Here is a 71,639-nt window from a genome sequence, read left to right on the forward strand (position 1 = left end):
ATGAGGCTATTAAAGAGGTAATCAATATCAGATACACTACAACCATTTCTTTTACACACTCTAAGGATATGCATACGTTTTAGAGCTCTTGCCACTGATCAAATCATCAAAATGCTTATCCCGGTTGGTAGGACTGGGATAAGCATTAGCATAGCATAGGAACTCGAATTTCATTGTAGGTCGAGAGCAGAGGAGCAACTTAGAAGACTGAAATTCTTTTACCACTGTATAGAGATGTCAGCAATTTTGCCACTGGGTGATTTACTTCTTGATCTTCTAGCCTGTTCCAGGCGTTCAGACAGTAAAGCGCGGGCGAAAAATTGACCGAAAAAACAAAAACAAACATAAAACAAACGAGCGAAGACTAGAGAGGTCTCCCAGTCTCCCCTCGCTTTTCCCCTCGTTTTCTCCGCGTACGATTTCGCTCGTTCCCCACCAGCTGAAAGCCGCGCTCTACTATCTCAACGTCTGCAACAGGCTCTTTACCTTCAGTTATACGATTGAAACCAAATTAATGATACGACCGTAGTTAAGTTTAATATCGGCATCCATCCTAGCTGCCCTGTAAGGCTATAATAGCTTACTACATAAAATGATAACGGTTGATTCCTCAACCTGTCTTTTTTGCCCTCTTAAACCCCAGACTATTTGACTCTTATTCATAGACTGCGCACAAGCAAACACCTGGTTCTAGATAGAATTTCAAGAACGGTACAGCAAACTCAGTAGGGAAAATCGAACTAACAAATTTTAAAAATTTTTTTGCAGGTTTCTTGTTTACTCTTCGCAACATTTTTTAGCTCATAATCTTATTATTATTATTATTAAAAAATATTATTCAAATCTCAAAGCCTGTTATAGAAAGGAGGCCAACTTTCGTGAATTTTCCCCTTGATCAGGTTTCGATATTATTTTGATGTTAGAGCAATACACCGCTGTTAAATCCTTTAATTGAGCACGGCACATATGCACAGAAATTTAATGCAAAATCTGTAGAAGTTAAATGGTAATTTTAGTGTAGACATAGCATTTTATTGCATCATAATGAGTAAGTTGTAAGACTTGCAAGGTTTTCAGTATTCTCAGAACTCTGCTCTTATATAAATTTCTAGGCGCACGTTTTGGAACGTTGATTTCTAGTCTTGTACGGTAAGTGTGTACTAAGTATTTATTAAGTGCCAGCAATGTTGAATAAAAAAATATAAAAACAATCATCATGTTAACGTTGCTTAAGTGTTGTATTTATCATATTTTCTGCATTTTCAGTTTTTAATTCTGTTTTCGTTTTAGTTAGGTACAAGGCCACAGAAGCATGCATTTGCTTTAGAGTAAATAGCACATTAAAAAAGAAAAAAAAAAAGAGAAGAAAAAAAGAAAGGAAGGAAGAAGAAATGAAAGGTGCTCGTAACTGGGCCTGGCAACAATTGCGAAACAACAATTGCAAAAAAAAAACAACAACAACAACAGCAACAATAACAACAACAACAAAACGAAATTGGACAAATAAATAAATAAATGACTTCCCAATATAATGAAAATGAATGAACGAACTAACGAACGAACGAATGTATGAATGAATGAATATGAATATGAACATGAATGAATGCCCTCGTTTCACCACCTTCCTTTATTTATCCCATTTAGTACGCTTTCGACATTGCTGATCCTAGCAGCATCCTTACAGGACACGTGTCAAATATAAACCTAGTACAATCTATTCGTGAATCTATTCCTAGCAAAATGGATAAAGCGCCCACCCGGTGTTCGTTAGGTCACCGGTTGGAATCCTGTCGAGGAATTGTGACATGTTGATTATGGCATCGTTCACAGTGTTGCTGGATTCACAATCGTGGACGATGTAATCCTGTCAGTTATAAACTTTCCGGACTTACCTTTATTTTTAACGGAGTTTCTAAAAGGTCCTAAGAGGGCATTGATTTCAGTTATACAGGTTTATGGTTGAAGGCGTTTAATTTTTTGAACGCAGACTTAAAAACGCATATACTTTGGGGATCGCTTACACCTACGAAAACTAAGGTCTGGTCCACACCTATCCATTTTTGGTTGAAAACGGAGATTTTCTCCCCGGCTTGGCCTGCTGTCCACATGCATCCGGTGAAAATGGTCACTGAAAACGTACCTTTTCAAAAACGCTCTCCAGAGTGCAGAATTTTAAAGACGCCGGCTTCTTATTTACCTGTCGACGGACGAAAACAGAGGTTTTCTAGTACGATGATGTTCTACATCATATACTAATAACATTACGCATACTTCGCAAGAGATGCTATCGTATTTCTATCGTTCTAGCATTTTCCTGTGGACGGGCGAAAACGATTCGAACACACTTCGTGTGGACGCCCACTTTTTGTAAACAAGAAAAATATATCGGTTTTCTAAAATATCCGGATACGTGTGGACTATAAAGGCCTACAAATGTAATTGTGACAAGAATGTAATAGTAACATTAAATCAAAAGGAATATTAACAGGAATGAACAAAATCTGAATGTAATGCTTTAATTTTTGATATAAAAGCATTGTAAATGGTAAAGAACTTTTTTCGTGCTTATATTTTTCCCTCAAAGGACTTATTAATAACTTAAGTTAATTATTTTATTTGAAAATATTTTCATTTTGATCGGTCAGAAGTAAAAGCAGCAAAAAAAGGAATTGCAGTGTACTTAACAGAACAAGGATAAAGTTACTGAAATACACCTGTTGCAGGAGCTTTACGGACTGCAATTTTGAAGTCAATCAGCATATCCTTTATGTAAGGAAAGGCCGTTTGCAAAACGATGTAAACCTGCCAAATTTAAAGTGTCTAACGACGATGGTTGTTAATTTTAGAATATGTTCGACTGTGGAGGGTTTTTTAATTTGCACTGAGGGAAAAAATACAAAATAAGAGACAAGATTCATTTGTTATTCAAATTAACAAGAGCTTTAGCTCAATAGAGGTGTCGGCTTTTGATAATACAAGCCGATATTGAATAGGGCTGATTGCAAGATAAATCCTCATTGGTTGAAACAATACAATTACTTTCATATTATGCCTGGTAGAACGCTTATGCTCAGGATTATTGGAAGAAAATTTATCCTGTTTGACAAAGTTGCAAATAGGTACAGTGCGCCTCCTCATAATCTTTTTTATTGGGATCATCAATGATCAAAACCCACCAGTTCTGAAATTTGGAAAACGGAATGATGACCTTTGGTAACACAAAACAGTATTGTCACCTGCTAGCCAATGTTTTATTTCCCGGAATATACTCGCAATATGAGACACTACGATAACAGCTGGTAACCACTCCTGTACCTTTCACCAATTGATTGCAAACACTCTGAGGGCCCTATTGCACTGAATGTAAAACAAACACATAGTACGTAGCCGCTTAGGTCAGTAAGTATATTGATTTTGTCACAACAACTCTCTCCTCCCTACTTTTTGACATTGTTTTCCTTTCAAAGAAATGTCAACGGATGATGTCAATATCACCATAGAGTAAAAATGGAGAGTGATATAAGCTTTATACATTTTCTCTTTGCCTGAAATATTTTCTCAGGTATATGAAATATTAATGGTAAGGCTAATATTAGAAAATATCATTAACTACTGACATAAAATATCCATGTATATTCTAAAAGATTGTTATTATTATTTTTTTATTTCAATGCTGTAATCTTTTGGCTTCAGAATCCTGGATCGCTTGGGATGATATTTTGAAGAAACACAATATTGTTAGTCAAATAATTTTTCAATATCATTAAGAATAATTCATGAGCAAACGTTGCTCTGTTTAGATGCATGTAAGCTAAGGCGTATCTTCTTATGCATAAGGACGCTTATTTATTCTATTCTGCCTTCATTTTGCAACTATTATGTATTTATTTTCACATTATTCAACTAAAGATATTTCGATATATCACTTGGTGATAATAAAAGGAAGGTCACAGTAAAGTTACAGCGGAAGTCAACGTCAACATGACAAAGCGTGCGAAAACAAACTTATTCCTCTCACCGTATAGTTTTTTAGACGGGAGATGCCTCTTTTATCTTAGAGTTTTATGGAGTGCACTTTTAACAGAGATTGTGCTTGAATAGTTCAAACTTTCGTTAAACACAAATGTAAGGAATGCATTTTTATTTTAGGCCATATATTTTTAAGGGCTTGTAAACACGACAGGCACACCTCACGCAAATAATTAACATCTTTATTTTTAAGACAGGAGTTATCAGCCCTAAGCTTTGATCGTTAATGGAGAAGAATGACAAAAAAAAGCGGCGACCTACCGGATCTCTTGCAATGAGATGCAACCTCCCCCATCTACACTTTGGAAAAAGCCTTCAATATATAGTTGTTTCCATTTTTATTAAAACTTCTTTAGGGAGTATTTAATCTCAGTGTGTCCAGCTGTTTTCCTTCATTAGATAGCTTTTGTATCGCTGATATCAAAGTAGTTTTAATAAAAAAGGAATAAGACTGCAAAATATCAACCTTCAAGGGACACTAACTAGTATTTGACGTACTAAGATGGACAAAGCTGTTTAAACGTCTTGTACTTTCTGTTTTTGTTGTATCATTGGCGGTTGTTGTAGGCGTTTTCCCCCAAAAAAGTTTAGTAACAATAGCTACATGAAAATACAATAAGGATAAATTTAATTTGTTTGTTTTAATGTTATGCGATAAAGGTGGAGTTGCTAAGGAAACCTTCCACAGCTAAGCCATCTGATAGATTTGACTTATAATTTTCGATCTCTGCAAGGCCAGTTATAATAAATCATGTTGATTTGTAGACGCCTGATGTAGATCAGAAGGAGAGTTAAACCTTTGCTTTTGCGCGTTTTGTTTTTACAGACCAACCTGAGATGCAAATACTCCATTATTTATAACGGTTTTGTTTCCTTAGATCTGAATTAATTACATGACCAAGGGGATTAACCTTCAGCACCAAAGATATGAACGGCACTCAGGAGTCCTCAAGTGCGAATAAGATCGCCAACTCCAAAATGGGTATTTCATCACTAATTATGTGGTGTTCTGCCTTTGGAATAGTCGACATTCTCGTCGTTGGTGCAAATGTCTTGGCTTTGCTGGTGTTTAACTCGAGTCGACGGCTCTTAAAAAAGCGACATAACCAGTTCTTGATCGTCCTGGCTATCTCAGACATTATGGTTGGTCTCACCGTAATTCCCTTGTATGTATACCAGTTGATATCCTGGTGGCTTGAAAGCCGTCCGTTACTTGGGAATGCATTGCGAGACGTTTTCAATGCTGTAGACATATTATCCGGATTCGCTTCTATCTTCACTTTAGCGGCGATTGCAGCGGATCGAGTCTATGCCATCGTGTTTCCTTTTTACCACAAAGTCCCTCCCAGGGGAGTTTACCCCTCTATGATAGCCTCTGTGTGGATGTTATCGGGATTACTCGTAGTCTACTATTTTTTGTCTCGGATTGATGTCTTACCGATAGAAGCGTTTATTTATCTTTTGCTATGTAGCATCTCGTTTTCTCTTCTAGTCATTTGCGTCTCCTATTTGCTAGTCTGGGCAAGAGTTAAGTGCTTTAAAATAAGCCACGGCCTCAAAGGAACACCATTTCGCGAGAGACGATTGGCAGAACTTTTATTTCTGCTAACTGTTATTTTTATCTGTACCTGGCTACCATTTCATGTTGTAAACTTCATTTTCCATTTTTGCAAACCGTCGAACTGCCGTCCTCCACCCGTTTCTCTCGTTTACTTTAGCAAACTTTTACATTATAGCAACTCCTTTTTGAACCCTATTGTGTATTGTTATAGAAACAGCGAGTTTCGAAGATGTTTGAAGAAACTGGTACGTAATTTATTATCACGATCAAAACCAGTAATATCAGATAAGAAGGAACACTACGGGATGAAGGAACGACGATTACTTTTAGAACGACAAGATGCCTTTCGTCGCATTCTGATCAAAGAAAGCAGGGTATGATTAATAAAAATTACAGACGGGGACAACATTGCTTACTACTGTCTTAGTAAATATTGTTAGACTTCGCGCAATTAAACAGAGACTACCATTGGTTGATTCTTGGTCACGTGACCTTGATTAAATTAATATGTATCCCGATCGTGATACAACTTTAGTTAGTTTTGATTTCCCTCCCTAATTCTGATGTTTCCCTCGACTCACGGGAATTGTTTCCTTCGGGACCTAATCGTGACGTTTGGGCATAAGCAGTTAGACTATTGACTTTGCTTGAAATCATTTTTGTTTTTTTATATTGTCGATATAAACTACCTTAATAAAGTTAAAAAAAAACGATCATAAATATTATTGATAAGACACAGAAGTCATAAGCGTTTTAAATCAAATTACCTCGCTTGAAATGAACATATTAAATATAAGTTGCCCCCAACAATAGACCAATTTCTATATATCAAAATTTATATTTGGCTACGAGGCTTGGAGAAATAAAGCAAAAGAATATACTATTAATTCCTGAGCCTCAAGATGATTTCTTTGATTTTATTCCCCCTAGCCTTTGAGCCAACTCTAATATGCCACTTCCGAGTTCCAAAAACCCTCACTTTCAAAATGAGGCTAGGTGCACAACCTTTCAAGTGTGAAAATGAGTTAAATGATTTCCATATCAAAGGCTGAGCATCTACCCTCGTTTTGAAACAGAGGTCCGGGGGAACTCGGAAATGGCCTATCTTAATGTATCGAAATTGGTCTGTTGTCAGCACCCACCTCATTTCTACTACAAGTCACAGTTTATGAATCTTAAAATTTAGCTAAAATAGACCTTTTAGCAACCCATAACCCAGAGAAGCAACTTCCATGTACTCACATCACGGCATTTTCACCGATCGGTATATTTCTAGAACAATTTTGGCGCGTAAATATATAGACCAGTCAGGAAAACCTACAGACCTTAAAATGTTATTTTTAACCCTGAAAGTTTCCCTTAGTTCTTTTTTCTTTAATCTAATACTTCTAATGCGCTTATATACGGAGCAGAGCTTCTATATTTTAGTGGGAAAAGTGCTGAAGCACAGTGACATACATGTACATGCATGTATGCCTAGTATGGGAGTTGCTCGCTCCTATTTATGGTCTCCTGACCAATTAACTTGCATGTTTTGTTTTCCCATTCTCCTTTTTCGAATCCTCTATTATACACTCTATTGGCCCCCAAAGTTTTCATAATAAGATATTTTTCCAGGTGCTCTTGGAAACATTTAGTACTCTTAGGAGCATTGTAATAGTAATAGCTTATGAAAAAGTTTGGGAGCAAACAGGGTGTGTTATGGCTGGGGATTTCGAAGTCAGTACAAAATTCAGGCGAAACAAAAGGTAAATTCCCCCGATGGCATCACTTGGCCTGAATTGGGGAAATAAATCGAGTTTGTGTTTTCTTATCCTTGTACTAATCCCCTCTATCATCAACTGTTTGTAATTCCTTATAGTCTACTAGTATCTGTTTGGTATTTTCCTACTCAGACTGATCTACAATTGAGGTCAAAAGTACTATTATATGAGGACCTTTAAGAGATATTTCTAAAACTGACGACCTTCTCCAAATAATGTTGACTTTTAAGCAAAATAGGTGGTAGAAATGAGTCATTTTTGGCCCATTACTGCTGTGGGGGAGTTAGGGTATGAGCTGATGAAAAAATTGTCACTAATAGTAGAGTCCTATGCAAATTATGTAGAGGGTATTTTTTTTCAGCTGTTCCAAGGTTGACCTTTTTTTAAATTTTGTGCAAATTTTAAGTTTTTCTTCAATGTATAGAAAAATGTATACCTTACCACAAAAAGGGGTCGCCAGGGTTTCTACAAATTATACAAATTGTACAGTAATAGAATTGATTAGAATTGTTTCTCTAGAAGCCACGTATTGTCCGATTATGCGTGAACGAATAAATTAAATTTTAACATTTTAGTTTAAAGCTTACTGTCGCTATGATCGATCAGAGAACATAATTTAGACATTTTGCCTGCCGCAGGCGAGGACTGTACATTGTCTAAAATCCGGAGATGTTCTGTTCTTCAGTTTCTCCCATATTATTTAATGGTATCTCTTCATGATCTATCCTGGGTCCCTCTGGGAGAGCCTCCGCAGAGTATGATTCTCTACAAAGTAATCTACCCAGGGCTATTCTGAAGTCGGGCATTTGAAATGAATAAATAATTGGATTCAAAAACGAGTTGGCGTAATGAAGAAACTTACAGAAAAATAGGATATCGTGTGGCAACTTATGGGTGAAACAAAGGTTACAGAAGAAATTGATTATGTTTAACAAGTGAAAAGGTAACCACGTGACAATGAAGGTTAAGGTTATGATCAAAAGCATCCTAGCTACCTTTCTGTCAGAAGCTGATGGACGATGCTGCGAACTGTAATAAAACCTAACCCTGATCCATATACCTGTGTATGACACACACATAAAAAACAAACATGAACTCAATGATGACGTCATCACATAGAAGAAAACGTCATAGTTAATGACGCAAAATTTAAACAGAAGGTGTAAAATGGTGACTATGAAAGCCAAGATCCAGACCACTCCAATAATCAGCAGGTATTTTGAGTCCGTGAAGACGGTACGGTGACGAAGCGGCCGGCAAAAAGCGTAAAGGCGCTCCAAACCAATGGCTGTTAATGTAAAAATCGAAACAAAGCCTGAAGCAATGTCCACAGCAGTATAAATGCTTTGATATGTGACGTTATCCAGGTGATAGCACAGTAGGACAATATACATAGGGACTGTAACTGCACCCACAAGTAAATCAGCGATTGCTAGGTTGATCAGGAAAAAGCTTGCACGAATGTGCAGGAGCTTCTTGCAACTAAAGAAGGCCACCATTGTTAGAATGTTGCCAACTATTATGAAAAACGCAGCCATCCCAAACCCCGCACTCCAACCTGTGATTTGCAAAGTGGACATCTTTGGATATGTCGATCTAGAATAATAATAATAATAATAATATAATAATAATGATAATGATAATGATGATGATGATGATGATAATGATACTACTACTACTACTACTACTACTACTACTACTACTACTACTATTAATAATAATAATAATAATAGCAATAAAAATAATAAATAATAGTAACAAATTAAATAGTATTGATTATGATAATTTATCTATCAGATTCATTTTATGAATTTTAACATTACTGGTATGTAGAAATTGTAGGGCGCTTTTGATTTTGATTATTATTAAAAGGATCTATATAGCAAATTAAAAAGTATTATTACTATTATTATTATTGTTATTATTGCATTTATTATTATTTTTATTATTATTCTGATTATGATAAAAAACAGTTTTTACCTTCGGTATATTTTAAAGCACGAATGCTTTCGAGGCAAACAATAAAAACTGAAATTGGTGCTAATGCTGGCACCATTTCTTTTGCTAACATAATCCACTCAGCCTCGAAGTGTTTTGAAACGAAAGAAAGCTCATTATTTTGACAAGTATAGCCAGATAGTTGTATTAAATCCGTGCAACCTCACCCATGATTCAAAGAATGGTAAATAAAATCCCAATAAAATAAGATCAAATTGAATATTCGACAATGGCTTGTGAAATTGAATGAGTTACCATTACTAGCAGTTCAGAAGGAACTGTAACAAAACATGTAACCTTTCATTTGACTTCACGTAAGCATTTCTTTTGGTTCCTGTTACAATAATTCACGATTAAAGATTGCAACTGAACAATCCTGCTGTGAATATACAAAGAACCGGTAGTCTGATTTTTTTTTTCTTCTTTTTATCGTAGCTACCATCAAACTTGTATATGTCGGTACTTAAAACGAAAATAAGAATAAAAGCAATGCAGTAACTGTGGATAAATATTTAGAACGGAGCAAAACACTTGCCAATAAATGGACATTTCTGACGTATACTTCCATTCTTTCCTTCGTTTGGCCAGGTCGAAGACCAATGGCGCTTGCAATTTCGATTAAATGTTAATAAGTCTGTTAAGACTTAAAATGCTCTGTTCGGCTAAAAAGTAACAAATAAAACATATGCGATTCTAACAGATTTTTTTTGCTTATAGGCTTTTGATAGTCAAATAAGAGACTATGTAAGAAAGCTACTGACGAAGCCCAAAAACATGTTGATTTTCAATCTATAATGGCATAAAAGATACTAGACGGAGGGAAACCATGCATTAATCTCACCTTTTTAGCGTCTCTTAATATCCTGGCACTGGTGATTTAATAGTCTCAAGAAGGGGTTGAACACTTATCGAAGGTTTTTCGCTTAAAGCTTGTCGCGAACCCGTGCACTATTAATAGAGCTGTTGGTTCTGAGATGAGAAGTGCTGATGTGGGAATTTAATTTGTCCCTTACGCTATAAACACCCCGCAGGGGCGAAAGGTGTCATGCATTTAACTGATTGTTCCACTGGAGGCTTTAAATTTTTGCTGAAAAAGACAATTTTTGTTTTTTATGAAACTAAGTTTAATAAAAACATTCCCTCACCTGCTATAGAGCATAAGAAAACATTATCGAGCAGTAAGTTGTCGATTTAAGTTAAAAAAGCTGCAAGTTGTTAGTAGATTATCGCAAAGGAAGGAAAGACAAAAGGCTTTTGATATCCCTGCTGTGTAAATTTAATAATCGGAATACTCGATTAATAGCATCGAGGAAGAAAAATATATACAGTGTATACGATATATATAATATTTAAGTACCAACACCGAGGGAGAAAATCTCAATATTAGAAACACGTTTTCTTTTCTTTTTTTAAGGAAGGCTAATGAAAAATATTAATTAAAATTCTACTTGTTTTGATTTGTTTTTCTATTTGTTTTGCACGATACACTTTAAAAAGAGGTTTAACAGCTAACAAGACATTTGGAAAATTTCCCCACCTGAATTTAATTCTGAATTATTCTTCCTTTTTGTTTAACGAGAACAAAAAATATCAATTTCCTTCAGGGTTGTTTAGAATATAAATGGTCAAAAAAATTAGTACGTATATTGCATTGTGGAGCCATAGATATAACGTAAAATTGCACAAGAGGGCAAAGATTCTGCCAAAATGCCATTTGGTGATATTTCGAAAAAAAAAATATGGGCTCAAAGAAAAGAGTTTTAATAAGTATTATACAATATCACACTGCATGCCCAATTTATGAGCACTTCCCATCAGCTTATATCGGAGCGACAATGGTGTTTATAAAAGATTTTTAAATCAGATAGGATGCATATTTCCATATTTCTGTAGTGGCTTAGTTTGCTTGTTTAATTTGTGTTTGATGGAATTAATTGGCTTGGTTTGGATTTTTTTGCTCACGCTTTTTAATGTGATAGATATATTACAATATTTCGTCTCCTTATTCCTCCTCTCCACGATGCTCTTCACTGCATCTTAATTCTTTAGCTGTTACCCAACAAAGGAAAATACAATGGAGTATTATTTCATGTTTAAATGAGATAGCAGTTCTTTGTCTACAATTATAAAGATATAACGTTCCACCTTTGAAGATCTTAGTTTCAAAAGAAACTATCTGTTGCGACGGTCAATGGATGAGTGGGTGAAACACACGCTCAAAAAATTAAATAGATTAAGAAAAGGTAATTTACCAAATTGAAATTCAAAATGCGCGGGATAACTGGTACCCTCTGTTTGATCACAAAAACATTGACTTCTCTATCGCAGCATTTTCTTTGTTCTTTAAATTTCTTGTTTTCTTTTTGTCATTCTTTTTTTCTTTTTTCTTTCTTTCTTTTTTTTTTTTCTCACTGCTCTTTTTTTGTGTTTTGCTTTGTAGTTTAACCGGACGAATATATAATAACGTACTTCATAGCTCTTTCAAGCCATTTTTGGGTTCTAAGAGCTGCACTGAAAGAAACGACATCCACTTAAAAATAAACGGCAGTATGATAACGGATCAACAACAAGTGGCTGAGGAATTGGTTGAGCATTTTGCTACCTTGGCGGATGGCATTGGCGGTACAGCGATTGAAAGAAAGTCAATAGAGGACTTTAGAGACCACCCTTGTGTTCAGAGGATACAATATGAAAATAGGAATTCCACTCAGACCATTGAAATCGAACCGGTTACACAGGGTCAAGTCCTTGCAGCTCTCGATTCGCTGAACATAAACCGGCACTGATGGAATTCCTTCAAAGGCTTTGAAAACAGGTGCTAATGAATTATCCGCTCCACTAACCACCTTGTTCAATTCTTGTATTAACAAGAATGCATGGCCTAGTAAATGGAAATATGGGCATTGGGCCCCAGTATACAAAAAGGATGACAGAAATGCAAAGGAAAACTACCGGCCCATAACTCTCTTACCATGTGTAAGTAAAGTTCTTGAGAAGTTGGTTGGAGCGCAGATCAACTCTGGCTTTGGTAATCGCAGTTACCAAAACTCATCCGCTTATCGCAAATCTCACTGCTGCGAAACAACATTGATCAATTTAGTAGAAGATTGGAGACTAGCGAGGGATCGAAGACAGGTTGTGAGCATACTTTCAACTGACATGTCAAAGGCATTTGACTCGTTACACCCACCACTACTTCTGAACAAGCTTGAAGCGTACGGTTTTCAGGAAAGCGCTATTCAACTTTTAAACAGCTATTTAAATGAACGGAAATATCAAGTAAAGATCGGCCGTCATGTTAGTTCGAGCCGATTCGTGAGTCGCGGCTGTTCTCAGGGTTCCGCGCTTGGCCCGTTGTTATGGAATGTTTTCCAGAATGACCTATCCTACTGCCTAACAGCGAACTTGTCTATGTATGCTGACGACCATCAAATTTACCACGCAGGAGCAGACCAGGCAGCTGTGACTTCCCAGTTAAAGGATAGTGCCAACTTAGCAACAACGTGGTATGATTCTAACTTATTGGCGGGAAACCTCAAAAAGCACCAAGAGAATTGGTGTTCTAATGAGACTACGTAATCTAATTCCTATGAAATCTAAGTTAATATTATTCAAAAGCGCGATATTACCATTCCTCACCTACTGTCACCTAGTGTGGCATTTTTGCAAAGCGAGTGACACTCGAAAGCTTGAAAGACTACAAGAAAGAGGACTTAGAGCGGTTTTCAAGGATAATAATTCTAGTTATGAACAACTATTAGAGAAGGGAGACCTGCCCACACTACTAAATAGTCGCTTACAGGATCTGTGCATCCTTATGTATAAAGTAAAGCATAAACTGTGCCCTGCATATATAAGTAACATCTTTAAAGAACCAAATAGTAATTACAATCTGAGGCAAGCAGATTTCTCTATACCTAGGTATGAGACAGTCAGCTACGGCAAGCACTCTATTAGATATCTAGGGCCTAGGCTATGGACAAAACTACCCAAGAGTATTAGGGACGTCCGCAACCCTAATGTCGTTTAAAAACAAGATACGCCAACTCAATATAAGTGAACTTTTAGATGATGGCTGCGCAGGCTGTAGCCTTTGTTCATTTTGACTTCTGTATATTTTTACTATAAATCTCGTAATTAGATAACTATAGATATTTTACCTACTACTGTATATAGTTTTTACTTTGTATATTCTCCCCTAATTGGTGTCCCCAAATTAGTAAGGGTTTCTTTTTTCCCTGGCTAGACGGCTTTGACACTTTAATAAAGTTTCTATCTATCTATCTGTCATTGAGTAACTTCTCGATTTCGCTCTAACGTGTGGCAAAGTTAAAACCTAGAAACTCGAATTCTAGGAATTACAAATCAGCCGTGATTTAACCGGGAAAACTATTAAAGAATAAATGGATGTATACTACTGGACATCAATTTGGCAACCTTTTTGCCCGTACATTTGTGTTTTGAATTCATTTTGCTCTTTCTTTTTTCAGTCTGCTGGTCTGCTGATTATTTTCATGCATCCACCCATCGTTTCCATTTTAACTGAGAGGTTAGTATAGGTCACTATTAAATTTCAAGGTTTTACATTGATTCCCACTACACCGATTAGGAATTTTTTTCGGAGACAATATTAATACGATTGTGTAGTGAAAATTACAAGTTATCATTATGGGCAAAATTATCCTTAAATCAGACTTAATCATGAAAACTAGGGTCGTGAATGAAACATTTATTTTTTATTTTTCTATATGAATCGATTAAAATAAAATACATTAGCGCGCTGTTTCAGGAAAATAAGTCAATGAGCAAATAAAAGGGAATAGCCAGTCATTCAAATGCATCGCGCCTCTATTCTAAAATGTATAATTATTCACATCTACTTGGATGCCAATTGTCATTTTTTTTCTTTTTTTGAATACCTTGTAGTCGTTTTCTTTCTATTTCTTTTTGTATTATTATTTTTGCGTTTTTATGGACGTCGACTTCGCTTCATTCCAAAAAATGCAAAGAAGGAACTTGGCCAATATCCGGCCATAAGCTTTTACACGGTAACCGAAAGTAAAACGTGGATATTGATTGATAGGTTTCGTGCGGTTTCCAATTATTTGATGCATGACATTAGATAATTGAACATAACTTTCTTTACTAATAGAGTACAGTATTTAGGTTTTTGTGGATTTTTAATTCTAAACAAGGGGGAAAATTAAGGGCACTACAATGGAATCTTATCCTTGTTGTTCTTGTTTGGTTTGCATACGGCGTCCATCTATTCACTGGTACAGGTGAGGATATTCTTCAGGTACGCCACACATCCAAGCAATTGCTGAGATGAGCCAATATTCAAGAAAACACACAATTAGCATATCTCCAATGTAAACATCCTGACAGGATATGGAACATTAAAACCTCAAACTGCGGACTTGTTATGAAAGAAATATTTTCGCAGTAGAGGTACACACGAGCGTTCGCTTGTCGTCGCCTCTTGGCCTCCGTTTCGAGGTGAGTTTTGTACTTGATAGTGTATACGTTGCGCCATTTTTTGTTTTCAAAATCATAACAACTAAACATCGAATCCAAAGCAAGTCAAAGGACTGAGGATCGGAGGATTTCATACATTTTGAATTTAAAGCAAACATAAGGAAATCTATTTTTTTTGTACAAAATCGTTGTACGATTCTAGTTTATTGTGTTTTCACAATCTGTAAACCATTCTGTTAAGGTTTATTACTTTTTTTTCGCGCCTGTGATGAACTATCAAACTGTTATCCTGACCACTGTCACGAAGACTAAGGATCGTACATATGCATATGGTTTTTAGTTTCACACAACATACAATCGGTTACATCGAAACGGGGCATGCAATCCGGATCACAAGCTTTGCTCGAACTCTGATAAAAACAAAATAATACTAAAAAATATATTTAAAGTAGTTTCCAATGATGTCCGTATTTTATGCGGTCTTATTATGTTGTTCAATTTTAACCGTCCATTACAAATTATAAATAAGAGTGAGTTGATTAAATAAGTAAACTTACAGCACTAAAGAATATTCTTTAACAGTAAGAATGAAATAGGTAATAAGCTTATTTACCCAGGAGGGAAAAAATGGTCACTGAATGCATTATGCCGGGCCTTCAGTTTTAATTGCAAGAAGAGCGAAACAAAATACCAGCTCAGCATCTCTTTCAACTGTTTTTCTGTTTATATACCACAAAATGGTAATGCAAAATGGTGCTAAGCTTGGAATTGCAGATATTACCGAATACTTAACAACAACAAAATTAACTCACTTTATCTCAGCGTGGCTCAGAATATTTCCAGAAAATTCAAGTTAATTAAAGGGAGTTTAGTTTTAAGTGCATGTGTCGGTAAGCAAATTAAGGTCGCTAAGTGCTTCACATAACGGGTTCCATAGCAATAGTATTCGATCTTATCTACCAATCTTTATGTACTTAGCTAAGAAAAATGTGGCTTTAACAATTCCATTCCATTTCCAATGTACCTAGTGTCAAAAACACAACACCGTCAACTGGTCCTCTTCGTTGTAAGAATAATATTTAGTCGAACCACCCAGACACTTTTTCGACTTGAATAATTCGCATCCGTGGCAGTGACATCGTTGCCAATAATGAAATTTTAATCTAAGGCCCGGTTCAGACGCCGCTCCACTCATGTACCGAACCTGACTGATGAATTAAGTACGGCAAAAGAGCGGCGTCTGAATCAATTTGGTACGGCAGTTTTAGTTTGGTGCAGCAAAAGCGTTAAGTTCGACAGAGTCTGTCGAACTTTTGTCGAACTTAATTTAGGTTCGACACACGGTACGCCGTCTGAATCAGATGTTGCGCCAGTGCCGCCCCAAAGTCGACCTTATTCAGTTAGGTTCGGCACATGAAAAGTACGGCGTCTGAACCAGGCCTTAATTCTTAATTCTAATTTTAATGTTTCTTGCCAAATACCAAATACATGATTGTATAGACAGAATATTTATGTATGTATGTTTCAAATGCAGAATGATTGGTTAACGATGAAAAATAAAGAAAAAGAAAAGCTCTCAAGAGGGTCTCAATAGGGTTCATCATTACACCTCTAAACAGCCAGGAATTTTAACCCTAATAGTAAAAGCAAGAGAGACGCTAACTGTAAAAATTTCAGCTTGTCAAAATTTGTCATTTAGAGAGTGTCAACTACTATTGGTTGTTACGCTCTACGTTTCTGGTCTTGTGGCTACCAGTACCAATATCAGCACTGAAGCACACGTGCCATCTCCGCGGTATGGCCGTTACCTTACGCATGCGCACAACCATATCTCCCCGGTAGTGGCAGCCATGGACAGCTGTGTCGCCCCTATTGGGGCTCATCAGCATGGCGTAGCCGCCAGGTCTATAAGAGGGCAAACCCGCGAGTCAAAGACCCGTTGGCCCTATTTCAGCCGCTTTTTTCTTCTATCCTGGAAAGGTCCTAAGCAACTTAAACTTTTAGACTTTTTCAAAACAATTGTTTTCTTCATTTTCAGAAACTCGTAAAGGAGAAAAAACAAACCATTAGCCGTAAATGCCTACACCCCATTGAGATCACTTCTCAAGAACTTGTGAGCGCACAATATATGGCGCCGGCGTCTGGACTTGAAACACTGATGCTTCATTGGTTGAAAACGTACTTTCTCTCCTCAGGGCAACCCTTGCCATCCTCTGCTCCCCTAGAAATTAAATTTATGCAGAGATTGGTTGATCACCTATGCTTTTATCCCCTAGGGGTAGTTACACCCCCACTTTCTATGGTTTTGGCCAATTACAAATATTTTCAAATTATGCATCGCTATGTAGTAGTTATGCGGTATGAAGTTATGGTGTGAGTTATGAGTTATGAGGTATGGCCCAAATACAAAAAAGGGATTAAAGAAGAAGAAAAAATGATGATCAAGAAGATTTCAGGTCATTGTAAATTGCAAAGCCCATCAGATGACTACAATTATGGCTACATGTTTGATTTCACTGACAAACTTAATCATTCTCAACGAAATGTATTTTAACACTGGCAAAATGTGATATTAATCGGACAAACTATTATAAGGGATTTTTAATTTGTATCATTGTCAAGTACTTTGCTAAACGACAACAGAGGCTATGCAGATACTTGGAGTTCCGTAGCCAATGGAGTCAGACTGTATTTTGTAGTTCTAGTTGCTTGTGTTTAATATTGTCTTTGTCGGATAAACACAATTGTAAACAGGCCGATGTCTTTTTTTTCGTAGCTGTTGAGATTCTATTAATTTATATAATGTGTTTTTTGATGAGATTTGTAAAGAATCCTCATGTCATACTCTGACTTTATTTGTGTTTTCCTTGGATAAAATTGTATTTTTCGATCGCCATTATTTTCTCCGCAAGAACAAACTGGACGACTGAGTGCATTGTAGAATGACTAATATACCAAAATGGCTAAGCCAATCAAAATTCTAGAATTGCATTTTCCAGGAGCTAAGTTTTTTTTACCGTATTCAGAAGATAATCTTTTGAGTAATTCAGTGAAGCTTTCTTTATTTCATTTCTCTCAAGACGATCACCAATTATTCAAATTAGGGGCACAATTTACAATATGTTACGACTTCCTACTTCATGTTCCTCTCTCCCTTCCTAGTTAGTCCCCCTACCCCAACTCCCTAGCAACCTGACCCTGCATTTAGGCCTAGAAGTCAATGCTGAGCAGGTGAAATAATTAGTGTTATTTTCAAAGTAAATGTTACTGGGTAAACACCGTGTCGGCACTTACTCATTTCATCCTTTGTACAAAAGCAAATAGCAAAATCAATAAGTCATAAACGTACTTTAAAGTCATGCCGCTTTTAACAATGAGTTGATAAGTCTAATGAAAAAATGACTGTCTGTGTGACACCTATGCAAGCTGCATTGATTTTATCAGCACAAATTTGTGAAAAGGTTCGATTTATAATGTAATTATGTTGCACTGTGACACAATTGACTCAGTTTCCTTTTTATGTTTGAAGAAAATAGTTCACCGCGAAAGAAAACACATGTCTGTCTGATCGCATGGCTTACAATTTGTGAATGATCCAAGTGACAAAGACCTTTTTCATATAATACATGAATTCTTAATATAATTCAAATCCACCATAGGTAAATAAAGATAATAATCCAAATTTCTGGGAATTATAATTTTAGTCACCCATACGAAGTGCCTGAACAACTGGTCCTCCGATAAGCTCATATCAGCGTCACGATAAAAAAAACAGTCCAATATTACTGGTAAGTTTTGACCTCGTCCATGATACAGCTTTATTTGATAGTCAGAAAATAAATATTTCTCTTTTAATTTTAAAATTCATAATGATTATATCTCTGATGTTTAAATATATTTTGATATATATTTGAGTGTAGTTCTGAAATTTAACTTGAAACATTTTTTTTTTCTCTCTGTTCGTCTCGTCTCGTCTCTTCTCGTCTATTAGTCGTGCTTTATCTTTCTTATCCTCAGCACTGATAACTGACTGTATAGTGACAGGTTCAAACTTGTTTTTGTTTATTTGTATTTTTTCTGTTCTCCGTAAAAAATTATTACATTAAACTTGCATAATATCTAATACTTAAAAAAAAATACATGTTTGATATCAATCGGTAGAGCTTCCGCTGTAATTAAAATTGCCATTAAAAATGATGAAGACGAAAAATTTGCCAGTAGGAGTTTCTACATGTAGCGAAAGCCATGAGATTCGTTTAGGTTTCTGATTTTAAACGCAGCTTTCATTTATATTATATCACAACTAAAGAATTTCGGTGCCCCGGAAAACAGTATGTGGATAACCTCCTTTCTCTCTTTCGATCTGTGAAAACATGCAGGTGTTCTGCAAATGCTCAATGAATCAAAAGCTAGGATATTCAATTCAAAAAGGGCAGATTGGGTAAAAGCAATGAATATTTAATTTACATAATCGAGACTTGAAAGAGGATGACTGGTACAGCTATGATTCATTTTCTATTTCTTTTTTCATATCTCATATCTACCTAAAATAATAACAATCTTTTAATAGGATGCTCCATCACAAGAGTGGTTTACATAGAGGTCCTAATTACGAGATGTATATTATATAATACAATTAAAATATAAAAAGGTTAAGCTAAAATCGATATATATGAAAAAAAAAAAAAAAAAAAAAAAAATTCAAGCTAAAATCCAGTTACAGAAATAATCAAAACATACACACTACAAGTACTCAATTATAAAAAGCAGAAAAAAGACACTTCTTAAAAATTGGAAAACTTGCTGAGTTTCTTACAGTTCTCTCTAATTCATTAAAGTCTTTGAAACAGTGGTACCGCGAACGTTGTTTTCCCCAATTATATTTAATTTTGGGGAGCTTGATAGTATCGTTATTGCGCGTATTGTAGGAATGTATATCACTCTTTCTTACAATGTCCAAAGAATGATTAAGTTGGCCATTAATACACTTGTATGCATATATACATCGATGACATTTCCTACGTTCTTCAAGATTCAGCCATCTCAAGACAATCAATGCATCGGTGGATGAGGAGTGAGGTGATCTATCTAATATCAACTTAGCTGCTTTGTTTTGGAGAATTTGCAATTCCTTCATAAGTGAGACATTGTCCTTGTCACCCCAGACTAAATCAGCATAATCAAAAATAGGTAGCACTAAGCTATTATAAAAAAGTAACCGGGCATCATAAGGTAAATAATACTTAATCCTACGTAGAAGACCAAGGTTTTTATTAACCTTACATGAAATATACTCAATATGGTCGGACCATGTGAAAGTTGAAGACAACATAACTCCCAAATATTTAAAACTACTTACAGAATTTATATCAGTGTCAAAAATAGATAACGTGAAAGAGGAAATACCAACAAGTTTCCTATTACTGCCTATAATCATGGATTTCGTCTTAGTAAGATTTAAAGTTAACTTATTTCCATGTAACCACTGGGCAACTTTCAAGAGATCATCATTTAGTGCCTCTTCTAACAGGTGTGGCTCTTTAGCAAAGTAGTACAGGACCGTGTCATCAGCATACAAAGTCACTTCGCAATTCTTTATAACCAGTGGAAGGTCATTAATATAAACCAAGAAGAGAAGCGGTCCTAGAATGCTCCCCTGTGGTACCCCAAAGGTCATCGGGAGAGTGTCAGACACAGCATCGCTACAGGCAGTCCGCTGTTTACGATGATTCAGGTAAGACTTGAACCACTGTAGAGTGCTGGGCGAGACATTGATAGCCGACAATTTAGATAGCAAGATCGTATGGTCAACGGTATCGAATGCCTTGGTCAGATCTAGGAACACTGCACCGCACAGTTCTCCACTCTCCATATGCAATAGGACCTCATCTGCAAAACTGGTGAGAGCCGATGTTGTAGACAGTTTGGGACGGAAGCCAAATTGTTTGCTTGAAAGGAGATTATTTGAATTCAGAAAGTCATAGAATTGGGAATGGACGACTTTTTCCAGAATTTTACTCATTGTTGGCAGAATAGAAATTGGGCGATAATTTGACGCATCTCTCCTATCTCCAGTTTTGAAAAGTGCAGCCACTTTCGAGCATTTCCATATTTCAGGAAAATTGCCAGTGCGAATAGAGAGATTCAGTAACTTGGTGATCGAGGGACAAATAGCACGCGCGCCATACTTTAAAAGTCTCGCACTGATGTTGTCCAAGCCAATAGCTTTATTTGTCTTTAGAGAAAGCAGATGCTTGAGTACTGTTTTCTCATCAACTTCGTCAAGCGAGAAAGACTGTAGCATCGTGGCCGATCTGACTGGGAACATAGCAGCAGCTGATATTTTATTTGCAAGACTTCTGCCAATGGATGAGAAATAACAGTTGAGCACGGATGCAATAGAGGCTGGGGTGGTGTGTTCAACACCATCAACTACGATACATTGTGGGCTCGAGGATTTAGTCTTGCGCGAAGACACCTCATTCACCGCCTTCCAGATCTTTCCTGAATCCCCTTTAGCCTCTAAAATCAAGTCACAATAATACTTGGATTTTGCTGCCTTGACTTCACGATTGACCCTATTTCTTAACTTTCTATAGCGAGCCCAGTGAAAAGCAGAATTGGTTTTCACGGCTTTACGATGGTGAAAATCACGATCCTTCATCACCTCACTGATTGTATCATTCAACCACGGGAGCGGAACACCTCGTATTCTTCGCCTTTTCACGGGCGCATGCAGGTCAGCTATTTCAGAAAACAAGTGATTCCAAATAAACACGGCGTCGTCGATGTCTTCCTCGTTTTCAATGATGTGCCATGGGACGTTATTCAAGTCCGCTAGGAAGGTGTTCGCATCAAAGTTTTTATAAGAGCGGTATTCAATTGTCTTTGGTGGTGCCTTAATTACACCTGCTTTTAAAACACAATAGACGAGGTAGTGATCACTCAGCGAAACAGGAACAACACCGGAGTCATTGATGCGGTGATCATTGTTCACTAAAATCACGTCAAGCAAGGATTGACAGGTTTCCGTCACTCGGGTGGCCTCAGTAATGAGTTGCGTAAGATCGTGTGAAGTTGCAAATTTTTTAAGCTCTTGTTTTTCTTTCTTTCTTGAAAATGGCAGCATATTTGCATTTAGGTCGCCAAGAAGCACGAAATCACATTTTTCCAGGTTAACTTTCGTCATAGATATCTCCAAGTTTGAAATAAAGTTCGCAAAGTCAAAACCGGGGGCTCTATATGCACAACAAATCAATACTGGGCGACATTTAGTGCGCGATAGCTCAATCCATAGACATTCATTTGCGGCTGAGTAAAGATCATTCCTAACACGAAACGGCAAGCCTTCCTTTACATAGATTGCTACTCCACCAAAACCTTCTTTGGCTCCAGACCTATCCAGGCGAATGCAATTATATCCTGGAATAATAACATGAGAGTCTTCATAGCAGTCATCCAGCCAAGTCTCACTGAGTGTAAGAATATCGATCGTTCTGTTATCCAAACCCTCCAGGCGCAGCGAGTCTGATTTGTTCCTCAAGCTTCGAATATTTAGATGAGCAAGCCTCAATCCTCGTGAACTCCTAACATCCTCCAAACTCCTATATCCAGGGTTGAGTTCAACATCTCCGGCAAGCGCTATTAGAGCCAAGGCTAGAGAGCCATGAAGTATAAGCTTGCACGTAATAAAGCCTTTCTGGAAAGCTCCGACTGCTTGGTGTTTTGCTGGACGCCGTGCCAGAGAGTGAAAAGATTGAATTTTAATCCTGCAAGCTTCTTGGGAAGCAAAATATAGGTTGCTACTATTGCTTAGTGGCTTCGTTGATGATTTGTTTTGTTTTATGCCATTCAAGATAAGAAACAGGCAGAGCAGGAGGCCAAAATTAACGGACAACGTGGTAACGCGTCCAGCCATCTTGGTATGCATAGTGCAGATTTGAAGAATGGGTTATCACTAGAAGACAATACGCCAAGTGCTTTTTTGATGTATTTGACTCGTCTAGAGCATGCTGAGTTTCCGCGTTGAAGTTTCCAATAAAATTTAAAAATTCTGCAATTTTGATTGATTCAGTGTTTTAAAATGGAAAAAGAAAAATTGTCTCGGCATGGAGAGTCATCCGATGAAAAAAAAGGATTTGTAAAGTTTTTATTCTAAACACTTCAGGGAAGCTCGGAAAGATAAAATGTGATTCCGTATTGAACAAACGTGTTTACAAAAAGGCTTTTTTCCTTTTATATTATTGACTGCAAGGTAATTTTCTCTGAAGGCTGACACCTATTGTTTGTCATTCACGGAACGTTTAGCTTTCATGGGCAAACCATCAAGCACTGTATATAGCACAGTCAAAACAATATTAATTTGCTCATCTTATCGTGTGAGATTTTAAGCAGCGGCACCTGAAATCAGCCAGGCTTTTTCTTGTCCTTTCACTGCTTCCGTTTAAGGTTTATTCCTGGCGATCCCCAGACGACGATTCATACATCTCTTTTTGTGGTAAGTTTCGCCTATTTTTGTTTTAAAAAAATTTATACATGTCCGCAAAATGCAAAACCTAATATTTAAAACAACTATTTAAAAATTCTTTCCTTACAAGCTACTGACCTTCTTGTAGATATGTTGTCAGTATTTGCTAGTACGTAAGTCGATGAAAATAAACCCAAACCCTATTTTTCTCGCCTGAGTTGGGTGTTTGAGGTTTTTGGCAAGGTCCAGAGAACTCTAAAAATTCTAATCATTTATCTACACCCAGTCAGACTGCAAAAAACATGAACGTGTCTGACATCGAAAATACTCATAAAAGGACGTCAGCTAATGATTTTCATGGACGCACCCAATTACGAGCCGAGTAGTATGTTAGCATAACATACCATGCTGAAAAGAGGTGAAGTATTAAGATTTTGTGAGGATTTTCTTAACAAAAGCTCACGTTTACAGTTTTTAGGTTAATTTAAGGAATTTTAGCAATAAAAGCATTATTTTTGAACCGCTTAGCTTGTTCATTCTACAGCGAAGATCTTGTGTACTTTTATGTCTTTATCGACAGTTCAAAATATGATTTATTTCATATATTTTCAATTCAATCAAACTAGTGTACACTGTGTACACTAGTGTATACTGCCACCAAAGCACACAGGGTGATATGATCTCACAGCGAAATTTATTCGCTTATATTGAAAAATTAGACCAAACATGGAAATTGAAATAAGTTGCGGATGTAGCACATCGCTCACTTTAGAACTGTCCACTGAAAAATTTATCCACACTGTCCAAGGTTTCGAGTTTTGTATAAATGTTGTAACCAATGTCGAGACAGAGAAAAAAAAAGTAGTAATAGAGTGTCAGCTTTAATTTATAAAAATCAGAATACATTAAAATTAACTTTTATATCTATGACAGGTATCACAATCCTCCTTTCCTTACATTATATGGAATACACCCATAGGCAGAAAAAAAAAGGAATGATAATAAGGAAATAAGGAGAAAGCTATAATTGATTAAAAGATATTTATAGAGTAGCACTCTTTAGCTTGTATGTTTTTTTTTTTCCCAATAGAGGTCCTAGGAGGACTTAACCCTTTGTCTTTTGATAATTTATGCGTAGATATGTACGTGAATAAGACGAAATTGGAAAGAAACAGTTCTCTAGAGTATTATCACATGACCGGTATTGGGAAAACAAAACACACATTCAAGATAGAGAGGTCTATACATACTTGTGTATAATATATAAATAAATATTTTATGTTGACAGTGTATTTAAGCAATTTATTATCTCACTTTTCAATAATTAGAAAGTAATTGTCAATGGTCTATTAAAAGTGCAGAGTAAATGCTTACCTTTGAATGTCATGGACGTATACAGTACTGTGCAAAAGAAATGCAAGCCAGTTATTTGCCGAAATCAGCGAAATTACTCGAATTTCGGCAATCAAATTGCGTACTTTCGTTTCAGATGAAAAAGCGGCAAAATTTCGGTGCTTCTGTTGTTATAATGTCGGGGAAATTTATATATAGGAAGTATATATACCTCTTCTTCTCACCATAGTTTTACTTCTTAATTCCGGTTGCTCGGCGTTTTCGTCCACACGCCACTTGCACATCTCCCATAATACATCTTATTTATGAATAAATTCATAAGGCAAAATTTTGTTAGTGTTACCAGGCCTCTTTTAAAACGCTAACATCTCGGCTGGTTGAGAGGTGTTTCGACAAAGTTTTACATAGACGTTGTAGACTGATCGAAGTTTAGAATCAGGGCTGGCAGATCGCGCTTTACGGCAATGCTTGAAGCCACAGTTGTCGTTATTTTGTGTCCAATTTTGAGAAAAGAATAGAAGATTTTGTTAATAAATGATCGGTCGAAACCTTTAGTGTGTAATGTATGGGGCAGCTTTTACAATTTGAAGTTTGCTAGCACTATACACTCATTTAAATGAGCAAAATCTGTCATCCCTGAAATGAACGCCTATATATATATATATATATTTTTAAAAGCGCTCTTTCAGAATTCTACTCTATACATGGCACACTATTGCTGCAGTGCCAGCTCGGGAAGTTTTGTATGTGCGCTGAATTCTTGGACACAAAATTGTCGCAAAAATCAAATTTTGAGACTCCCGAAGGTGTCCCGGCTAAAGCATGAATCATTCCACACTTTAATTTTGTTCATAAGCTGCAAAAATTTCAAGGATTATTGAGGCGAAAAAACAGTACAAAGAGTTTTGGTATCAAATTTTGTTGAAATTTCTAAAGATTTCCTTATTTTTATTGATTTAAAAACCGCTGAAACAAACCATTTAGAGCCCGTTTAGTTGACTTTTGAATAAATCAGTTTTATTGGCAGTCCCCGTGCCACAAGTGCACGTGAACACTTAAAATTATGAGCTCATCTTTTATCCAGTTATGAATATCTCGAAAAGTACCCTCCGCGACCTTAAAGGTCTTAAATATACCACTATAACAGCCATCTTTGCACGCGCTTTAGGATTGATGGGATAAAAGCAATGTCACGTGGTATTTCAGGGGACAAACAAGTGTTGAAATTTGCTAATACGATTGATCGAGGTCGAGTTTGTTTATCCTCTCAATTTGCAAAATGTACAGTCCAGGGTTTGAACCGGCTTACACATGACCCGTCATATAAGGTAAGACTCTAAATTGAAGCATTAGCCGATTGCCCCACCGCGACGCAAGGTAATATGAGATGTGAAAAATATCCATAAGTTATGCACGAGGTACGAGAAAGATTCGGCAGGCAAGTTTGTTTCTTGTCGTCTTGTTTGGGTTTTGACGTAGTGACACCGGAACGAGTTGGAGATATCGCAGGATCACTTCTGGTTCTTTCGGCTACAATAAATATTTGAGACGGAACGCAAAAAAGTATTAAAGGATTTGCGACGCTGAAGAATGTCGTAAACTTGAAGTTTGCTTCCGAAGTGAGGCCGGAAGTTGACCGAGATATTTCGAAATCAGTTTTAAGTAAGTCAAGATTATAGTATGTGTAATCAAATGGTGACGATTGAAATTGGGGGATGATTTCACGCGCGATTTGCCCAATAAGGATGCCCAATAAGGATTTGGACAAAACGCAAGTGAAATTATCCCAAAATTTCACGAGTATACCATTTGATTACCTATTAATATCATGGGTGACGAATTACGTTCACAATCTTGGATTTTTGACATTTTTATCCTGGATCGCATCGATCGAGAACTCCCCTCTCTCGAACGTTTAGAGCCTAAATTTGGCTTAAGTTCAGAATTTTTCGACAAAATACCTGTTAGAATGTTTTTTCGTGTGTTCTGGTTTTCTAAAGCGTCTTTTTATGCCCTGGCATCTTCATTCATGACATTTTGAAACTTCGTCGCCATCTTGACACTGAGACGTACGGAAGGTTGCCATGGCAATTTTGTAATTTCACATGTGAAATTACAAATTATCGCCGAAATTTCGCGCCAAAATTAAGGAGTAATTCGTCACCTATGATATTACACAAGTTACATGCCTTCATGGAAATATTTTGGGACAGTGTATACAGTTTGAGAGTGAAGAGATTTCGATTACTGGAGATTATTGCAGCAAGAGTGATTCGAAAGAGGAAGATCGAGGAAAAGGTACGGTCGTTTGCGTTGCGTGAAGACGAAACGATTTGGAAAGCGTTTGATTGTCAACAAGGAGAAGCAACACTCAGTTACCGTGGTATCGTAACCGTTGTGATAAGCATCATTATCATTGTCCTTCTTTTAGTTTGTTTGGAAAAGTAGGTGTTTTTATACTTATTTTTGCATTGTGTGTTATTGCTTTTCATAAAGTTTATGTTGCGATGTTGTGGAGATTGTGCATTTTCCGCAAGTTTTGTGAGGGAGTGTACTGATGTTAGTCACGTTGCTGGAGAAGAGTTAACTGTACATAAGGAAAGTGTTGCTGTAGAGAAAATAAAGGAAGTGCAACTGAGATCTCGTCGTGCGCAATATATTTATGACGTGGAGTTTGATAAAAGGTAATAGCATACAGGTTCTTCATAACAGAATTTGAAACGGGATAATGGCGGAGATGACCCCTCGTACTAGCAGACTTTCGGTGAAGAGGTTAAGACGTCTGTTACTCAAAGGTCGAGAAAAGTAAGGGTATTTGTACGGAAGGGTATCCTGAAAATATAATTCCTCACTGTTCCTTCGCATTCCCAATTAATTCCACAACCACGACGCCGAAGTGCACTCTCCCATAGCGTCTTGTTTTATTCTTTTTACACATGGCCAGAATTTAATTTCACGCACGCGCGGTAGCAGTGGACACTTAGAAAAAATTCCAACAGAAAAGAATGAAAATTTTACAAAGAAATGTGGGTTAAGTAAAATAATTTGCAATACAGCAAGTCGTGCGATATACCTGAACACTAGGTTGCGATGAAGACTGTAAGGTTGACTTATTTAGATCTTAGGTTTGACAAACTTAAACTCCTGCCTTCAAATCTCAAGCTTCCCAGAATGGAAATAAAAATACGAAAAAATTACCAGCGTCTTCCATAATTATGATTCTATTGCAAATGGAGCACTGCCACCTCGATTAACCTCTTTTCTTCAGTAATTAATGTTAATTTCGCTGCGGAACACTCTTAGGTTGCGATGAAATCTTCAAAGTCTTATCTTTCTATCGTGAGTTTTTTTGTCCACTGAACAAGCATATTCTTCCTTCCCACGTTTAAAGAATCTGGAGTTAATTCGATTTATAAATACGCTTCTACTACACGGCTTAAATCCAAGACCTTCGCTCTACAATATCTCGGCCAAAAATCATCTAAATTGTCTCCACAACCTCTTGTTCGAAAGCTTATTTCTTTGAGTTTTTGTCGTCATCTTTGGTTGTGGCAATATTTTTGATCAGCGGCTTTTATTTGACCATAAACAACTATGTATTTGACCACTCGAACTTTTCGAACGTTATGAGCCAGGGAATCACAGTAAAAACCAGCGGTTAAAACCATTGCAAAACAGTCAGAATGTAAGGCGCGCGAAATTTGACGAGCGAGATTTATTAAAAATTATTATAACAAGGGACCGAGTTTGCCATAATTTAGTATTTTGTAACATTACCATCATAAGACTTTTTCTTTGACGATGTAGAAAACGGTTTTCTCGCTCTTTAATTTTTTAGCTTTCATATTGTTTCAAGATTAACACAAATTTAATAAGCAAAAAAAATTGTATTTGGCTAATGTCTATATTTATGTCCTAAATGTTCTGTAATATACGGTCTAATGATACGAGCAATTAGTCGGGAAATTAGAGACCTACCGCGTTTACTTTTCTTTCGGCGATAATTAAGCACAGCCATTAGACAGTGCTTTTCATTAAATTTTGTTCCAAAAAGTGATCTTATCGGATGAGTGCCACGAGTTAGCATTGTTCCAGTGGGCAAAAAATAATTGCTTTGCGGTTTAACAGCTTATTTGTTTTAAATACAGCTTCTACGAAGGGGCTTTTGAAACACGTATTTGATCGGACATGACCTCACTAAATGCACCGGTAACGATTGTTCGTTTTATAATTTTTCTCCTTTCGTTGACCCAAAGCAGAACCGAGAGCCAGGACTAAGTTAATCTGAAAGTGGATTCAAAATGTCTAACTAGACGCTTGAGCAATAGTTTACCTCGTTGCACTGCGAGATGACGAAACATTTTCAAGGTTTGTTGAAATTGTATTTTCATACACTTACAGTAGTTAAAAGTGTTGCATATCGCCGATAGAGTTACCATGAAAATTACAAAAAGTGTGGTCATCTTCCAAATAAAATTCTTCAGTCACCCAAGCGCCTCGACAAGACTGGCTTGAAACCAGAAGGTCAGTGCTGTGTTACTGAGTATCTTGCAATTCAGTTTTCAAAAATTTCAAGCCATGTTCTGAACGTTTCGGGACTTAAGTCAACTGCCATGCACATATACATGTTTTGACGTCCGCTCAAGTACTCCCAGCATTTGTTCAGCTTACGCTGAACTGTAGTTAAGCGTAATAATCATTCAGGCCGGTAGAAGAAGGGGGGACTACCACTTTACCGTCGAAAATACTGAGTTAATAAAACAAGACAATTCCCCTTTCGATTTTAAAAAATATGTTGTTAGGGCTAATTTTTTTCGTGCCCTCTCACTTTCAAATTCGTTTTCATATCATAGCCGTTAACCGACACAGACGGATAATGACATAGATTGGTTGATGAAAAATTAAAATGTCTTACTTATATACCTAGAAGACCATAAAAGGAAGATTCCTTTACGCCTGAATAATATTGCCTTTACAACGCTGGACCAGTAGAAAGAAGTAAAAGCCTTTTCTTCACCTGTATTAAGCCCTCTTTGTGGGGCGTTATTTGTTAGCTCGTTCTGTTCTAAGTACTGATCATCACATGGGGGTAACGGCGTGTAACTGGACTTTTGTTCGTCTTATTTTTTTGAGTTGATAAGATAGGGTATTTCTGATCAATTTAAAGTTGTTTTTAGTTTTAATTATCAGACGAAAGGTATACAGGTGAGATGTTAGCAGCTGAAAGACTGGGTAAGTACATTCAAGATAGGTTCATTGATCTTTATAAAAGTTCTAAAACTGATAAACTCGAATCAGCTTTTGTCAACATTTCTTAGGTCCTTGGCATTAATTTTAAGTCCCTTTCTTGATCCGTAATCACGACTAATGATTGGTACTTTCCTCTGTAAATAAAAAATTTATTGAGTCTGCTTACGACACTGAGTCGATGTTGGCAAATTGCGCGATACTGGCAAACAGCGCCTGAATAAAACTGATTAAGTTTCTGATTCAAAACTACCAAGTTTGAAATTAAACACTGTTTCCTAACTACCAACCGGTTCATGAATCATAGAGGCGACGAACGTAAGACCACACCTCTTGAATTCTTCTCATTCGTTATGCTCTCTGTCTAGTTAAATAAACTTCAGACTTTAAAATCCCAGTAATCGCACACGCCAGGGAAAAACGTCCCAGCTACATGGATCAGAAATAGGTCGTACCATAGTAATGAGGTTACAATACAATTACAATGACAGTTGCAGCGCGAACCAATATCTTATTCAAATACAATTGTTATCCAAAAAAAAAAAGAATCGACAGCTTTTTAGCACTACTTACTTGGGGTACTTAAAGTGTTCTCCAAAGAAAATTCACCGCCAGTGATCTATCAGGATGTTTGGTCTACCTCTCAAACTAATCCAAATATGTGGTAGGTATACATTACCCCAAAACCATAGTTTATTTTTTAGTATCCTTAAGCATGTCAGGGTATCTAAAATAAATATCATTAATCATTTTGGGGTTACCGAATTCCAAGGCCGTTCTACCTGCTTTATGATGAAGATCAACCGTTCTAGTGAGAACAGATTTTCAATTTCGTTTTCAGTCGTTTCCAGTGACGAAATGGCGCAGTCTCCAGAAAGATTTTTTTTTTTACTGGCCTTTCGAAAAGTTGTTCGGTGATATAAATAATTATGGTAGGATTAATTTGCGCATGACAAATTAATACAAGGGTGGTTTTGCTTGCCACACAGGACTAAAAAGTGAGTGATTAAACATGGGTCGGACCTATGACTTTCTAGCTACTAGTCCAGGTGTGGACGATTCAAGCGAACCTTAGAAAACGTTTTTACCATTCATGGTATCAGTGAGATCATCAGTGCCATTCATCAACAACTCCTACTAGAGTAACATATATGGTATTAACATGAACGACCTAGGTTAAAGGCGTTAGCTCTCCTACAGCTCAGTACTGAAAGCAACTGATCTGGTAACCCGTAGACTTGCTACAAGTCGACCTCTTGGCGAGCGGAGCTAGCCTTTTTTGTCCGCGAAGCGGCCAATTCGCCGCGAACGGCCGAGGGACGAAGTCGCGAGCGGTCGACCTTCGTCCCGCGCCGTATGAAATCCGACGAAGGACTTTTTTGAAAGTCTCGGTAACCCGCAGAAAGCCATGTGCTGTTGGGGTAACTTGAATTTTGAGTCGCCTGTGTCGCAGACGAAAAACATCATTCTCATATATTCATAAGACTTAAAATTCACCACCACTTTGTGACTAACATTGATCATTCAGTACCACCGTTTGTGGCCTACTAGTTACGAGTTTGGCGCATTGAAATATCAGCCAAACACCCTGATGCCATGTGTCGCGCAGATTGGGGTGAATCGTACTCGTTCAATCAGGGCAGTGAGATTGAATAATTTAAGATCAATAGCTTGATTTTGGAAAGCGAGTTGACATGTGCGTGGTCGTGCAAAATTCTTTATCAGCACGACAATGGCAGTTCTAATTAGTTTTTATTGGAAGTGCTTTTAGCCTGTGACACTTCTATTCAGTAACAAAAGCGAAAGGCAAGCCAATGTAAACGTATCACCAATTAACGCATCCCAATGTCTGAATTTATGTCTGCAAAAGATAAACACTTCTGTTCAGAGACTGTTAACCTAACTCTTCACCAGGTCTTCTAAGAAATATGTTTCGCATGTAGGCGGATTTCTTGCGACATTTTGATTTCAGTCTACCTTTTGCGGTATGATAGAGTCGACGGCGGTTGAAAGAAGTATTAAAATGGAGGATACTGGAGCAAGAGATTTTCAAAATTGTGACAAGGTAATCTCGATGTTACAAGCTTTGGCTTTCATTTCAGTGTTTCCAAGGCATTATGCTTCAGCGGAAACAATGTTATGAGTATTATTAACATGAATATGAAAGTGGAACATGACTGTCGTTCTGTAGCTTATCAGACGTTAATTTCAGGATGGATTATAATTTTAGGGAAATAAGCAGGTTAGTTGATGCTTTTTGGTTTTAAACTCAAATGGATTTTACATGATCTAAACCAAACTGTCATTGTGTTTGCAAATCACAACGACGATTACTTCTTTTCATGTTTGATTGCAACTATGAGCGTAGTCCATTGTTGATAACTTTCCAACCCTTAGTTTGCAACTCAGTGCTTCTTTCTTCTAATCCTTTCCTTACATAAGTAACCGCAACATTTTTTTAAAAAAGTAATAAGACATCAGTATAAGAAAGCAGTGCGTTGATATGGTTTGAAAAAGGTCTCACTACCAAGATGGGAGTCGAACAAGTCTTCCGGTTGAAATTTATCTTTTTAGTGGGTACTTTATTAAAAAAAATGTCGGTGAACGCGACCAAAAGCAATTAAAAGCCATCACGGTTACAAGTTCTGTTAGCATGCAGAGCGTCTCAAGTGTTCGTTACAATTGGTTGAGTACTTCAACCGGCGATAACCATAATAGTGCTTTCAGGTGGATGTCCCCTCTTAAGAAGACATCGAAATAAAAAAAAATACAGTATTTTTTTGTTGTTTCTTAATTATCTAATAGCTTTAATTAAAAATCACTGGAAGGATTTTGTAAGCGTTTTTTTTGCAAATGACTAGTTTATTTTCTATTAGGACGAGCATGGTAATTACTCTTTTGCGCGCGATATATTTTACACCTTAGTGTAAAATAACAGTCGACAACGCAATTTTAAACTTAGTGCAAATTTGATGTCCTATTTTAAAAAGAAAATTGAGAAACACTGTCCTTTGTTTTGCTAAGCAATTAACAAACTATTTGAAAACCTTTTAAGTGGTTTTGGCACTGAGCCACGACCAAGCTTTACATAAGCTATACATTCTTTTCAATTGCTATTTTGTTTTGACTGACTTCATAATCAGATCTTCTAAGCAAAGTTAAGAAGATTTTAAGAGTAAGGTATGTCTCTATGCTATACTCACTCTAGCTAATACGGCGAAAACATTAGTTTTCACGTAAGGGAATAAAATGGGTTATTCCAATGATTCGACGATTGCCAGGTTATAATTTCCGGTAAACACATACTCCCCTACATTTCTATTTGGCTCCGATAACTGAGTTATCTTTGGAGTTGCGGAATGAGACTGAAACTTTAATTGCGATTGAACAAGTGCTTCTCTTTATTGACTTTCTCATTGTTAATGTTCGTCAACTTCTTAGTATGAAGCAAGAAATGCATTATCAGCACCGTGGCAACGTAGGCTGGTGGCAACGCTGATGGTGCAATCATGTACAGATTCATGTACTATTCACATGAGAACGGACCTTGCACTCAACACTAGGGACTTTTAGGCCAATTCGCGGCCGCATACCAAGCATATTAGGCCTATTTCAAACGTCGTGCTACTACCGTGCTTAGCTGGCTCGACTGTAGCTCGACTGCAGCACGACACTAGCACTACTTGGTTTCAGACGTCGAATTTAATTCAGTCGAATAGAACGGCTGTTGCCGAAAACAAAACACAATAATAAAGAAACGGTTCAGCATACTTTTAAATGTATTCTAATAAATTTGTAGTTTATGAATTGATTTCGGTACGGCAGTAGCACGACGTTCGAAACCAAGTCGAGCTACTGCCGTGCTAAAGTCGAATTTAATTCGATCAATTGAGTTCCGCACGGCACTAGCACGACGTTTGAAACGGGCCTTAGTTGGAAGATGCACGACCCCATAAGCTGCATATCTTTTAAAATCATCGTGCTTAAATAAAGGCTTTCTGTCTGTCTGTCCGTCTGATCAAAGATAACAGACAAGCGATTAGAAAAAGTAAACATCTAAGAACAAAAGCATCCCAAGAATGAGCAGTGCGTTGATATGGTTTGAAAAATGTCACACTACCAAGATGGGTGTTTACAGACATAGTGTTCCGGTTGAAATTTATCTCTTTAGTGGGTACTTTATTCAAAAAAATCGCGGTGAACGCGACCAAAAGGAAATTAAAAGCCACCACACTTAGAAGTTCGATTTAGCATACAGAGCGTCTCAAGTGTTCCTTGCTATTAGTTGAGTCTTTCAACCGGCGATAACCATAATAGTGCATTCACAGTGGTTGTCCCGGCTAAAGAAGACATCAAATTAACAAAAGAAAATGATAGTATTTTTTCGTTTTGTTTTTTAATTATGTAATAGCTTTAATTAAAAATCACTGGAAGGATCTGGAACTGATTTCTCAGGGTTTTTTTGCAAATGACTATTTTATTTTCCATTAGGACAAGCATGGTAATAACTATTTTGCGCGTTATATTTTACACCTTGGTGTAAAAGAACAGTTGACAACGCAATTTTAAACTTAGTGCAAATTTGATGTCCTATTGAAAAAAAAAATACAAGAAATACTGTCCTTTGTTTCGCTAAGCAATTAACAAACTATTTGAAAACCTTTTAAGTGGTTTTTAGCACTGAGCCACGACCAAGCTTAGCATATAAAGCTGTACATTCTTTTCAATTGCTATTTTGTTTTGACTGACTTCATAATCAGATCTCCTAAGCAAAGTTAAGAAGATTTCAAGAGTAAGGTATGCCTCTATGCTATACTCACTCTAGCTAATACGGCGAAAACATTATTTTTCACTCAAGGGATTAAAATGGGCTATTCACTGATTCGCGATTGCCAGGTTATAATTACCAGTAAACACATACTCCTCTACATTTCTATTTTGGCTCAGATTGCTGAGTTACCTTTGGAGTTGCGGAATGAGACTGAAACTTTAATTGCGATTGGGATCGGGAAGTGCTGACCAAGGGTTTGCTTGTTGTTTTAGTTCATAGCTATAGCTAAGCTTTTACAGGGGAAGTTGTTATTTCACCCCAGATAACAGCATACTTTGAAAAGAGGTAAATACTATATAGAAATCAAAATATGCCGATGGGGAGAAAAAAAAATATATTTGAATAACACGCTGACTAAAACTTGATGATTTGTTTGCATATATTCGTTATTATTATTATTATTATTATTATTATTATTATCATTATTATTATTATTAGTATCTCTTTTATCACAGTCTTTGCTGGTGTTCTTTTTGTGCATCAGCCGGGCGCAAACCATGCACCTAGAGCGTCAGTCACTCAAGTCAATCATTCTGTTCATACACTGAGCACCTTTCTGAGGATTCGCTCAGATCCCATCTCTGTCATAGTAGCTCTCTCTGATACTTTCTTGATGTTTTCTACCATACCCTTCTTCAGTGTACCAAGCGCACCAACAACCACAAGGATCACTACGGTTTTCATATGCCACATTCTCCGTATTTCTAGTTCTAGGTCTTTGTAATTGCTTTTTTGCCAGTTTCCTTCAGTGCGATGTTTCTATCTGATGGAATAGTCATATCAATCAGTTTGCAGGTGGAATTCACTGAATCTTTAACGATGATGTCTGGTCTGTTCGCTGTTATAGTTCTATCAGTATTGACTGGCATGTCCCACATGATGGTGATGTTGTTATCGTTATTGTGCATCACGGTCTCTGGCACGTGTTCGTACCATTTGTCTGTAATCTCTATATTATTATTATTATTATTATTATTATTATTATCATCATCCAATCTTTGTGATTTATAAGCTATTGCAGAGTAGAGGCTCTGTAATTTTTCATTGCTTTGCTTGGCCAGTTATTTTTGCGTAAGGAGAGGGGTTTTTTTGAGTAACATTTTAGCAGTAAGGCCGTTCATTGCGTGCGATTGTCATAGGTGAGTCTGGATGAAAAACAATAAAATTAATGTCTCAGGAAAGGAAAATTATGGAACTACCAGTAGCCGATTGTTAGGAAATGCAGGCGAACATGTACTTTTACCTTACAGATGTAAATGACTAGAACCGCTTTTAAAATTGTGTACGTGAATCAGAGAAAGCACTTTTAGTTCCGGTGTCAACAAAGGGAATCTTGGCGGATATGAACCTAGAAACTGAATTGAACAATACAGTAAACAAGACTCATATTTAATTCAAGGATTTTATCACCAGTTGCTTAGATACGGTCAACCTGCGAACGGTGAGGAGCGAAGAGAGGGGAGAAACGGTTGTATTCGCAAGCAAAGATCCAGTGAAAACGGTAATGCACAGCCTGACAAAACAACGCTCAACCTGAAATGTATAACGGTCATGACCGCACGAGGTCTTATTATTCAATCGGTTGTTCAATCCGTGCTTAATGGCCAAAACCGTAGAGATGCATTAGAATATAATGAAAAAGATTAGTTGGTCTTAGTTTACCACTGAATTTTAAAGCTTATTGAAGCTTTCAGATGACAAGCGACTTAACATGTTTCAAAACGTATAAAAATATAAAAACCATTCACTGAAGTGTAATCCGAATTAACTTTAATTTTATGGATTTCTAGACTTTGCTAACACTCCTATCTTACCGAAGCCTTGTCCCTCACCAAGCTGAAATCAGGCTCTACTTTCATAATGCAAAGCTAAATTATGAAAGTTAAACTTAAGTTTAAGCTTATGAAACCTTCCGAAAGGGAAGCTTCGCACTACCCTATGCAAGCTGATAAACATGCTTTGTACCACTATAGTGACAAAATATGAGAGAAATGGAGAATAAGTGTTTAACTTGATTTAAATTGATTATATACTAAAAATCAATTCTGACCCTTCTCTTTGTTGACTTTCTCCTTGTTAATGTTCGCCAACTTCTCAGCATGCAGCGAGAAGTGCAGCATCAGCACAGATTCATGTTCTATTCACATGAGAACGGACATTGCACTCATCAACACTAGGGCCTTCGCGGCCAATTCGCGGCCACACCGAGTATATTGGGGTGGGGGGGGGGGGAGAGAAGGAATCCCAAGAATGTAGACAGATTTTGCGAAAACCCTGCTATACACTTAAAAGTTCCGCTGACCACCGCACCAAGAATAGTCTACGGGCTCGCCCTTTTGGCTCGTCCGCCATAACAGTAGATGTAGTAGTGCAAATGATTGGAAGTATGGTGGTTAGTAAATTAACCACGTTTACAATTTTAGCAAACCGAGAGCCAAGGGCTGAACTTTCGAGCCGGTGGGCAGACTAATTTACTATAGGGACTCTACCATACTGAAATACAGCAAGGTGCAAGATTGGTTAATAGAGTGGAACGCTACCTTTCGACCACTCCGTAATACCATGACAGTGCTTTGTCCACCTCCTCCCCCGACCCAAATTTCAAGCCCCAAACTTAGACTCTTTAAACCAATTTGTTTTTCTCAAAGCCTTGTTAAGACTACCACCAACGGGCCTTAGAACTTACAGCTCATATGCAATAACAAATTACCACATACTGTATGGGTACTGTAGTTATCTTAGGTAGCTGACATTTTTACCGTTACCTTAATCTCTTTTAACTTACTTACGTTTCAGATTTTCCCTAAGACTCCTTCGAAACAATGAACAACTCTTCCACGCAAGCTCAATCAACCCAGGCAGTACCATTTATGAAGTTCACCGAGTTAGTTGCTTGGAGTTGTGCGTTTGGTGTTGTCGATGTTTTTATTCTGGTTGGAAATGTTCTTACGCTAATAGTCTTCATTACAAACAAGAAGCTTTTGAGGGTACGAGCCAACTACTTCTTGATAAACTTAGCTCTAGCTGACATTTTGGTTGGTACGTCTGCCATTCCCATGTATGTTTACCACTTGATTTCAGCGTGGCACAAAGGAAGCACTGTTTGGCACCAACGTTCATACAAGATTTACACGGTGGTGGACGTTTTCGTCGGTTGCGCATCAATATTCACTCTAACTATTATTGCTTTGGAAAGAGCCTTTTCGGTTTGCTTGCCTCATGTCCACCGCCACATTAAAAACAAAGTCTACTATAACCTCGTTGGGCTGATATGGTTCATGTCCATTCTGGTTGCCGTTTTGCGCTTTCTTTTCGAGAACGAATTGTTATCGATAATTTTTTTCTTCTACTTTTTGCTTGTCTTCTTTGCAATTGCATTGTCAATCATCTGCATTTCATACGCAGTGATTTGGTTTCGAATGAAGTTCCGTTTTTCCAGGAGAGACAGCAACAAGCGTTCAAGAGAACAGGACAAAAGACTAGCCATAACGCTATCCACAGTGACCATGATATTTGTACTCACGTGGCTACCCTTCCAAATCATAAATATCGTTTCATTTTTCTGCAAGCCCTGTCGTCAAATGCCGAACGAGTTGGTTAATTTCACGAAATTTTTGCATTATGGAAACTCTTGTGTTAACCCTATAGTCTACTCCTTCCTAGTTCCCGAGTTTAGAAACACATTAACCAGATTTTTGAGAAAATTAAGGACCTAATGGTGTTTAAGTAATGGGCGCATAATGATCATAATAATTTGTCTCTTTCCATTGTTCATAAGGAAGAGCTTTAAAATTCCGGCATGTCTCTTGCTATGTTAGAACAGTCCACACAAATACCACCAATATACCCAGATTTGGCAACATTGTACATGCACTCATCACTATGAACTGCTGACCATCACGAGCAGTAAGAATTTAAAGCTTCAAATTATGGCAACACTGCTACAAGAGTATGATGCCTCAAGGCAGTTCGAATGTGAAAAAAAAAAAGAACTCTGTAACACTTAAACTTATAACAGTCGTTTCCTCCTTGCAAGACTCAGCAGTTTCTGCGTGATAGTTTTGAAACAAAAATGAGTAAATATGCAAGAACATACCACTAGGTATAGCCACTATGTTGCAATCATGGAGCACTTTTTTTCTGCTGTATTCTAGAGGAAGTTGGATGTTAATGCACAATACTTGAGACAGACAATAAAAAACAAGGGCCAGTGCCATTTTTGTTTCCACTTTTGTGTCGATTTTAGTCTCCATTATTGAATTTTCCTTACCGTGGAGCCTTAGGCCCCGTTAATATGGAGAAAAGTTGTCCCAGGTAGACATAGAAGGGTCACCTGCCTAGCCGAGCTACAATGGGCGAATCAACTTTTCCTGTATTTCCTTGCAAAACGTCACGTGACAAGCCATTTATATGACAAACAAAACGTTTGGTAAGCTAGAAGGGTGAGCCGTGTAGCCAGGTCACTCTTTTGTGATGGTGGGGTCCTAGTCGGGCCAACCTTTCTCCACTTCGGATCGCCCAGCTGGGTCAACTCGGTCAAGGTGAGACAATCAGAGCATGCACGAGCGCCGTTGGATCGGGCAAAGGGGTCAACTTTTCTCTCATATAAACGTTCACTATAAAGTTGACTTGGCTGGGAGGGTCGACCCTTCTCCTCGGGAAACGTTTTCTCCATATATTCAGGGCCATCTTAGTATAAGCGACAAATATGTGCAGTATGGTTTTTATCCAGGGGGAGAGGAGAAGGAGAGAAAATCCAACGCCCGCCCCGCCTTGTCGATTGGTAAGCGCTCGACGTGATATCTACGTCTTATTCCCCACAGTGCATAAAAACTCAATGTAGAAGGAAGATGGAAATAGGAAACGTTTTCTCAAGAATGATATCACCCCAAAAAGCTCACGAAAATAAGGACTGACATTATATCAGATGAAAGCTCGCTGTACTAATTATTACAGTAGGAGAAAAAGAAAGTTATGAACCGCATACTAATTATGAAGGAAACAAATATCTCGACAACACACTTAGGCTATGTTCACACCATACCGGATAGCTTTTGGGCCGCCACGAAAATCATCCCAGATATAGAGGGCTTCTGTTCAAACACTGAGAACGGTGATTTCGGCGCAACTTCTATGACGGAGCGAAGCTGCACCGCGCCGATCTCGAAAGCGGACCGTCACCTATCGGATAGTCTCTGCGCCTCACTTTGGTGCAGTGTGTCCACCTATTCGGACCGTCGCGGAAGTAAAAGAGTAGGAGTGAGGACTGGAATTTTGTGCACCAAACCCTCTCGGCCAACCGCCCCGGCACGAGGTTCCATGTGTGTGAACGACTTGTGCCGCCCCGGGCCGTTGCTGTTCATATTATACCGGTATTGTGTGAAAATAGACCTGCAGTTAAAGAGATTGATATGAATTAAGAACCATAAACTCGGCAGTCGAGGCAGAATTATACCTGTATTAAACTTCTATGTGATAAGTATGAATAAAACCTCTTCCAGTCAACGGTATTCACAGCGTACTTTAGACAAAAATCGCAAGTGTTTCTTGTTGGCTTCACGGGTCCCTCAACGAAGACAACGGGTCCCGAGGCTTAACTCGCAGCATATATCCAAAGTGTACATCTAAGCGTAGGAAAACCACAAAAAAGCTAATATGAACAGATGAAGACATTAACATAGCATACTCTCTTACGATTAGGTTAGCAAGCTTTTGCGATACTGACCTCAGCTCCGCCCTCTTTGCGTGGCGAGCCTTCAGTAATCTGGTGAAAGCACTCGAAGAACTCACCGTTACTAACTGACGTCCCACTGGCACGCGGAGTCAAGATATGGAATCGGAGGGCGAGATAGTCGCCCCCTTCCTCCTGATCTAAATGATTTTGGGGGAAAAAGAGACTGTGAGCAGTCCATGGTGAATTTTCCATACAAAAATCTACAAAGCTATAAAAGGACATATTTTATTTCCTCAGTCTGTGATCCTTTCTATTCTCCTTTGCAACTTAATTTTTGCCCTAATCAAGTCAATCCCGAATAACTACTTGACGCAAATAGTCTGGTGAGGCAGACATTAGGGACTGTGCAATAATTATCAGGAGGGGGGGGGGGGGGGGCTGAAAAACTAGAGGGGGAGGCATTACATAAAATTGCTGCCAAGATAGGGGGGGCTCAAAGTAAAATCAGTCATTTGACGGAGGGGGGGCGTTAAGTTTTATTCGAAATGTAAATAAAACTAAACGCAATAAAAGATTCTCAATACAGGCATCATGATAGACTGCAACCAATATCAATGCGAACAGCTTTTAAACGATTATTGAAAATATTCTATCAAAATGAAAAGCAAATTCACAACTGATCAATTTTAACCTGTCTTCTAATTAATTGAGCTGATCCTATGTAAAGCAAAAATCATGAACTTGTTTTTCAGCTTCCCCCATAAAACAATGGGAATCAAACAGATCTCGTAGACAAGCTTTGTCGGTTTTTGATGTGAATAAAAGTAATGTTTCTTCATCGACTGAATCAATTTGCTGAATTCCATATATATCTGGCTCATAACAAAGTTCATCAGGCTCTCCTCCCAAGGATCTAAATATAATGCAAGCTCTTTTTCGTCTGTTATTTGAAGCGTTCAATCTCCTGTTCTTTGATTTTTTTTCTCTGCTCCTTTCTCTTTCTGGCTTCAGGAGTTTTAGTTTTTGAGCCAATGTGGTAAGCACCCCGGTACTTAGCAAATGCTTTGTCTAAATCTTGGGTGGGTGGTCGGGGGGGGGGGGGGGGTGCGACGTTATTTTTAACATAACAGAGGGGGATTTAAACTATTTTTTTTGGTTTTGGAGGGGGGGCACTGTATAAGTTTTTGCTAGAAAACTCTAGTTTTTCAGCCCCCCTCCCCTCCTGATAATTATTGCACAGTCCCTTACTGCGATAGATCTCGATAAAAAATATACTTTCATTATTAATTTATAATTCTTAATGATTTCAACATCCTTTTCAACAGCTACTCTGGTACAATACCACAAACAAGCCGTAAGAAAGAAATCTTGTTATATTCACATACGTCTGATATCTGAGCTTAGTCTTTTAGGATATCTAATACATCAGTACGTGCCCGAGGCCATTTAAAGGGCGCTAGAGCCATCGTTCATCCGGCTAGTGAATCTAACTTGCATTGCATGCAAATTAACTGGTATCAATCATCTTGTGTTTTTATTAATTTGATTTTAATTATAGAACCATACTTCAATGTACGATAGTGAAAATTCTAAGTCAATAATAATGAATAGGATAGGTCACTCACTCATGGGTCCAAATCCATCAACAAATAGATTAATAATAAACTATTACCGAATCCTCTTAATACTGACTCACGATTTCCGTTGTATATCAAATTTATGCCTTCTGGATGTGACTGAATTGCATCAACTCAATATTGTTTGTTGACCAATATATAATGCTATTGTTAGGTTAACGATATACAAAATTTCAAAGTATTCCAATCCATGCTGGTTTTGTGGTCACTTGAAGCGACCCTGGCGGCCCCAAAACTCTCTTCAAGGACTGACAGATACGGCGCATCTTTGGAAATTCTGTAAAAACCGTCTGAATAAGGCAAACTGAAGAGCCGAGTGAAAATTGTGAGACAACCTAAGGTGAGGCTTAAACTGAAGAGTATGGAACTGCGAAAAAGGGTTTGCACCTGATTGGCCATGCTCTTAAGAACATTAGCTAACATCAGTAATTATCATCTGTAACATTGATGTTATGTGAGTTAATAGGGCATTTGGTGGTTGTTGGTTTTTGCCAACATGAATATGTTCATCCTCAGCGTAGTTTGGGTGGCACTAAGAAACAGTAGTGTAGCCGCTTTTGCTCTTCCAGGAATTGACGTACATGAACACGAAGTAATAAAGTAAATGGAGCTTGATCGCCCATATACATCACAATTAACATATAAAATCTTGACATGGTACCTGGCTGGACATTCAATGTCTGTAATGCTGAAGTGATTTTCATACGGGGTTTTTGTTGTTAGGTTTATTCTTAGCTATGTCTTAAAATGCAATGTGATCGTATATCCTTTTTCAGTATAACTATAATATTTTGCCGCGGGCTATTAGTATAATGAAATTGGATAGAATATACCCGCGACACGGGTTCTTCTTGTAATTTAACAAACGACTAGCGATCCTAACTAAGTTAATGGAGCTGATGTGAGCGAGCAATTCGCTGATTTGAAGGGAAAATAAACCAGGAAACATATGTACCATTTATCCTCTCATTCCTTACCAGTTGAGGAAATTAAAAGTAAAAGAGTTGTAACGTATCAGTTGAACAAGAAAAGGTGACACATGAAGTTCCCTTGAGTTTTTAAAATGAAAGTTTGAATTCATGGACTATTCTCACTAGATCATTCTTAGTGACTCCACTCATCAACTTTCCTAATCGAGACATTTTCCTAAACGCCATCTCCCCAATTCAGTCTCAAGCCTTCTCCAATTTCTTTTGTGCAAACTATAGAAATACCCTAGAAAGCAGTTTACTTAATGGAAGTGAATTGCATCTTTTTTTTTTCTGTGAGAAATGTGATAAATAACTGCTCTACGTCAATGAAAATACTACAGACGTGGCGGCATTGATACTTGTATGGACAAATGCTTCCGTCAAAACTTGTACTGTGACCTTGATTGATGTACGTTTTTTAAAAGAATATCAGTTTTCGCCAGATCAATTACGTCTATTCCATGCAGACACGATTTCACCACTTGGCAAAAAATAAATGATTGTCAATGGGTCAGTAATGCAACCAATGTTCTGGGAGCAGCTAACGTATCGGTTATGTGATAATTCACTAGTTTTCACCAGTTCTAATTAGTGCACACGTCACGTATACACTGTAAAGTCTCGATTGCGTCCCAGCTAGTTAATTGAAACTGGTATAGTAGGTCAGGAGATATACTACAGGGATATGATTTACTTGACCCTGGAAAAGGGTACACTAAAATCATAACTTATCGGAATCAGTATTTTTGCGTGCCCTGCACTCCATCTGAATCCCGTTTTTGGGTGTGGCTCAAATTTGATTTTAATACAAAGAGGAACAAATTCCAAGAGACAAATATAGCAGAACTCGGACAATTTCAACGAAACTACTGTAGGCGATACGTTTTGAATGAAGAGATTATCGTCATTCGAATTCGGTAATTTTAGATTTTAGCGCCCTTTAATATTTATAGCCCCCGTACAAATATTTTGAAATCTGAAGGATCACAAACACCACCGGCATTTCCATGATGAAACAAAAAGACCAGAAAGATATTCAGGTTATAAATTATTTAAAGAAATTTTATTGGAAAAGACACGGTATAACTTACTTTAGTTGTAATAAGCACATTTTCCCAATTCAGATTCCACGGTTCTTAGTAGTTTATCAATGAGTAACTAGACTATGAATTCAGAATGTTATTTTGAGTGAAATAATTCCTCCTCTCTTTTTCGATCATCCAAAGAAAGGAAAAATGAACTAGGCTTTACGAACATAATTAGAGCTAACATATATACAGTACCCAATGTTACACAACATGTGGACCTTTCGTTTACAGTTGTAATCAGGTGAACAAACACAGGTATGGATACTGCCATGAATGTTCTTAAACCAGTCTATCAGAATTAACATAACATGCTCAGTTGCAAAAAGGGATCTGATTCAACTTTTTCTTTATTCACAATCATACGTTTTACCGTTAGAATCACCGTAAGAGGAAAATTAGTCTGGTTATTCTTTTGTGTTTGTGTGTGTGTCTGATAAGGACAGTTCACAGTTAAGTACTATATTTTTTTGAATTGTTATTTTCACAGAGTGATCATGAATACTTCAGTCACTACTGATAGCGAGGAAGGAGAAGGCATGCTCAGTTCTTCAAGTTATGAAGTCATTCTATGGTGCGCAGTGTTCATATTTACATCTATCACGGTTCTTTTTGGAAACACTCTAGCTATCACTGTTTTTGTTGGCAAGAAGTTACTACGCAAGAGAAGTAATATACTACTACTGAATTTAGCCACCGCCGATCTAGTTATTGGCAGTGTTGCTATACCTATGTACGTTTACATTTTTTACAAATCCCATAAAGCAGATCAATGGGAAAGCAGGATCGTTAATGACGTGTACCTATGCGTAGATATATTTGCTGGACTGTCATCCATGTTACTTTTGGTGGTTACTGCTTTGGAGAGAGTCTACTCGATCTTCTTTCCTTTTAGCCATAGGTGTACTTCCAGACAATTTTACTGGCTTTCAGCTTACTCTGCTTGGATAATTGCCGGTTGCGTTGCTTGTCTCAAGCTCCTCTTTTCAAGGAGAGTAATACCTCCCTCATATGATAACTACATAATTTTGACTGTAGTTTCTTTGGCGATTTTGACCATGTCAGCCTCTTATGTAGCTATTTGGACCAGGCTACAATGTCGCAGGAAGAACAGTAGTGTAATCGTGCAAGAGAAGCCCGTAGCGATGGCAATGTTAATAGTCACCATTGCCTTTCTAGGAATGTGGTTACCAATATCTTTCATAAACCTGATTGGCAGTTTTGACAGTCGGTCGGTTCTTGTCATCCCCTTAAACGCGATTTACTTTGCCAAGCTTTTACAGTATTGCAACTCTGTTGTTAATCCTATTATATACTCCTTAAAGCTTCCGCAGTTCCGCAAAGCCTTGGATAGACTTCGTCATAAAAGTTCCGTTAGAACAGAACACAGAACACAGAACGATAGGCCCTTAATATAAAAGTGGTACGTCACCTTGAACAAGGAAAAATTGAAAATCATATCGCATGGTAACACTTTAACTCCCAGAAATGATCGGCGTGCAACTTCTCCTTATAATATCCAATACATTGTCAAGTTGAAAGGCGATGAGAATAGGCAAATGTGGCAGCCAAAGGTTGTTCTTTTGATTTAAACTTAAATTAATTCCCTAACCTATTGTACAATAAAATGTATAGCAGCCAGACAGGAGAACTATAGTAATTAGATCTTTGGAGTTATAGTAATGCACTTTCTCTTGCAGCTGATGGCCATCATAAACGCTTGATTGATTCAGGTAACTTTTTTCTATTTTCGTCATTTACTAACTAATTTATAACTCCTCTCCTAAGAAGAGATTTGAGCTGTTCTCACAAGATTTGGTTGTTTCTTGGTGATGCGGACGAGTGGGATCATGTCCAATGGACGTATTACAAAAGTTTAAAAAGACAGTTCACAATACCCTCACTCCAACACACAAGCTAACCTACAATAGTATCCACACACTGCGAAACATACCCAAGTTTTTCATTTTCTTAGTAAGCTTGTGTAAATAAGTTTAAATTCCTAGATTCCTGATCTGACCGTTGTTTCTGACTTACTTAAATTCCCTGGCTAATGCTTCAAAACTACAACATGTACGTACGCCAGCGTTGACCAAATTTGGAAAATACTTGCCGATATCAGTAGAGCTGACGTCAGTTGTGCAGATATGCGGACAGAAAAAAGGGACAGCGGAAGGCGCGTTTGTTTTAAGTCAGTGACGAGTACAAATCAGTTTTCATGCATCCGTTAGTTGATGCTATAAAATGCCTTTCATCGTCTTGAAAAAAAGCGTGGAGGGTACCTGAGTTTTCTGTCCATTAGAAACTTCAATTAAGAGATGTTATTTCCATTTGCAGGCCCCAGTTATTCAAAAGGTGGATAACCCTATCCACTATCGATAAATTACTAGCAAAGTATCCAGTGGATTGCGCTACTGGTTTTCCTTGTACCTAACCGCTGGATAGTGATTTATTCGTTGCCGGGATAGCGCTAAGTCTAGCTTTTGAGCAACTGGAGCCTGTAGTTTTCATCTTTTAATTGAGACACAACAGGCGTTGGCCCATTGTTTAACAGCATATACTAGATTATATCAAGGCTCTCTTGGTTATATTGGACTGCTCTTCCGACTCGCCAAACAGGATTATGTATTTCTTCAAAATACCTCAGCATACAAAACAATAAACCGTCTAATAAGATACATTTATCTGTAACTTTTGCCTTTTTTATGCACTTATCCCTCGGACGTACACGCGAGGAAAGTTACAATATTTTGAAACGATTTTGCCTTCATTGGAAAGCCTTTGATCTGATGAAGAATATTTTATGGGTGGTGGCGCTTGCTGGAGGTCTATGACATCACTAAACATGGTCGCCATCTTGGCCGCCATGTTGGATTTTATCAAGAGTTAGAAATCAGGTAAAAACAGTGAGAATTAATAATTTTTTGCGCTTAACATGTAAAAAAAAAACATAAATAATTACTTTGCATCATTTTATCCACAAGCTTTACTTTTTTCCTAAAACAAGTTGAAAAAACATGTATTTTCACTCAATAATGGCTGACCACCTGTTACTTATGACGTCATATCGCTTAACCATAGTAACTGACCATCACTGAACTTGTCTTAAAATGCGAGCGAGGGATAAAATAACAGCTTCAGGAAACTTCAGGTGCTGATGTTTTATCGTCTAGGAAAAAAGTCAGAAATACCTTACAGGGGGGTGGCAACCACCCACCCCCCTCCCCTCCCCCCCCTCCCCTTGTACGTCCGAGGGTTAATAGCCAGAGCGGCAAACCTTTCCATATCTATTGATGTTTGCAAATTGTTATTAAATTTTTGTTCAGCGTCAAAATAGAACAATACTTCTTTTCGACAGTTATGAACATTTCAAACCAATCCCTTTTGATGTCTGGAACGATGAATTTCTTTCTATTAAATTTCTTATTCAAGCAAGGAAAAACAAAATAAAACAAAAATCTTGTTTATTTCTATAAACATGGAGACGAAATTAAAATCACCAAAAAGATCGGGATTTAGTCGTGGAACGATGTTCAAGAAATGATAGCTAAAGCTTCTATTTTTTGTAAATCGTCCGCTCTTAATAGTTTGTTCGGAAACGCAATATCGGCCTATTCAATATATGCAAATCAGCCAATTCATGTAAAATCAAATTGATATGTGCGTTTAGACAAGCCGAATGGAAAGAACTGAGTGAGATGTATTTTGTGCCACTTCAAAGCCGCAAGATGAGTTTTAGGCCGTTTTCTTCTTTGTCGGTACACGTACGCCTATTCATTCCTCTCCGTTTGAAACACATTTATAGTTTTTGCATATTTCACATTGCATTTCACAAAGAGCAGTGTTAAAGTTACAATTAGCAAAACTCCCGCAATTAACAATTATTTAAAATTTTACGAATTTTAGCTAGTTTGACAACGGAAAACATTAAAAAGGGAGTCTCAATTGGCTTGATGATTTATTAGCCAAATTCTGATTGGCTTACCTAATTTTCTAAGTGTTTTTTTTATCAATTGACGCTTACTGATCGTCTAATTCCGATAATTTGTTCGTGTATCTTTTGTTTAGATTGATATCCTAACTTTAATGAAAATTTAATAAAAGTTATTGCCATCAGCTCTAAGATAAACGTAGTATCAACCCATGCAATCCATCGCAAAAACAACTACGCGACACACGAAGGCTGCTCAGGATGCCTCACAGTTGGACTCAACATAAAGTAATATACGTGGGTATCATGAAAACTTTATGGCGCTCTTAAAGAAAACAAACCGACATACTGTATCTTAATCTTGCATCGTTTGTGAGGTGGTTGGTTTGATGTTAAAATGTGGAGTTCTTGTGTCTGTAGAGCGGCCACCTGCACGTATATGCGGATAAAAGCTTTTCCTGACGTAGAAAACTCAAAGGTGCGAAGCTATCAGTTAAAAACCTTTCAACTGGTTCATTTTCAAAGAGGCTTTTTGTTATTTACCGCATACAATTGAAGAGAATTTTAGTTTGTGATTATATTAACGCACCACCGCTGAGAGGAGAGCTTACCAAGACGCTTGGCGGGCAAAGATACTTGCGATAGCTCAAAGCATCCAGTGACAAGTCAAGCAAGCAGTTCTAGTATACTGTGCTCGTGTTTTTCTGAACGTATATTGAAGTGTATGTTGAGTTTTGCAATTCAAGGAGTGGATGTCTTTCACCTTTATGAGGCAAACATTAAAAATTTGCGACCTTGACTAATTCATTTTATCTATATTCCCACAATCCCCCGCTGCGTTTGTTCATAAGAAATATTTAAGGAATACGACTGGCCGCGCTGCTAAAAGTACTTCGATTGACGAGCTTTCAGTTTACCGGCTGGTGCAGCCAAACCGTGAGTGCGAACTATGAGTTCGCAGCTGTTGTCATAACATGAATAATTTTAGGCTAAAACCCTAACGGAGATTTTGGCCTCTTCATATGCTGCAAGTTAATTCTCGTTTGTCAATTACAAATAGAAGTTTCGCCACAAGAAGCCGAGTTCAGGCAATCTCGTCCTTAGAATACGGTTGGTATTTGTTTCTTTTTTCACACCTTTCTTATAAAAGGTAAATATATTAAATCAGTGAAGCCCAATTTATTGATCAGACACTAGGTATTTCTCGAAAGAAAATCTAGAGCAAAAACGAAAATAGCTCACCCGGCGGACGGAGTGATTATAGAACAATCACCATGACTTCGCTGATCGAAAAATTCATTTACATGAGTTTCTTGAAAAAAGAAAATGTTTGTTTATGAAAGTCGTTTGGTATTAACTAAAAGTAACTCACTTCCTCGTCCAAGACGATGTGTATTACATCTGTTGCAAGTTTGTTTTTGTTTTTGGATAAATTTACTATGCTATGAATAAGTTTACCTGGTGAGGAGTGAATCTAACTCGCTTGAATAGCCCTGATGTGATTGCCAAGCAAAGATAAATTTATTATTGAGTTCCCTGATAAGAAATATGTATGTATTCATTATTAATGTAACAAAAGCGAAAACACACACAATTTAGCTTGAACTAATCAGTTCTCAAACTATAGCCCGTGAAGGTTTTGATTGCAAGATACATGTATGTGTACATTTAGTTACGTTCAATATCTAGTTTAGGCCTGAAGCGGCCCGTATAATTTTCGAATCGGTCTTCATGCACTAGCTTATTTAGGGAGCGTTGGAGGCAATGTGCGGTGTTTGTGTCAAATCTTGTCTTACTGAGATTTATTAACCCCTGTACAAGGCAAGAAGTCCCAAATATCGATGCTCGTCATAAATCATTCATTTTTCGCATCATAATATTTTCACAAGCCGGTTACGAAGTTACAAATGCTCTGCAGGATTCCTCATAGTTCGTGTTCAAATTTGAATGTGTTTATTTTGTAATAAAAGGCGATTAATACCATAAAACACCGAGGCAACATTTTAATCTTTGCATCATTATGATCGGTCATTATTGATGTCTCGTTTTTGTTTTGCCTTTTGAATTCACTTCCATACGCGGAAAATTTTTATTTCTATTTTTATCCTTAATTGAGGTTATGCATTGGAGATAAAGAATAGGCTGCCACAAGAAAATATGATAAGTAAATAAACATTGGATATTTTTTATAAGTCCGGTTCCGAATCGAAGAAAGGACAAAATTTTGCCCTGATGAAATTATGTCATGGATTTTACTAAAATACATGTAAAGTCAAGTATGGTTAATTTGAGGTATGTTTACTTTTCAGATTAGATCTAGAATCCCCCGCGAAAGAGCTGCGAAGGCAAACTGATGTTTTTTTTTTTTTGGCAAAGCTGCTATATTGCATTGAAAATGTTGCGTGGACAACAAGAGCAATTTGTTGACGATGTTAATCGCAGCAGAACCGCGAATGTCGATTGTTAGTTGTCTCAAAACAATGACGGTCGTTCAGAAAATTTGATTTAAAATATTGCAAGATACATGTAAATAAGAAGATCTATTACTTCATTTCGGCATAAATGCGTTCATGACCACGAAAAACATATCAAATCATGAAGCTTCATTTTGTTTCACAAAATGACTGCAGTAAAGATATATTTTAGTACACTTTTAACACTTCGAACAACTAAATTCTGGTGTGTTAAAAAAAGGAGCGTTACGTGAACACGGATTACATCGTTTTCATTTCCTGATAAATTGCTCGCATAAAGGATTAATTTGAAAAACAACCCACCTGTTAAAAGGCTCGAATCACGGAACTGAATTGACAACAATGAAACAGTGTATAAAGGTTTCGATACATGTGCCATGAAAATATGTTAAACCTTTATATAATATTCTAGGCTTGTGTCCATGACACGTACAGACCTACTGACGATCAGACAGAAGACCAGAAAATTTATCCTTTGGTGACTTCATTCTTTTAGGTAAGTCTTTATCTTCATATTCGTTGCGTTGAGGAAAACGTAAGAAACATAATTTTTTAAAACGCATGTTTCTTGATTCTCAAGCGGCCAAGACATGTTAATATAATTATTTGAATTAGTTTTTTTTGTCATTCTGGTATAAGAATCCTCCTCCTTACAAATTTTATGGGAAAACATTTTTGTTACTGAATAACTGAAAGGGGCGCCCAACGTCAATTTTCGGAAAATATCTGTTCGGAAGAAGATTTGAGATCTAGAATTTTCGGAACATTTGTTATAAAATTATTTGCTGCTTGCCTGTCTCTCCTAGGATTTTCGAACATCTAAAAAATGGTATAATTGCCCATTTTTAGAGTATTTCTACCCTAAAAAGGTCACCCAGAATTTTCGAGAGCCTTTTTTCTGGCTGAAATTTGCGAAAAGGTTTTGATCCCTATGATTTTCGCATCACTAGACTTTCAGCTAGGAAATCCGAAAAGATGAAAAATGTTTAGGGGATAAAAATATGCCTATATCTATCGTTTAAATACTAAAATACGTTTAACAATGCTTTGTTTAAGTTGTTTAGAACTATATCCTCTTTGGGTGCCCCTGAACTGATTTTGTCAAATTTTTCCCCGGCTCCATGCATTTCCAATGAAGGCTTCTCAAGCCTGACTGAAATTGGCTCGTGTAAAAAGTCATGAAATTGGCTTCTCTCTTGTATCATTCTTAGTGTTTTTTCAATCTAGAAGAACTGTAAACACTTCATATTGCAGAATTTACCTTTCAGTTCACCGTTGTGTTCATTCCATATTGTAAGAAATTAAACATCAGCTCTACTTTGCCAACATCGTTCGAATTTCATTGCGCGCCGTAAAGGACCGTCAAGAGTGTGGAAGTAGTGAGCGAGGTAAATGTATGTACAGAACAGGTCCGGCCATTTTCTGCTTAACTATACTTCTCTTAAATCTTTAATGCCGCACAGAGCAACGTCCTGTCGAAACAATCACTGAAACTCTGGCAAGTTGGCTCCAGAAGGAGAGAAAAGAACTGTTCATGATCTTTCCGGCCCCATACTTTTGTGGTCCCTGGAATCTGGCCTTGCATGAAGAGAACCACGTCACTGTGATTAAGGCATCATTGAAATCGTCTGGCATCTTCCCCTCTCCTTATAAGTGTTGCAGGATATCCCGGCGGACACATTCGACGCACCGAGTGGACTACTAGTACCCCGAATGGAACAACGGAGGATTGCAGCTTCCTACTTTATAAGACGCAAGTTTTCACGAACAAATTTTGTCATTATCTTATCTTATCTAACCAAGTTTTTTTCATGAAATAATAAATTAAAAAAAAGGTTGTCAAACCTGAGTACGGGAGGAATAGTAGAGTCCGTGAAGTCTGATGGCATACAGCTTCTTACCGACAAGAACGAACAGTAGCCTGCGCAGACGATGGCATCATCGACTCTCTGACACAACTTGCTACTTATAAGCTTTACTTGGAGCCAGAGGATGCCTGGTACATCTATACAAAGGTAAAGGCAGCAAGTACTGTTAGACAATCATCGTAGTAAATTACGTCTCTCCAATGCCGGACAAAATACCATTCACCAGAGTTTTGTTCAGCAGAGGAGTCAACAGGATCATTCCGGGCTGGATGAATACCGTTTACCTTGGATGTGGCTTCTGTCAGTGATGGTCGAGGAACAATTGACAATCAGAGAAATTCCATATCCGCTTGACATCGGATACAAGAGAAAGCTAGGCAGCAGAAACAGTACCTTTCATGGATTTTGTTCATGTACTTAAAGCCCGTAATATAGTTAACCATACACGATGCCCAGAAAAGATGCTCTACCTAGTAATAGGCTCAATCCAATAATAGGCTGCCTTCGACAGTGTGGATCACGATATCCTTCTTACAAGATTGCACTCTAAATGCTCTATCTCTGGCATAGCTCTTAAATGGTTTCGCTGCTACCTTACTAATTGCTCGCAATTTGCGTTAATCGAAGGGTGTAGATCATAGTCTCGCGAGCTCAAGTGCGGTGTACCTCAAGTTTTTGTCCTTGGACCAATTCTGTATGTACTCTACACAGCACCACTGGCCGACATTCTACGATTCCATGAAATGCAATTTCACTTTTATGCCGATGACACTCAACTGTATATTTCTTTCTCTACAGACAACGAGATGGAATTAACCAACAGTATCATTAAGATTGAGGAACTGCCTGTCCGACATTGATAAGTGGATGTCCATCAACAGACTAAACCTAAACAAAGACAAGACCGAGCTTCTCTACGTACTTATTCTCAAAGTATAGTCCACAACAATCTCTACCCCTGCTTCGCTTTGGAACAGACATAAACAAGCCCTCTTCACATGCAAGAAATATTGGCGCTATCTTCGATACCACGATATCAATGCTTCTGCATGTAAACAATGTTTGTAAATCTGCCTTTTAGCATCTTCGTACCATTTCCCGCATAAGGAAATACTTATCTGCGCAAACTACTGAGATTCTTATTCACTGCAATTCTCTACTATATAATGTCCCTAAAAACGTCATCAAAAAGCTTCAATAGGTGCTGAATGCAGCTGCCAGACTGATTACACGCTCTAGAAAGTGTGATCACATCACTCCCATCCTCTTCGATCTTTACTGGCAACCTGTTTCTGAACGAAATATACATTCAAGAATCTACTACTTACCTTCAAAGCTCTGCATCAGCAATCTCCAACCTACATTCAAGACCTAATCACCGGCTACTTACCTTCTAGATCGCTTCGGTCATCCTCTACGCTCAGTCTGAATCCTGTTAGCTGTAACCATTAAGACCTATGCATCTAGAGCATTCTCTGTCTCAGCCCCCGAACTTTGGAACAAACTACCTGACAGCATACGCTCATGCGAGAATCTAAGACTTTTTATGCATAAACTTAAAACCTACCTTTCTAAGAACTTTTAATATAGTCATTAGCAAGATTTAATTGGTTTTATATGTGTGTTATTTAAATTTAACTTATTTTAATCAATTTTTAATTCTAATTTTTTCACTTTGTTAAGCGCCTACTAGATCTATTACTGTATAGGCGCTATAAAAATGTTCTTCTTATTATTATTATCATTAATCCGTAATGGTTTGATGAAAGTCCTCTGTGATGGAAAGCGGTTCAGCTTCTTACAAGTCACTAAGAGTTACAAATGAAATGAATCAAGGGCGTTGTGTAGTTAGCCCCCTTCCAGCTTGGAGAAAATGGCACCAATTTTCAATCTACACCTCCTCAAGCCCCGAAAACAACTATACAGTAACCAGCTAGACAAAGAGATCACCAGAGATTGTCCAAGGCCAGCTTAGCTTTTGCAGGCTCTTAAAGAGACTGTGAATATATATAATGTTATCTGCACTGGCACATCGATCAAAGTCTTAATCAAGCAGCAGTTGTTACCTACTTTAATTCATATGGCTACAAAATATAGACACTTTATAAGCACCATATAAAGTAAGGACACTTCGCCTCTGATGTCTCCGTTTCGTCTGCTGTATACTGGTAAGGAATGTTCTCCAACGTAGAGGTCCTTGCGAGATCCGACGTGATAGGCAACCATATTAGAGTCTCTTATCAAAGCCAAATTTAGATGGGATGGCCATGTGGAGCGCAAAGAAGACATGCTTTTAGCCAAAGCTCACCTCCATGAACAGCTTACTGTGGGACAAGAACACTCTTTGTACCAGTGTTAAACCTGAAGACATGAGAATCGTGAGCAGCGAACAATCTCCGACTTTGAGCCAGGATCATGAGACTTACATTCCAACTGAAAGAAATCAAGATTTTACACACCGAGACGAAGTCGAGGTCGACAAAAAGAGAAAACGAACGAGGCCAAGTACAGTATCTTGCCCAAACAAGCTTCCAAGCTTGGTCAGTAAAGCGCCTATGGCCATATTGAAAGAGAACCTTTTCTGGTTGGCCTAACGCGGGAAATCCTCTAGCTGGGGAGATGGGTCCATCTTTCCCGAGGGAAGCCAGTCAAAGCACAGGATTTACTTCATCTTGCCCGCTCGCGGATTGATAATACCAAGTACTGCCCTTATTAGGCACCTCTTAAATAGAGACAGTTATTTATTGATTTATATCAGACACAATTATTATGTTTAATAAATTCCATGTGACTTAACGTTTGACAGAATTGCTCCCATTGCTGCAGAATTATGGCTCTGAGACATTTCGTGATGTTTATGGACCGTCTTTAGGGCGCATTCCGGGATATTGACTCCCGATGGTAAATGTGCACTAATATCACGAACTTTCAGAGGAGCGATAAAGCTTATTAAGACTTATTAACAGTTTTCTACTTTTTTGATGTGTGTAGGAGTTGGATGCTCAAGTGCTACAAATCTTTTTCTGAAGATGAATAACAGTTCGGTACCAAGCAACACAACTTTTCCCCAACAGGCTGACAAAAGGGTCGTTACGTGGTGTGTGACATATGCGATCGTTGCAATAACAGTCATTTTGAACAACGGAGCTGCGATAGCGGCCTTTAGACACTCCCGCCTTCTACGAAAATTTGGAAACTACTTTCTGGTGAATCTGGCCGTTGCAGATCTAATGGTGGGAACCATCGCTTTACCGATGTACATTCATTTAATTTACAACTATAACAAGCCTTCGCTTCAACCAGTTCAGACAATGCATACAGCGGTTGATGTTTTCTCTGGCATGGCCTCAGCTTTCACATTAACTGCCATCTCTCTTGAGAGGGTATACGCAATTTATTACCCTTTACGACATTGCAGCACATCAAAGACAGCCTACTTTGTCATCTTAGGGGCGGTATGGCTCCTAGCTGGGGCCCTTTCAGGAACGTGGATACTTACGTTTTTCAAAATCATCCATCCAGGAATCTTTGCGTTTAGCCTTGGTCTGCTATCGATTACCTCTTTAATGCTTATGTTGGCAGCTTACATCGGTTTATGGCTAAAAATTAAACTTTGGAGTAAACATCAACAGGGAATTTCTGGTGAAAGAGAGCGCAGTTTAGCGGTAGCCATCGGAATAGTAACTGTGGTTTTCTTGCTGACATGGACACCATTTCACATCATGAATGTCTTGATAAACTATAAGTCGTCTTTGTTTGATGGATTTCCTTATCTAGTCGTTTACTTCGCGAAACTTTTGCATTACAGCAATTCTTTCGTCAACCCTATTATATATTGCTTTAAAATTTACGAATTTCGTCGTGCTCTGAAAAACTTGCTTACAAGACGCAAAAAACGCAGAGAGACGAAAGTGTAACAACTGTTGCCGTTTAACTGAACCTTTTGCGGTGACTTAAACGAATCGAATCGCTTGGAACTCGGGTTATATTTAACATCGTACAACTCTACAAGTCACAGTACGGATGAAGGAAGCAGATATTGGACTTTGCAACGTTCAACTGGTTAACTAATACTGGGGCCGAGACTAATTTGAGGGTCTGAATGGGGGGGTCCACTTGTCGGTTGTCGGTTAAAATTTAGTTACTTTGTCGGTAGTCGGTTAAAAGTTTCGATCTTTGTCGGTTTTCGGTTAATCTCAGTTAATAACTAAAAATGCATGTTAATTATTAATATTTCTTATGTGTTTCAATCAGTTTCAAGACTTTGATCCCTATGAAACATGTAAAACTTGTAAAAATGCATCATTTGATTGAACTTAAACTTCATTATGCAACATGACAGTGTATTTCACCAAAGCTTTTATTGCAAATGCGAACTTGGTTCCCCTGTTGATAACAGGGCACCATAAAAAGTAATGAAGAGCGGTTAGTTGGACACAGAGGGAAACGCCCAGTCTGACCTTTTGGATACGTAAATTATTTTTGGTGAAAAACTGCAAGGGGTGACAGGTTGCACATCTATACCGGCGTGAAACCGTGTGTTGACCTTTAATATTTTGGCTCTAACAAGCATGTTCTTTACCATGGTTTTCCTTTCTTTTAGGAAATAAGGGGTGGTTCTTTAAAAAAATAGCAAAGTAGCGGTTGGTTTTGTATGAGATTTCACTTTTCCATTAAAGCTTCTTTTACATTAGACACTAAGGGCTGGTATTGGGGAACTTAAGAACCACGACGACGACTTTGTGACAGTGAGTTACAGTGTACTGCGCAAGCGAGACCAGTAAATTTCGTCGTGGTGGTGTCGTCGACGACGCCAAACAAAGTACAATCACGTCGTCCTGCAATCCACAAGCTTCAGCAGGTATAATGCACCTATTAATGTAATGCCGGCGGGGAGGGAGGCAGAGCGTAGGGTGGAGATTTGACTTTTTTCAAAAATTTGCAATCAAATTCCCTGCCCACGGGCAAATCATTCCAGTCAAATGCAACCAAATTTCCCCACGCTAGGCTGCGCATTGCTGTCAATCCCAAGGCAGGACCCAAGAAAGGCACAATAAAAATATCTCCAAATAAAACTCTGCAATCTTTTATAAACGTTGCTGTATCACCAAAGATGCATGTTCCTATTACAGCTGCAATTATACGTTTTAACCATAATCCGTGTTACACTGCGTAGAATACATAAACCTTTAGGAGTAAGTCCACATTTTGTAAGTTTAAATATACCGTTCTTAGTAAAGGGTACAAAAAAAGCCAGTTTCGTAAGTTTACACTGATTGTAGCGAATGAGCCATACACTAATCAATTGTACTTGCAAAAATCGACTTGGTTTCCCTTACTTTCGTTTACTTTGATACCACAGTATTTTAAGAGGTTCAATTGATCAAAAACACGCTAAAAAAAACGAAATTTGAAGACAAAACAGTGAAATTCACTCAGCCTTCGCTTGTTCTCATTGGCCTCCACGACTTCCTGATCTTTTCAAACCGTACGGCGCATGCGTGAAGCGTGGAAGTGGGAAACAGATGTTCCGTCTCAGTCTTTTTCGCCCAAGTCGGAAATCAAATATCTCCACGTCTGGCGAAGAAAGATTCAAATATCTCCTCCCCTGGGAGAACAAGATCAGTCAAATGCCCTACCCCAGGGCCAACAAAGACAAACAAATCCCCACCCCATACCCTGCCTCCCCTCACCTCCCCCCCCCCCCCCCCGCTGGCTTTACATTGATAGGTGCATAAATCCACTGTTTTAAGCGTTTTTGAGGTCCTTTTTTTTTTTCTTATCCTCGTAAATCCAGGTATCGTTCCTTTTTTCTCCTAACAAGCGATGTTGATGGAAAATTCGACTAAAAATGTACTTTGAAAGGTTTGAACCCAGGAGTCATTTCAAAAGTAGGTTGAGTTTGATCGTCCGGGTGAACGTAGTCCTGAATAGGACTGTTGTTGTTGACAGTGACTGACGTTTCGACAACCTTTGCGGTAGTCATCTTCAGAGTCAAAGTGAGTTGTATTACGTCAGTTGATCTTACTATACTGTGGTTATTGATCTGATTGGTCAGTTACATGGCGATGTTATTAGTCGTCTGTCAGTTAAACCGTGATGTTATTGGCTATGAAGACTAAAAGTGAATTGTTTTTACTTCGAAGAATGACAACAGCTAGGGAGGCCGAGCGAGCGAACTCGTAAGTGAGAAATTTATTTGTACGTATTTAGGTAAGGCAAATCAAATATCTTTTTATGTAGAGGAAATAAACTTTATATGGAAAACAGCTATCACATCAGAATGTCCCTTTTTCCAAATCTAAACTCTGACAGACACTCGGACTCGGTCATCTCATTCAGGTTGAAAGTTGAATAATCTTTGTGCGGAAAGCAGGTGTTTTTCCACTCGAAAAGGTCAGACAACACAAAAAATTCTCCATCGTCAATGAAATTAGGCGTACGGCTTAAAAATTAGATCTTGCATTGTTTTAAAAGACGCCATTGCGAAAAACTTTGTTGCGAATGAACATCACAGTTTTCATTTGTGTTTACATTCAGTGTCGTCGTCGTCGACCTACCGACTGATTGCATCTTAAGTTTCCTTTTTCCTGCCGAAACTGACGTTCTCGTTCCAGTCTTTTCCCATTCAATAGATGTCGTCGTCGTGAACTTCGTCGTGGTTCTTAAAGTTCCCTATTGTGTCACGAAAGGCAACATTTCTTTTCTTTTCCTTCCTTGCTCGGTTTTGTTTCAGGAGCGCGGACTTCGGTTTCTGTGAGTTTCATTTATTTCTGATTGCAATTTGTCTTTCGAATTATGTTGGTAGCCTCTGTCCATCATCAACCATCAAGCGTTCTTTTGAATTTTGAAACACTTTCCTCAAACTCTTTTGACAAATCGATGGGTGACAACCCGCAAAATGTGTGCTGGAAGGTTTTCGTAGTCTTTACATCAAGGATAACTTTTTCGTTTAATCTTGTGCCTTTATATACAACTGTGTCTAAAAACATTGTCTCAGTGAATTTCGGTGGTGAATTTAATAGTAGGATCATGTAAGCATGCTTCTTCGAAGAAAGTTGCGATGTCTGGTTTAAAGACGGTTTAGCTGCTTATAGACTTGTGTTTCAATATATGATATGAAAATGTTGGCAGAGGAAACTGCTGTGTTTGTGCCCATCGCGGTACAGTGGGTTTGGAGGTAGAGCTTTCCATTGAACTGGAAAAAATTTTCTTTGAGGATTAATCTAAGCATTTGTCGCATATAATGTTTAGGAGTAGGCGGGTTGTAGAAATTTTTGGCATACGCTCTGCAATCCGAGTTTCAATATCCTCGTTTTGTGGTACTGACTTGTAAAAAGACTTGTGACGTGGTATCTTTGGTTACTCCCTAGAAAGGTAGAAAAACTACAATATACTCTTCTTTCTGAAAAAAAACATAGATAATGTCGGTCCCTGTCGGTAGTCGGTTAATAATTTTTCCTGTCGGTAGTCGGTAATTTTTTTCGCGTTTTGTCGGTAGTCGGTAATATTTTCTGCCCTTTGTCGCTAGTCGGTTAACCCCATTCACACCCTCTTATGACGAAAAGAAGCTTCTTTATGGTCATAGAATTTTAAGTTGATCAAACATTACTAGTTAAGCACTTCCACATCATTTGCAACACTACCTGGAGCTGATCAAATAAGCAACAACAGCTGGGGAGGCCGAGCGAGCGAACTCGTAAGTGAGAAATTTATTTGTACGTATTTAGGTAAGGCAAATCATATATCTTTAATATAGAGGAAATAAACTTTATATGGAAAACAGCTATCACATCAGAATGTCCCTTTTTCCAAATCTAAACTCTGACAGACACTCGGACTCGGTCATCTCATTCAGGTTGAAAGTTGAATAATCTTTGTGCGGAAAGCAGGTGTTTTTCCACTCGAAAAGGTCAGACAACACAAAAAATTCTCCATCGTCAATGAAATTAGGCGTACGGCTTAAAAATTAGATCTTGCATTGTTTTAAAAGACGCCATTGCGAAAAACTTTGTTGCGAACGAACATCACAGTTTTCATTTGTGTTCACATTCAGTGTCGTCGTCGTCGACCTACCGACTGATTGCATCTTAAGTTTCCTTTTTCCTGCCGAAACTGACGTTCTCGTTCCAGTCTTTTCCCATTCAATAGACGTCGTCGTCGTGAACTTCGTCGTGGTTCTTAAAGTTCCCTATTGTGTCACGAAAGGCAACATTTCTTTTCTTTTCCTTCCTTGCTCGGTTTTGTTTCAGGAGCGCGGACTTCGGTTTCTGTGAGTTTCATTTATTTCTGATTGCAATTTGTCTTTCAAATTGTGTTAGTAGCCTCTGTCCATCATCAACCATCAAGCGTTCTTTTGAATTTTGAAACACTTTCCTCAAACTCTTTTGACAAATCGATGGGTGACAACCCGCAAAATGTGTGCTGAAAGGTTTCCGTAGTCTTTACATCAAGGATAACTTTTTCGTTTAATCTTGTGCCTTTTTATACAACTGTGTCTAAAAACATTGTCTCAGTGAATTTCGGTGGTGAATTTAATAGTAGGATCATGTAAGTTTGCTTCTTCGAAGAAAGTTGCGATGTCTGGTTTAAAGACGGTTTGGCTGCTTATAGACTTTGTGTTTCAATATATGACATGAAAATGTTGGCAGAGGAAACTGCCGTCTTTGTGCCCATCGCGGTGCAGTGGGTTCGGAGGTAGAGCTTTCCATTGAACTGGAAAAAATTTTCTTTGAGGGTTAATCTAAGCATTTGTCGCATATAATGTTTAGGAGTAGGCGGGTTGTAGAAATTTTTGGCATACGCTCTGCAATCCGAGTTTCAATATCCTCGTTTTGTGGTACTGACTTGTAAAAAGACTTGTGACGTGGTATCTTTGGTTACTTCCTAGAAAGGTAGAAAAAATACAATATACTCTTCTTTCTGAAAATAACATAGATAATGTCGGTCCATGTCGGTAGTCGGTTAATAATTTTCCTGTCGGTAGTCGGTAATTTTTTTCGTGTTTTGTCGGTAGTCGGTAATATTTTCTGCCCTTTGTCGCTAGTCGGTTAACCCCATTCACACCCTCTAATTTTCCTTTGCCAGACTTTCAAGGATGGTGGCGGTACGCATATACCGCGGTATGCGTGTTTTAAATACTTTACAGCACTGTACGAAATGAACCGTACCTTTTACCGTAACTAGATATCCCAAGAAAGACTCCCATGACTCCACCTTTATATATCTATCTGCCATTAATTTGGCTCCATCAAAAACTGGTGATTCTTGCAAATGAATATGCGTGGAGGTGGACAAATACGAGGACAAGATAGTTTAATTTTCGCCGAAAGATTCCTCACTGTACTTTATTCATCAAAAAAGTTAGGACGGTTATTTGTATTGAAGGAGTACAAGGCCTACTTCCGATTGTAAAATGATAAATATTGTAGCATTTAGAAACTCCTTTCCTTCACTACGACATTCTCGCTGAATGACGACGGCTATCATGTTTTCCCGCCAAAATGACGCTAGCTCCCGCGCGCGCACTACTTACTACTAAGAAAATCTCGTTCTCGTAGTCGTCCTCATCTCAGAATCTAAAGTTTTCTAGTTATTGGGGGACCAAGCGGTCTTATGGGCACAAAACGATCACATGGTTCAAAAAGCACCTTGCTGGAGGGCAAACAACGTAGTGGGACCTTAAAAGAAAGGATCAACGATGCGAATTCGTTTTTCTTTTTTCTTGCCCCACTGCGTCGTTATCCATCCAGCAAGGTGTTTTTGTCTCATGGGACCGTTTCATGCAAAGGGTCCATTGCAGACTTTTGGTCTCACTAAGAGTGTTATAGACAGAAAGCCAATATTTTTACCCTATTTTTAAGGATGTTCAAAAAGTAATTTCTGTCTGTAAAAAAAGATAAACAAAAAAACAAAAGACAAAACAAATACCGCCTCACTGTATTGGTAGCTACGCCTAGCAGCCTGGACTTATGATTTTGAAGGTTCACTTATTTTTAGATATAACCGTATATGATGGACAACGCGTCGATGCGCTGATCATTCAAATCAACGGAGGCACTGTAATCCTATTACTCTGTCTATTGCTTCAGTCACGATACTGTAGCCACATGCGCTAAATGCACCTAATTATTTATTCCTCAGTCTGGACTTGTTTTGGTTTGTTCGAATACTTTACTTTTAAAAAAGGTCTAAAAGTGGCTATATATTTCCATATAAAGCAAACAAAAAGAAAGCATGAGACAAAGGTTTTCCGTTTCTTAATTAATTTCTGTTAAAACTAATCACGTTGAAAGCATATTGTTAATGAAATTTACACACTAACATCTCTTATTTACTCCATTTGTACTTAAATTGCGTCAAAAACAAATGATCGAAATATGTGTCAAGACCCTAACTTGACAAGTTCGTAGTGGTCACAAATAGTAATTCCCATATCCGTTAAACCGTCAGTAATCCGATCCGTTAGTTAAAGTGCGCCAGTGCAAAGAACCCCTCTCTTATAAAGTACACTAAATTGTAGACCAATAAACCTCGAGATTGTTTGCCAGCATGGTAAAATGGCAAGTTCTGATTTTTCACGTACCCTATAATTTAAGGTCAAACATTGCATCCCGCTGGTAATTACTTATTGACGAGTTATCATTTTGGCGTCACAATTAAAATGTTATAGTCAAAAACAATTAAACTGACCAAACAATAAGATCAATAAGTCAACGATACTTCGGTGCATGTAAGTCCACAGAAATCAATCGAAGCGGTCCTAAACAAGTCTGATATTGAACTAAATTTACCTTAAGGATCTGCGTAGACCTACCACCCAGTTCCCTTCTTCTCTGCTAGACTGTAGCTGTCCGGACTGAGCAGGGTCTCCTGGTATCTTGGCTAATCTTTGAAAGCCACTTCAAAAGGTGCAATTATACAATCGTACCTATACTTGGCATCAATACATAAAAGAAATTTTTAAAGTTTCACAAGTTGTAACTTCCAGTATCTTATCGTGCACGTGCTGGGCAGTGAGGCGAATGCCGGCAACACAAATTGTACATATGACTCAGGCACTTGAGGAGATCTTGCCATGACGTCAGTTCCGAAGACACCACGACAGCCGTAGCTGGTGAACACACTTAACGCAGGTATTCTGATTGTAAATAAAGATGTCGAGCTTGTTCAGGTGTTTCTATTGTAACTATGAATGTTTAGTCTCTTATCTGTCTTCGAGGAGTTCAGACTTTATCACAACTTGCCTCACGCTTTACAGCTTTCAATATCTTATTAATATACTCATTGTTTTTGAATTACAGATTCCATGTATGACTTTTAACAGTCGTCCTTACATTACAATTTCCACGATATTTGTAACTACATTTACTGGTACTGAATGAACCAAACCAGACTCCTGAGACAGCCCTGCTGCGCTAAACTTTTTTGTCCTGAGTCACGTAAAGAATACTATATAATTATTATAACGTTGCCGAGCAAACGCTATGGACATACATTGAAACAGTTATCTTATACTTGTCCTTAAATTATTGTCATATTTTCTCCTATTTATTCCAGCCTGTTCGTGCATACAACATTACTAGCAATGAACAATTCAACGTTAGAAACACTTCACCCTTTAAATCACTCTGGAGTTGCAGCATGGTGCGTAACATTTGGCTTCGTGGCGGCTGTAACAGTTGTGGGCAACGCCTTGACCGTTGTAGTGTTCCTAAAACAGAAACTTCCTCGAAAATACGGTGGTTATTTCCTGATAAATCTTGCAGTAGCAGACTTAATGGTAGGAGCCTTAGCTTTACCCATGTATATATACATTGTGTTGGCCTTTGCTTACTCGCCGTATAAAAGTAATCTTGCGACATTCCATCATATTTACACAGTGGTGGACGTCTTTACCGGATTAGCATCAGTCTTTACGTTGGCGTCGATTGCGCTCGAAAGACTTTACGGTATTCTTTATCCTTTGCAGTACCGCTGGAGGGCCACAAAACGAGTTTATTTTATGGTCATTGTCACAGTGTGGGCTTTGTCTGGCACAACGTCTTTGGCGTACATTTTGAGTACACCTACCTTAGTATTCTTGCTACCCGAGAGAACGTTTACTTTCTTCCTCACTGGGGTGTCTATGATTTCACTTCTGGTCATATGTGCTGCTTATTTGGCTGTTTCTTTACGTATCCACCTTTGGAATAAAAGCAAGATGGAAATGTCCTCCTCTAAACAAGAAACTAGACTGGCAGCTGCATTGTTTATTGTCACTGTCATATTTGTGCTTACATGGAGCCCATTTCATATCATGAACATACTTGCTAACTTTACTAAGTCATTCCTAAACAGCGTACCAGTGGACATCATTTTCTTTGGAAAAATGCTTCATTATAGTAATTCCCTTGCTAATCCTGCTATTTACTCTCTTAAAATACCAGAATTCCGAATAGCTGTAAGGCAAATGTTTTGCAAAAATTGGGTGCGCGAGACGAGGGTATAATCCTGTTAGATCCCCCGGCGTGTTCAATTGATAAAATTGATCATCGATAGTTTTCGATAAAAATCGATAACAACCAATTGATTGTATCGGAAGTCGATAAAAGGATCTGATGTGAGTAATCAATAGTTTTCGAATTTTCAGTTATCGTTATCGATTTTATCGAAAAATATCAGTGTTGTCGACATATCATCGACTGAAGAAAGCCAAAAAAAGATATTTAAAAACAGAATGCAAAAAAACCTCAGAAACAACTTCCTTCAACCGTACGTTTTTCTTGAAAAAAAAAATATGCTGAATTTTTTATTTTATATCATTTTCTAAAAAGTTTCAATAATGATAAATCAATGTAGAGATTAAATTAAGTAATTACATGTAAATACTGAAGTCTAGTTGCAAACACGAACAAAATAGAATAAATTAAGAACTTTACTGAACTTAATCTACTTTCTAGACCCGTTCAAATACGTTGATTGAGTATTGATTTCTGTTGATTGATCCATAACATCGATATCAATCGATCGATAGTTATCGATTTATAGATTGGTTTTCCAATGTCGGTTTTTGTCGATTGAACACACCGGGTCTGATGGATCCGTATGGAGATATACAGTCCTATCATCAGTGACTGGCCTATACTAAACAAAAGTTGCTTTGAATTTTCAGTCGCTCTTTCCCTAGATCGTCACGTGGTCTAAGCTTAATTTGAATGACACTCCGCAAAAAGAAAAACAAAATAGTGCTTTTAAGCGCACTGAAAAGAAAACTGGCCAAATATAGTTATAAAAATATTACAGAAAAGTAGTGCACGCGATAACAACTTTGTTAAAATCACAACATTTGTCAAGGGTTGACAGTACTATATTCTTTCCTTATTGTCAACAACAGTTCAACAAATGTATTTTTAGAAGAAATCTACATAAAGATATAATACTGTATTTATTCGATAAACTGCCCCAGGCGCTTATTCATAGTAAATTTTTGGACCTTGAGGGTGGGCGCTTATTCGAGGCTGCGCACACCATTTTCAGCAAGTGTAGTAAGTCTTTTTTATTTTTTATTTTTTTTTTGCAACAAAACAATAAATGGCAACAACAAAACGCGAAGATGTATTAATCAAGGTTTCTGTAAAATACTCTGAAGAAAACAAGTATCTGCAGGTGCGCGCTTTTCGAGATTAGGCTGACCGCTTATTAGCGTTTTCTGCCTTTAGGATGGGCGCTTACTCGAATAAATACGGTATATCTTGTTTCAGACTATGTTCACACCATACCCTAGAATCGTACCGCGGGCGCAGTCGGCAGAGTGGGCTTGGAACTCTAAATTCCAGTCCTCACTCCAAAATACTTACTTCCGTCTTAGTGGGTTCCAGCCCTTGCTCCGACCAATTTAGGTCCGCGACGGGCCGAATAGGAAGGTTCCCTTAATAGGTTTTTCGCGATCCGGGATTTGCGTCATCTATAGACCGGAATTTGAGATTTCAAGGCAAAATGGGGGCGCGATTCAGGATGGAAAGTATGGACTGGATGGGGGATGTCATCGGGCGTACGAGATTGAGGGAATGTTTGGGTCGGGATGACGCGAATAAAGGACCCTATTGGGGACAATTGAATAGGTGACACTGCATGAAAGTTTGGTACCAAAAGCTATCCGATATGTGACTCTCCTATTTCGAGACCGGCGCGGCCCGGCTTCGCTCTGTCTTGTGTGTGAACAAAAGCCTTATCCGGTATGACTTTCGTGGAGGCGCAAACTGCTATTCGGTGTCTAGGTAACATAGCCTCAGTGTTTCGAAAAAAAATATATATGAAAACATTAATACGAGTCGCAGATGAAAAACGGCGAAGACAAGTAAAGAATTATAAAAGGTGACTTTAAAACGTTCTTCCGAACACAAGGCCAAAGAATTATAAAAGGTGACTTTAAAACGTTCTTCCGAACACAAAGCCATTAAGCTCTCACCGGAGCCGTGCGTCACTGAAAGAGGTAAAAATTTAAGTTGCTTTTGATGTTCGTCTGATTGTTTGTTTGTTTTCGTTATTGCTGTCGTTATGTTGTTTTACTACATAACTCATCAGTGATTTCTCTTTGGTCGAAAGTCGTCGCGCCTACGAGACTTTTCTTTTTTTTTGGCTCGCTCAGGCCAAGTAACTATGCCGGTTTATAAGAAACAAATCGACGAAAATTATCCGCTCTTTACTCTTGACTTATCAATCAGAAATGACGCCAAAATCTTCAACACTTTGCATTAAACCACTCCACTGCGGTTTCTACAGTGGTTTCACTTGAGTTTTTAACATTTTCAGTAAAGTGTCTTCGGTAACCGAGGAGTTGTGTACGTAGCGGATTTGCTGGATAGCATAGGAAGCGGGTCTATTGTATTGAGAATAGCATAATACCGAGCAAGAAAAAGAAAATAAATAAATAGACGGCTTTTATTAGCGTAGATACACGGAATTTGCATATTGCACCGCTAACGAAAAAATAATTTAATATTTATCTTTGGAAAAAAATCTTTTAAGTCTTTTAAGGGAACACATTCAATTTTAAGAAGTTTGATTTTTAATATACACGTGCACTTTCTACAAGATTATTTGGGATTATTTTTTTTTTCACAACGGCTCTGACAGTAGGAAAGCAGATATCCTGTGTGTCTTTCACAAAGCAACATAAATTAAACAATCATTCAGATGAATAAAAAACAACTTTATTTGTGAAGAAGGAAATTATCTTGACTCTTGCTGCTAACTGAATCAGTGTTGGTTAAGGTGATCTTCGAAGCGCAGTATTCATGAACTGAGGGTTTGGCGCGCGAGTTTTTTGTTTTGCTTTTTGTAGAAAGTAACAATTAAATTAGCATTGGGTAGCTAGTAAAAACACTACGTCGGCTATTATTATAATGATAAAACTGTGCCACAAAATAAAATGGTAGTAAATAATAAAAAGTATTTCTATAAGACAATACTATTATAATGACAAAAAGTAAGAGCTTCGTGAGCCAAAGCTTCAGTTTTAACTTAATGATAATAATAAAGAGTGAGGAGAAACCAGAAGAAAAAAAAAACGTATCCAGCGATTACTCCATGAGTCATAATCTACAGATTCGCCCCCGGGACAGAATTACGTTATTTGAATTGTGTTAATTTAGTTTGCAAATATTGCAGTCGCTCGTATTGCATTCGGTTTTAGGCCTCTCCCGACCTCGACTGATTAAAAGCGGTTGTTTCTGAAAGTTCTGATCACATTATTTTCTGTTGGTTTCTTTATGAATACGTGACAGTTTTAGAAGGTTGTAGCACTGTGATCGCACGGTCCGTAATGGCCTACTGGAGCAGTGGAAGGAATAAGGGTTAGTTTAGTTTTTTGGTGTGCATGTGCGGTTTCTACATCCTCTCTGTGAAGAGCGAAGGGAAGATGATAAAGTTTGTTATGCGTGTGACTCAGAACTTGGCATTTAAAACAATACACCAACACCGGGCTCGAGCGGCTTGCCGGCCTTCACCAAAGGCGGTACAGCGACGTTCTTTTCAAAAATTCAATTAGCCAGAAAAGCCTATTGTTCATGCAGGTAAACTAACACTAAATGACATAAAATGTATTATAAGCAGATCAGTGATTTGCATAATCAGCACAACGCGGTCGCGAGCCCATCTCAGCGGAAAACAGCAATATAAATCCTTATAATATGAAGCAGGATAGCTGATCTTAAGTTGACCTAGCCTGTACTGTGTTACAAGAGTGGCACTCCTCGACTGCAATGTTGTGTAGGTAAGGCACCATCCCTTTCACCCTTGTTTTTACCTTCGTACTTCCATGTATACAACTAAAGAGCAAATAGCACCTCTACTGAGGTAGTAATCGCTCTGCTCAAAACGTTCTTTTCCTTCTCTGATGGCAATTGGCCTGACTGAACAGATATCCTTTCAGTTGTGGGTGTTCTTAGATCGAACGTTTGGGAACAATGTGAATCCGAAAGGGAGCTATCAACAGCGTACGCGGTCTTTTATATTTGCATTGGTGTTTATCTGAGACTGATAATCGATCGTTTGTGGCGGAGGAAATTGTGATCCCTATGAGTTACCATAGAATATTAAGTGGTGCCATTACTTCGCGCGATCATCTTCAGCGCGTATAATTCATGCACTAGAGGAACCCGAAGTGGTATTGATCGTCAAGTTGCTGGGGCTCGATGTTCACACATACACCCACTTTTTTTATTTTTGTTTTTCAGTACATGACTGTCATGGACAAATTGTATAAATTTTGATACCACTTTTATTAGTAGGTTGAAAGACTTATAAGGAATTTCTCTTTCTCCCTAAACACTGACACGGCTACTCAGTAATGTGTTCGGTATCGTTCAAGAGCTCAAGTATCAGAAAATCATTTGCAAAGCTGTATTTTGTCGAGATTGTGACTTTGTACATGACACAATACACAACAATACCGAAGGCTGCATGTATGGTATCCATGAGTTCCGCGTTTACGTTTAAAATAACGGCAGCGATTGACTCTATGCGCAAGTAAACAAGACGCATTTAGTACTTTATGATCACTCTCCAAAAATTTTTCAGCGCAACTTTAAATACAGGATATCGAGAAAAAAAAAAAAAAACTTTAACTAGTCCCTACTGCTTCGGTGTATTTTTATTTGTATCTTATTGCAGAGTTCCAGCGCTCAGTATATTAAAAGGACTCGCTGCTGCCAAAATCTACTGGTTTAGATTCAATGGTACAATTATAGTTTGCTTGCTTGGGTCAGCTGACCATCAGTATTTACAGCTGCTCAGTTTCCGAAACTCCTTTGAATGAGGTGCTGTATTTAATAAAGTTTACAGAGCAGTGGGAAATATACCTTTTAAACGTTTTAAATCGATTTCGGTTTACGTTCAACGTCATTGTTTTGTAAATATGTCCTTGTGGCTTTTAAAATCACAATTTCATTCTCTTCGATGTTTATAGCTGCCAAAGAAAAATAGAACTGAGGGAAGAGAAGTTAAGGCTGAATGAAAAAAAGGATAACAAACAAGACATTCATGTACTTAATCTACCTGGCTTTTGTAAGACGTGATTGTCTATTTTAAGACATGGCTAAAACGAAATTAAATATTCAATGGTAATGCCCTGTTTAGTCTATTTCATGAACGTCGATCATTCCATCGAATTTTTTTCATATTACTGTGCCGTTCCGGTCTTGTGTTTTCACTTGAAGGCAATTTCGATTACCATTGACGTATTTCTGTTTGCAAGTTGTCGGTTATGAAGAGAAGTGTACACGAATGTAGCTTGGTGTTTAAGCTTGCTTTCATGAATTAGTATTGGCTAGATCGATCGCTATGCAGTGAGGAGAATATTCCTGGTTGTCAGTAGACCTTTTTAAGAACAAATCGGAAATGGTGTATTCGAACTTTGAAAACAGTTTCAAAGAAATCACTATGCACTCACTCACGATTCTACAATTTCCGGATCTAAAGTTGAAATTTGTAGGACACACACTGAAAACGTCATTGAAACGGTAAACAAAAGAACTCTTTGTTGAAAGAACATTTGCATTTTGAATGCCCTCGTCTTTCGGCTTAAAATTAAAAATAAAACCACATTACATTTTTAACTTACAGGACATATTTTTATCACTGCGACTGCATGAGCACATTCCCATGTAGCCGCTACCAAGGCTTAAGTCTCAAAAAATTTTCAGAATTTCACCTGATTTTTAATACCGTCAGATAACTTGTAATTCACAATATATTCCGTCTGTCCTTCTTGTCTATCGACTGCCTTCTTATTATTGTACAAACAGGGGTCAAGGAACATTCACTCCTGGATATGTGCTTTTGTCCAACTATGTTGTGACAGTGCAATATTCTCACGAGCAAGACTGGTATGATTTTTCAATGTTGAGCAGAAAGTTATGGTGAGTGATGTCCGTTTTGTACCTCTCCTGAAGATGAGACTAGGCATCTTTCCCTTGCTTTCTCTTTGGATTTCATTTCACCTACTTAGTTTAATCCTTTTAAGCATGGGCTGTGGTGGTACAAGGTGTATGAATTGTTTATTAAAAAAGAACTTATCAAAAAAAAACTATTCGGTAAACCAAACGAGAGAAGTCACCTTTAAAACTGCTTTCCTTTAGTAATAGATTGCGCAAAGACCACCAAGTGTATCAAGGTGGTCTCCAACATTTACCGGATACGGTATTTGGCTTTCAGTCCGGCTGATTCGAGATTTTAGACGAGGAAAAGGTGAGCAATTTGGGATTGTACGGTAATCAGCGATGTTGCCGTGCCGGCCTTGGTAGTTCGGGATATGATGTTTTCGAGCAACAAGAAAAATAAGCCATACATTTTCTTAAAAGAAGAAATTCGCTCTTAGTTGACTTGAAACAATGGTCATCCACATCAGTTTACTTGAACCTGTCACGTGCCTATTTTGCGCGCCGCCGCGTTACCTTCTGCGGGTGAGTGCGGCTGCACGTATGCCAGCGAACCATTACGTAACCTCTATGGGACACTTTTAAAATCTGGATAAGCCAATAAAAATCAGCGGGATTTTCGAACTAAGGGCGGAAAAGTTTGGTTCGGGAAGACGGGATCAGTGTTTGAAAAGCGACTTGAGATTTCCCGATATTTCGAACGGACAAGCCGTCCTTCAGGGGATTTAATGAAGAATCGGAAAGTCGTTACAATTCAAACTGCAGGAGTTGGCTGTTGTCATTTATATATAAAAAATTTCATCAGTGAGGAATCCTATAAGGGACCCTCAAACCCCTTAGGTCTGGCTGCCAT

The 71,639-nt window shown here is 37.9% G+C and overlaps 8 protein-coding genes across 12 annotated transcripts in view; 6 read left to right on the top strand and 2 right to left on the bottom strand.

The window, feature by feature from the left end:
- Positions 1 to 4,971: 4,971 nt before the first annotated feature.
- Positions 4,972 to 5,970, top strand: LOC140926974 (tachykinin-like peptides receptor 99D). The gene has a single exon (XM_073376641.1). The coding sequence runs from the start codon at positions 5,008 to 5,010 to the stop codon at positions 5,968 to 5,970; it is 963 nt and encodes a 320-aa protein (XP_073232742.1). The 5' UTR covers positions 4,972 to 5,007.
- A 1,846-nt stretch (positions 5,971 to 7,816) lies between these two features.
- On the bottom strand, positions 7,817 to 8,933 carry LOC140926975 (5-hydroxytryptamine receptor 2-like). Its single transcript, XM_073376643.1, has one exon. The coding sequence runs from the start codon at positions 8,931 to 8,933 to the stop codon at positions 8,010 to 8,012; it is 924 nt and encodes a 307-aa protein (XP_073232744.1). The 3' UTR covers positions 7,817 to 8,009.
- Positions 8,934 to 14,652: 5,719 nt separating this feature from the next.
- On the top strand, positions 14,653 to 38,946 carry LOC140926976 (somatostatin receptor type 2-like). Of its 2 annotated transcripts, none has more exons than XM_073376644.1 (2): positions 14,653 to 14,850; positions 37,524 to 38,945. In XM_073376644.1, the coding sequence occupies exon 2, from the start codon at positions 37,550 to 37,552 to the stop codon at positions 38,441 to 38,443; it is 894 nt and encodes a 297-aa protein (XP_073232745.1). In that variant the 5' UTR covers positions 14,653 to 14,850; positions 37,524 to 37,549; the 3' UTR covers positions 38,444 to 38,945. The 2 variants fall into 2 exon arrangements, with proteins under 2 accessions (XP_073232745.1, XP_073232746.1); XM_073376645.1 differs by lacking the exon at positions 14,653 to 14,850 and adding an exon at positions 34,653 to 34,693 and having other exon boundaries at positions 37,524 to 38,946.
- LOC140926170 (uncharacterized) lies at positions 16,542 to 22,747 on the bottom strand. The gene is made up of 3 exons (XM_073375955.1): positions 21,018 to 22,747; positions 17,012 to 17,050; positions 16,542 to 16,734 (listed from the first exon to the last, which is right to left on the bottom strand). The coding sequence occupies exons 1-3, from the start codon at positions 22,745 to 22,747 to the stop codon at positions 16,542 to 16,544; spliced, it is 1,962 nt and encodes a 653-aa protein (XP_073232056.1).
- A 3,133-nt stretch (positions 38,947 to 42,079) lies between the features above and the next one.
- Positions 42,080 to 47,199, top strand: LOC140926977 (allatostatin-A receptor-like). The gene is made up of 2 exons (XM_073376646.1): positions 42,080 to 42,378; positions 44,585 to 47,199. The coding sequence occupies exon 2, from the start codon at positions 44,592 to 44,594 to the stop codon at positions 45,510 to 45,512; it is 921 nt and encodes a 306-aa protein (XP_073232747.1). The 5' UTR covers positions 42,080 to 42,378; positions 44,585 to 44,591; the 3' UTR covers positions 45,513 to 47,199.
- Positions 47,200 to 55,380: 8,181 nt separating this feature from the next.
- LOC140926978 (adenosine receptor A2b-like) lies at positions 55,381 to 56,332 on the top strand. The gene has a single exon (XM_073376647.1). It carries the CDS (start codon positions 55,397 to 55,399, stop codon positions 56,282 to 56,284), a length of 888 nt encoding a protein of 295 aa, XP_073232748.1. The 5' UTR covers positions 55,381 to 55,396; the 3' UTR covers positions 56,285 to 56,332.
- A 7,622-nt stretch (positions 56,333 to 63,954) lies between these two features.
- LOC140926979 (adenosine receptor A3-like) lies at positions 63,955 to 64,857 on the top strand. Its single transcript, XM_073376648.1, has one exon. The coding sequence runs from the start codon at positions 63,955 to 63,957 to the stop codon at positions 64,855 to 64,857; it is 903 nt and encodes a 300-aa protein (XP_073232749.1).
- A 3,391-nt stretch (positions 64,858 to 68,248) lies between these two features.
- LOC140928564 (adenosine receptor A3-like) overlaps positions 68,249 to 71,639 on the top strand; it is a 15,745-nt gene continuing 12,354 nt past the window's right edge. The window contains exons 1-2 of one of the 4 annotated variants that reach the window (XM_073378330.1): positions 68,475 to 68,622; positions 70,655 to 70,768. The gene's annotated coding sequence lies outside the window, so the exon portion shown is untranslated. Of the gene's footprint in view, positions 68,423 to 68,463; positions 68,623 to 70,654; positions 70,769 to 70,991; positions 71,097 to 71,639 lie in introns of those variants that run through there. The other 3 variants (XM_073378331.1, XM_073378329.1, XM_073378333.1) reach the window with 3 other exon arrangements.

Source organism: Porites lutea, chromosome 2, assembly GCF_958299795.1.
Source record: "Porites lutea chromosome 2, jaPorLute2.1, whole genome shotgun sequence".
NCBI classification, from domain to species: Eukaryota; Metazoa; Cnidaria; class Anthozoa; order Scleractinia; family Poritidae; genus Porites; species Porites lutea.

Excerpts from the sequence above, each read along its gene's own strand:
- LOC140926974 (XM_073376641.1), top strand. The coding sequence starts at position 5,008 with ATGGGTATTTCATCACTAATTATGTGGTGTTCTGCCTTTGGAATAGTC.
- LOC140926975 (XM_073376643.1), bottom strand. The coding sequence starts at position 8,933 with ATGTCCACTTTGCAAATCACAGGTTGGAGTGCGGGGTTTGGGATGGCT.
- LOC140926170 (XM_073375955.1), bottom strand. The coding sequence starts at position 22,747 with ATGGCTGGACGCGTTACCACGTTGTCCGTTAATTTTGGCCTCCTGCTC. Across the intron at positions 17,051-21,017 it reads ATCAGTGCGAGACTTTTAAA|GGGAGCAGAGGATGGCAAGG; the intron begins GTATGGCGCGCG and ends TTTAATTTCTAG. Across the intron at positions 16,735-17,011 it reads GGTTGCCCTGAGGAGAGAAA|ACCTGGCGGCTACGCCATGC; the intron begins GTACGTTTTCAA and ends GCCCTCTTATAG.
- LOC140926976 (XM_073376644.1), top strand. The coding sequence starts at position 37,550 with ATGAACAACTCTTCCACGCAAGCTCAATCAACCCAGGCAGTACCATTT.
- LOC140926977 (XM_073376646.1), top strand. The coding sequence starts at position 44,592 with ATGAATACTTCAGTCACTACTGATAGCGAGGAAGGAGAAGGCATGCTC.
- LOC140926978 (XM_073376647.1), top strand. The coding sequence starts at position 55,397 with ATGAATAACAGTTCGGTACCAAGCAACACAACTTTTCCCCAACAGGCT.
- LOC140926979 (XM_073376648.1), top strand. The coding sequence starts at position 63,955 with ATGAACAATTCAACGTTAGAAACACTTCACCCTTTAAATCACTCTGGA.